Source organism: Oryza sativa, chromosome 6 (assembly GCF_034140825.1).
Source record: "Oryza sativa Japonica Group chromosome 6, ASM3414082v1".
Classification (NCBI taxonomy): Eukaryota; Viridiplantae; Streptophyta; class Magnoliopsida; order Poales; family Poaceae; genus Oryza; species Oryza sativa.
This window is the reverse complement of record NC_089040.1, coordinates 29,442,081-29,499,049: the sequence shown is the minus strand read 5'-3', so window position 1 is coordinate 29,499,049 and position 56,969 is coordinate 29,442,081. Positions and strand designations below refer to the sequence as shown.

The 56,969-nt window shown below is 41.4% G+C and overlaps 4 protein-coding genes across 6 annotated transcripts; 1 reads left to right on the top strand and 3 right to left on the bottom strand.

Moving 5' to 3' along the window:
* Window positions 1–2,577: 2,577 nt before the first annotated feature.
* Window positions 2,578–3,367, top strand: LOC4341885 (uncharacterized). Its single transcript, XM_015786164.3, has one exon. The coding sequence runs from the start codon at window positions 2,735–2,737 to the stop codon at window positions 3,014–3,016; it is 282 nt and encodes a 93-aa protein (XP_015641650.1). The 5' UTR covers window positions 2,578–2,734; the 3' UTR covers window positions 3,017–3,367.
* A 1,170-nt stretch (window positions 3,368–4,537) lies between these two features.
* Window positions 4,538–11,494, bottom strand: LOC4341884 (mitochondrial intermediate peptidase, mitochondrial). Of its 2 annotated transcripts, none has more exons than XM_015786021.2 (17): window positions 11,222–11,494; window positions 11,053–11,134; window positions 10,900–10,952; window positions 10,745–10,799; window positions 10,480–10,618; window positions 10,347–10,401; window positions 9,274–9,496; window positions 9,094–9,189; window positions 8,007–8,126; window positions 7,772–7,897; window positions 7,310–7,465; window positions 6,448–6,564; window positions 6,006–6,128; window positions 5,854–5,921; window positions 5,580–5,715; window positions 5,304–5,469; window positions 4,538–5,219 (listed from the first exon to the last, which is right to left on the bottom strand). In XM_015786021.2, the coding sequence occupies exons 1-17, from the start codon at window positions 11,389–11,391 to the stop codon at window positions 4,981–4,983; spliced, it is 2,124 nt and encodes a 707-aa protein (XP_015641507.1). In that variant the 5' UTR covers window positions 11,392–11,494; the 3' UTR covers window positions 4,538–4,980. The 2 variants fall into 2 exon arrangements, with proteins under 2 accessions (XP_015641507.1, XP_066167684.1); XM_066311587.1 differs by having other exon boundaries at window positions 10,900–10,917.
* A 681-nt stretch (window positions 11,495–12,175) lies between these two features.
* On the bottom strand, window positions 12,176–15,011 carry LOC4341883 (non-specific lipid transfer protein GPI-anchored 7). Its single transcript, XM_015785465.2, has 3 exons — window positions 14,594–15,011; window positions 13,529–13,555; window positions 12,176–12,486 (listed from the first exon to the last, which is right to left on the bottom strand). Exons 1-3 carry the CDS (start codon window positions 14,916–14,918, stop codon window positions 12,386–12,388), a joined length of 453 nt encoding a protein of 150 aa, XP_015640951.1. The 5' UTR covers window positions 14,919–15,011; the 3' UTR covers window positions 12,176–12,385.
* Window positions 15,012–42,145: 27,134 nt separating this feature from the next.
* On the bottom strand, window positions 42,146–46,045 carry LOC4341882 (auxin response factor 18-like). Of its 2 annotated transcripts, none has more exons than NM_001421739.1 (4): window positions 45,725–46,045; window positions 44,247–45,566; window positions 43,185–44,092; window positions 42,146–42,648 (listed from the first exon to the last, which is right to left on the bottom strand). In NM_001421739.1, the coding sequence occupies exons 2-4, from the start codon at window positions 45,369–45,371 to the stop codon at window positions 42,579–42,581; spliced, it is 2,103 nt and encodes a 700-aa protein (NP_001408668.1). In that variant the 5' UTR covers window positions 45,372–45,566; window positions 45,725–46,045; the 3' UTR covers window positions 42,146–42,578. The 2 variants fall into 2 exon arrangements, with proteins under 2 accessions (NP_001408668.1, NP_001408669.1); NM_001421740.1 differs by having other exon boundaries at window positions 44,247–45,513; window positions 45,725–46,025.
* Window positions 46,046–56,969: the final 10,924 nt, after the last annotated feature.

Here is a 56,969-nt window from a genome sequence, read left to right as displayed (position 1 = left end):
ATCGTTCTCGATAATGCGGTGTACTCGACCATAACCTACTCGAGTGCTCAATTGTTCCTGAAAAATATTTTCTAGAAGACAAGATATATAGCAGAGAATATCGGGTATGCACTGAAAAAACTGCATGAATCTTCTAGTATTATTAGGACATAACGAGCAGATGTAAATATCAGGCATTATGTAAACCGTAAGCAAGCATGATTCATACAGAAGAAAATAGAGCGAGCCCCCAACGTTAAAGCGTAGTCGATTTAACATCGGGGACACTTGCACAATAGATATTGTATAAAAAATATGCTCTAGGTAAACATAATAAATCATGGATCTGACAATGCTGTATGATCTGAATAGATACGATAAATTACAGATAAAATATTAAATACCTGTGTAGATATATGCCGGACATATCTACGAAATTAATAGGTTAATAAAATTAATTAACCTACTAATTACCTTAATTAACCAACGTATCATGGCTCTGTATATACCAACATATATTTATTCGCACACGTACAGGTGCTCATAGAGACGTGTACGTGTACTGTATTTATGGGTGTTGGTCACGGTACAGTATTTTTGACTCATGCCACGCGATGTCAGGCCTTGTAGTCGTCGCGGTTGCCTGATCACGTCGCGTGTTGTGAGATTGATCCGAGCTGACGAGCAGTTGATTTCTCCGAAGTCCATCATTGTCCGCTGTTGAAAATCGGATTCGATGTAGTCGTTGGTTGACCTGGCCGAGGCTTCCCGGTGGGAAACATCAAACCGTCGTTATCCCCGGCGGCGACATCTCGCGTTATCCCCGGCGGCGACATCTCGTAGATTGGTCGATCTCGCCGGATCGACAAGTTAACGGCGTTGATTCCGATCTTGTCGGGGGCATGCTCCGGTCAGGTTAGATCTCCCCATAGCCGAAGTCGTTGAGTAGCTTATTGTTGGAGAATCCATCTCTTGAACCCATCTCGTCGAAATCCTGAAGCACCAAAATTCCCCTACCTGGCGCGCCACTGTCGACGTTTGATGTCTCGACTACAGTATTTGCATGGCATGGGGATCGTTGGTACTAGGATATACGCGAGACTGGGGTAAAAGAGATGGAGACAGGGATTTTTATACAGGTTCGGTCCCCTGAATTGTCAGGTAATAACCCTACATCCTGTTGGCCGAAACCGGTATTGCTCTTATTCATGATAATAACACCAGTACAATATTTGGGGTAGCCTATCTAACTGTTGTCGACATGGCGGTCTGACGAGCTGACTCGTAGTCGACAACAGGGTAGCCTTCCTCCTCGAATCCGTGCCCGGCGAGATCAGAGATAGCGCTTTCGTCTCTCCTGACAGTATCCGGAGACACTGTAGGGGACTAGCCGTGCTTATCCTTGAAGTTGATATCCGGCGGCGTATCTTGGCATATGTAGGCTTCTATGTTGTGGCTTCTATGTCGATTGTGTTGGGTGTTGATTCTGTTGGGTGTCGATCCTCTCCTCATAGGGGAGCTTGTATTTATACCCATAGGTGTCCCCTTGTCTAAGTAGAATTAGGGAAACCAATATAGATACAATCCGAGGAGCCCTTGTCGTTTCTATGTAGAACTCTGGTTGTCTTTCCTTATCCGGAACTCTCTCCATATCCGAAGTTAGTTTCCGTATAAGACATGGTATGTGGTGGGTCCTGCCGAGATTTAGTCAACTACAGTTAGGTATGTGTGGTATCCATAACCCTGACAACTCTAAACTTATCTTTTAATATTCTTTATTTTTTAATTCCGCATTTCATTCTTTTCTAAATTATATTCTATATGGGTTATAGAATCTTCTGTCAATATTCCTTATTTTTAATTCTAATTTTAATTATTTTTAAATTGTATTTCTATAGGGACTTTGACCTCTAGTTTTAGTTTTCTTATTTTTTTAATTCCGAATTTCAATTAGTTCTAAATTATAAACCGGTATGGACTCCTGTCTCTTTTTCTATATTCCTTATTTATAATTCCGAATTTTAGCTGTTTTTAAATTGTATTTCTATATATACTCTGTTTTTTCTTTTACCCCGATTAATATAAAAATTTCTAAGCCGTGAGAGCGAACGTGGAGGCTCATTTTTCTATTCCTTTAATAAGTTAATAGATATTTAACGTTTATAATAAGATTTGTTTAAACCTTTACAATTTTTTTATTGGCAATAGTTTCTCAAATGCTTATTAGACTTTGCAAACTTGATTAAATACAAAATTAATAGTCAAAGTTTTAAAAGTTAAAGTAAATCTTATCCTAAACATCAAATGTTTATGATTCGGGAGAGTACCCAGAAACGCTCCTTTTTTCTCTAAGAAAACATACACATGAGCAGTCAAACACTTAATGATACTCTCAAATTAATTAAGTTGTGTGACAGTTTTTTATGTCACTCTTTTAGATAATGCCATTGGTATGATCAAAAAGCAAGGGTTCATCCTTTCTGGTCAGAAAAAAGAACAGACAGGGTCAACTTTAGAATACCCATACAACCCAAGGTGCATCATGCATAATTATGGCCTAATAAATCAAGCAGAAAACCCATCTCTTTCCCCTCCCTCACCTCAATTATAGCACTGCCTCTCCTCCAAGCTAGCAGCTCAGCTAAGCTCCATTACTACCCAGCTTCTCCTCATCCCTCTCAAGATCAAGAACTCATCAAGAAGCCTGCGACCTCACCGGAATCAAATCGTCAGTGGCGGCGTGGTCGCTGTGACGATGGAGAAGTGCAGGTCGGTGCCGCACGAGCACTCGGCGGCGTACTACGGCTGCGGCGGCGGGTACGACTACGAGGACGTGAGCGGAGGCGGCGGCGGCGCCGCCGCGAAGTCGTACAGCTTCAACGGGCCAAGCGCCCGCGATGACCCGGAGGCGAAGCGGCGGCGGCGGGTGGCGGCGTACAACGTGTTCGCGACGCAGGGGAGGCTCAAGTCCACCGTCCGGAGCAGCTTCAAGTGGATCAAGTCCAAGTTCTCCGACATCCGCTACGGTGGCCTCTGAACTGATGAACCTACCCTGCATATATGCATATATACATATATATGATAATATATCTATCTATGTATGTATACTGCTACATATATGATACAGACTTGCATGCATGCATAGCTAAATTAAGTTGAAGCTGATATGTGCATGTTTGAGGAGCTATGATGAACTGTGTGTGTGAGTGATCTACTGATCTTGAGTTGCCTTATGAAGTTATGGTCAACTGCCAGATCGGTGCTATGTGTTTTCACTTTTTTTTTTGGGTCTTATGAGTTGAGAAAGAAGAGGGGGAGGAATTTGAAGAACTTGCAGTGGTTGTATCCTGCTTAATTTGCAAATTAAGTTGTATCAACTATCAAGCCATGTCCTCTGTTTCTGTTTCATGTTCTCCTTTTTTATTTTTTTTCCCTTTCATATCTTCTGTGGTTGAAAGCTAGCCATGCCATAATTGGATAGTTTCTGTTAGATATTTCTTTCAGCCTTTTTATTTCGCACCACAAATTGAAGAATCAACAAAAAGGGGAAAATAACTCATATGAGGATGATTCATGTTCAACATTCTTGGACTGTAGAATACTAGAAAGGTTAAAGATCATCCAGGAACCGAATAGAAAAAAAATGGTGATTATTGAGCTGAAGGTTCAGTCTCTGCAAATTCAGTGGATGCTCAGTTGTAAAGTTGAAACCGCAGTGCTCCGTACTAGTTAGTTTGGTTACAGACTTACAGCAACAAAAGCAGATAGAAAACCTGAACAATTTCTGCTCATTCCTCCAGTTAATAGTTGCAATATCATACTCCCTTCGTCCCATAAAAAAACCAACATAATACTGGATGTGATATATCATAATACTATGAATTTGGACATACCTTTGTCCAGATTTATTGTATTAGAATGTGTCACGTCCCATCCTAGATTCGTTTTTTTAGGACGGAGAGAGTATGCATGATTCACATTTCGCAAAAATCAAGTTGAGGAGATCTATTCCGACATGGATGCTGACCTGATTCTTTCCTGTCTGCCCATCCCGAATCCTGGTCACCCGGTAACTGTGATGGTCACTATCTGGGTGATGTGTTTCGCAGCTGCTGATCTTGAGGTGCAGGTTATTGAATTTATTGACCGGGGCACAGTCAAAATTCTCAGTGGAATTCGTAAGAATTTTAGCAAAATTCGATGAAAATCGAGCGGTTATCGCAATAACATCTACTTAACCGTGCAAACTGAAATTTCAATTACTTCGATATTGTGCTGGAGGAGGCGTTGACGATGTTGCTCAGTTGTTTCCTGGACCCTGAAGGAAGCATTGGCGGCAGTGCCATCTGATTCTTTACCTGATAATTGCTGGCTTGTATTCATCTTGTCCATCATCGCCGGCTTGTACGTCTTCGGCGGCCAGAAGCTCGCCTATTCAGCTTCAATCTAAATTCAGATGGCTTAGATTACGCTATGAAGGGAGATTTGCAATAATGAGCATGATCCTCAAACATGCTTTCTATCCATGAGACCAACTAAGAATGCAAAAAAGATCATATGGGCACATCTCTCACTCTTATAATCACTTTAGAGAACTATTACATGTGATGGGCTATGAAGATTAACCTGGGTCAATATTACAGGCACAGCCACTTTGTAGCTTTGGAACAACAGTTCCGAACAATCGGAGTAAATGCGAAAAATCATCTGACAGGGAACTAAACCACCCTTGCAGCAGCAGCAGCAGCAAGTTAAAATCGAAGATTCAGCAATGGTCAAACAGGATCCACCCAACTAATCTAACCTGCAATCCTGTATTGAGAACCAATTCATCAGTTCTTTGTCAAGAATCTACTATTATTTTTTTCAGCTTGACCTTCAACTAGATCCTGCAGCCCTGTGGCAGATCAAGCTCCTGACTCATGATATCATGAGTCTTTGACCCTTTAACCCATCTCAATGTCAAAAATAATGATCCCAATCTCCACTCCCAATGGTATTTCACAAACCGACTTCTTTACACAAGGAGCTAATGTCAGGGATTATTCCTCCTCCAGAGTTTATAATAATGGAATCACCTACGAAATCCTTTAACAGGGCAGAAGGATCCTTAGCTCCACCATGCTTCAAAAATTTGTCCCTAAGTGCACTACCCGTGCTGCGGGATAATGGATCACCTTGGCATACTTCTTGCCATATAGTTGTGGCAAAACATCTAGCATAAAGATAACTATAGTAGCCTGCAATAATGTTGAAATAAAGAATAGCAGTTATACTTTATGAAAACTGAAGCTTGAAATTTTCTTGAACTATAGAAAGCTTACCAGCGCCATAATTTATCAGATGAGTAAATCTAGTATGCCAGTGTGTGCCTTCTACACATTTCCAACTTGTATGCTTTCTCCTCAAATCAGCTACAGTAGAAATTGTGTCCATTGGCTTGGATCCTTGCTCCCCAAACAAAGTCAAGTCCATTATAGAATAGAAAATCTGGGGAACGGAGGCACAATAACACAAAGTGAAGAAACAGCACATTGGGACATACAAGGTCAAATCCAATTGTTAAGGGTGAGAAATAAGAAGTACAAAGAAAAACAAACCTGACGCTGCAGCTCCGTTGCTGGAAACATGTTCCGAGAAGCATTAAGTGCCTTTACCAACTTTTCTGGTATTGGATCACCAGTTGTTTCATCTACAGCAAATTTCCTCAAGACACGATAATCCCATGCATAAAACCTGCAATGTGAATTGAACTCAACTACTGATAAAGAAGGTAAATAACAAATGCTGCTGTATTTTAGATAAGCCAGAATTAGATACCCTGCGGGAGTGTTAATGGATAAAGTTTTATTTTTAGCAACAAGTCATACGTACTCAAAGAGGTTTGATGGCATTTCAGCCACATCAAGAGCAACTCTAGTACCAGAGAAATGTTGATACTCCTGCAAATATCATTATGCTGGCAGATAAGCAATCCTGGAGTCATTGGAGAGACCTAAATATTATAAAAAAGGACAGCAAAATACCGTTCTTGAGAGTAGAGAATGAAGGGCATGGCCAAACTCATGAAACAGAGTTTCAACATCCCAATGGTTAAGCCTTGCCATTATTTTGCTCGAACTTGAAAAATTGCAAACTAGAGCAACGATCTGAAAAGCATCAGAATGAAGTGAATTGGTGGCGTGAATCTTAGATATTATCCTTGTAAGGATCATTTAAATGCTGTCAAAAGTTCTTCATCTATGTTGAACAAAGAGAATAAATCTAAATAAGGCACACAAGCCTTAGGCCTTGTTTAGTTCCAAATATTTGGGCTAAAAAGGCTGCAAAATTCTGCATTCCACATTTTTTAAAACATCCAAAGTACTACGGAAATACAAAACAATCCTAAAAAGTAGTTCAACATTAATGTTTGGAAATGCCAATTCCCTTGTTATTCATGAAATAAAAATATACAAGAGAACATACTGGAAGCTGGTAATTTGAGTCTTGCAATCGTCGCCCCCCTCTGATAGCAAAGTGAGCACACCCTGGATATTTACCCTTTCTGGAGTACAGATCAAGATACATAAATCCTAAATTGCCCTGCTCATTAAACATGTTTTCCTTTGGTTACTTTGCTGCCAGTAAAATATAAATTAAGAAGATGCTCTCAACAGTGGGTGCGTGATAGTAGTAGCAACCAAGATCCTTGATTAGACTACCCCTTAGAAGAATTCAATTGGTCATATATGCGTTATAAAGAGATGGACTGATAATTGTAATCCAAATATACATTTTATTAAGAAAATACCTTTGGGTCTACTAGTTTTGAAATATTTTTTTTGCTCTGAATAGCATAACATTTTATGATATCTTACATAGTTAAATGGCATTGGTGATAAATAATTTCGTAACAGATTCCTGTCATCATACTTCTAGTTGTTCAAGTTTACGGTATTTACACTATGCGCTAATAGGATACGAGTACATGACCAATCGGACAAGGCCAACTCTCCATCATTATTATGTATTACTAATCAGTAACCATGGAATGCCAATTTTGTTCTTTGTCTACTTGGCTATCATTCAAAAGTTATTTCTGGTGTTTGCTGATTTTGATTTTAGTAACAAAAACAAAGTAGTGTGATTGATAATCTGGCATGCTCATTTCGAGAAAGGAAACATAGTGATTGTCATGCCCCCTAATGTTAGCGTATTAGAAATGTATCCGTAATAACAAAAGTTCAAGCATGTAGTTACATGCTTTTGTAGAGTTAGATTGGGTAAGATGCAGTAGTTTACTATTTTTTTATATAGAACTAATAAACTAAGCTTAACACAATAGTACCTCATCAGGATGATGGAGAGACAACTTCATCACATCTGGATGCCATGACTCGCCGTCCCCCATAGGAATTTGATGAAATGTGGCACCAAATAATGATTCCACCAGCACGTTTAAGCCCTTTAGGCACTGGGACAATGGAAAGTATGCTGCAACCACCTGTTAGGTATTTCAAAAATGCCCAAAAGGGCAAAATTTTAAGTATGCAATGATGTTAAAGGGATCACCGCACATTAACTTTTTCATTGACATATATTAAATTAGAAAGTAATTGGGTACTGTGTTTTTTCTTCCCCTCATAACCGATTTAGTCCACAAGCACCAATTTCGGTTGTATTTGGCTTGTGTCAACCTATGGTGTTGAATTTACATAAAGATCTAGATTGTGATCTAAATAACATGTTATAATTTATAAAGTAGTTCTACTATATTTTGAAGTGCATCCCCACAAAAATTAGCACATACTGAGACATCCAGGTTATGTACAGCTGATTTCATCATTCCAATGAAGTAATCCTCATCCCAGGGTTCAAGTTTAGCACTCTTTTCATTGCATACATTTCTCTTGAAGTCCTGTATACGTTTAAATTCCTGCAAAGAGGTAACTATCAACAGAGAGAGAGACACTGGTAGGATATAATATATCAATGCATTAATGTCAAACTACCCTAGCACTGATGAAGTTCACTCCCTTGCATACCTCACCAGCTTTATGCCTAACCACGCCACTCAAATCTTTGAGAAATGACATCACGACATCTACAGATGCAGCCATGTTAGGACGAATAGCAAAATCACCATATGATTTGCATCCCATAGTCTGGAAAAAAGGACAAGAATAAGAAAACAGTCTAGCTTGTCCTGGAATAGCAGTAGATACTGAAAAATATTCAGTCATTTGCCCGTAAGTTACTAATGTGATAAATACCATGGTATTTCCTAAACGAACTTAGAAACTCAATTAGGTAATTTTTAATTTGGTTCTTCCAATTACAAAGTTTGGGAAAGAGGAAGCACAACAAATATTGGATTTTTTTTATCAACTTATAACATGTGATCCAAATAACAACTCAATTAGATTAAGAAATACAACTTGCACTATATATCCAAAGCACAAATACCAACAAAATTTTGGGTCTAATTGGTCCCAACAGGTAAGATCCAAGCAAAATCATTTACAAAAATGTATACTGCAGGCTGCAGCACATTTTACTGCAAAGGAAGAGGGCAGGCCACTGATAACTCTCACTGGATCCAATGATGTGAGATAAGAAAGTTTAACATGTCACATCTAGCTTAGATATTTTGCTAAAGGATAGACGCAATGAGGCCTATATAGGTCATCCAAGGCCTTTGGAAAGGAAGGTTTGATTCTGCAATAGTCAAGATCAAGCACATTGGTATAACACAAATAAACTGCATCCAATAACTTCTCAACTAAATCAACAAACTGGTCTTCCATTGGCTGGGAATATTTTCCACATAATGCCAACTCAAATTTATCTCCTCAATTACATGGTTGAAACCTTTTGAGTCAAGATACCACATGACCATATCCTTCAAGCAATTTATCAGGTATTGATGCATACAAGAATGCATGTTAAACATGCTATTTTAGTAAACCTAACCATAGCTTAACCCTCATCTTCTCTGTATTACAGACCATATCTAGTTGACAGTACACCATGGAGTGTAGTAAATCATAAACAAATCAAATTTAAAAACAATGGCATTATAGCATCTATTTCCTTCAAATAAATGCCCTACAATAACATGAAAAAAATTACCTTCGCAAGCTCGTCACGTGCATTTATAAGCTTGCCAAGAACTGTAATGTTTTCACGAGGTTCAGAGTTTCCTACCAGGTATACCTGTTTCCTGATCTTTGGAAAGTTTGGAAATGTTAGGTTGATAACATATAATACATTGATAATTAATGGTTGGTGAGTGGAATAAAGGGAACATACTTCCTCATCTGAGACCCATCTCAGTGCTGTTGATAGAGTTCCTGAATCAGTGACTATCCTTAGACCCTTTTGCTTTGTAGTGTCCATTTGATTTCTTTGTTCCTCATCGCCCCAAGGTTTAATACGGTGAATGGATTTAAAATGGCGTTGCATATTTCTTGGAATGCGCGAAGCTGGATATATATCCACAAAACCTGGTTTGTTCATAACATTTTCACTGAACCTGGCACAGAAAAAATGAGTAAGTTCACTAGCAACAAGCAAATTTATACATTTTAGAACCTCAAATCAACAGGCATGGCATTAATTACAATTCACAGAATCAATTCAGTGAAAAGAAAGGGGCGGTAGGGAAATGTACTGGACAGGCAAAGAAACAGGAAAGCCACAATGGAACTGTGCAGTTAAATGGAAAAAAAAAGTAAAATTAATAGATATCCTTATAGCGATCAGAATGCCATTTGAATGAGAGACCATTTACGAATACACTTATAAGCCACATGCATATTGTGTGTGTGCAAGGAGATTCAATATCATTTCTCGCATTTCTAATGATAATGGAAAAGAGATGGGAAATAAATTGAACAAGTGCATCATTGAACAGATCGATATACACCTTAGCCTCATACTTAGCACTAGCAGTCTGTGCATAAACTAAACCATTTATACATTAGTAATATGATGATGTGAGGACTACTAAGAATTATTTAGTAGGTAATATGATCCCGCTATTTTTAAGCATTGTAACAGAACAGCTATACAGCAAATTAGCAGGCAGTAAGACAGCTTGACACACATCCCTATAGACTCTATGCAGTCAAACAAGCTAAATAATGATATATTTTCAGAACAGAAGCATCTCCCAAGGGTTAATATGAACTCAACACCATATATGTTGAACATATATATCTTACCAACAAGCAAATGTCACCAAATAATGAGATCGCTTGCTGATAGTAAGTTGCAGTCTGGCAGACATGCAACTGGAACAAGGAATGCAAAGCTAATATGAAAAGTTCAACAAAAAATAGTACAATGACAGCCACTGTCTATTATACAATTCATGTACCTACTTTCGACCCAGCTGGGCAATCTCAAGGTTCAGATGATTAACATGTTCGAGTTTATCTGCCATGGAAGAAATTATACTTTTAGCAACACTCAAGTGGAAAACAAGAAGCACCAGTATAACTCTAGTAGGCCAACCTTTAGGAAGATGAATTCCCCCTTTCTCAAAGTCAACACGCAAGGTGGTGGCTGCCCTTCGAGCTTCCTCTGTGAGCATGACACCTTCGCTCTCAGCTTTAAGTATTGCATTGTACAAAGTAGTATTGGTATTCAGATACTGCATAGAATCACAGGGAAAAAGGAAATTTAATGGTTCTGACTTGGTCATTTCACTAAGTTCTCTCCCTCATTTTTTCCTCAAACCAACTATTTCGGTATGCAACATCCATGTTATCGAGCTTACTTGAAGATGTTCATAAATCCTCATTGATGCCTTATCTGCCTCATCCATAAATTCCCTGGCACAGAATACACATGTAATTGGCCACTCAAAACTAAAACACATTGCTCCAGAGTATGATTTTCATAAGAAGCAACCAGTAACCAGTGTACACTCACTTATCTGGGTGCGTATTCCTGCACAGCTCTGCCGAATCAATAACTGAGCAGACCTAACCAAATCATCAAGTATAAAACGCACATCACTCCCTCAATACCAACTCAAGTACTAATTCCGCAAAAAAATCATTAGCAGAAGAGGAAGTAGGCTACAGTGTTCGATATCTCATCCATGGCGCGGACAATCTCCGCGGACGGCGGCAGCTGCCCGATGTAGGCCACGAGCTCGTCCGACCTGCGCGTTTCAGTAAAATCTCAGCAGCCAATGGATGGCTCCAGCTTCCAGATGAGTAGGTTGCGGTTCAGTATCTCCACCCCTTACCTCTCGATGGCGTCGTCGACGAAGCGGCGGAAGCCCTTGGCCGTGCGCAGCACATCGAAGCCGTACAGCCCGGTCTCCGGCCTCGCCGCGGCGGTGGAGAAGGCCGCCGCCGCGGCGCGGCGGAGAGAGGCTGCGCGGGAGAGCATTGCGGAGGCACTCAGTTGATTCATTTCGACAGCCACACGTCTCCAGAGTCTAGACCTCGCCGTCGCCGCCGCCGCTGCTCACCGGAGGAGCATGGGCGAGAGGAAGGGGATGGGGTTTAGTGAAAGTGAATGTAAAATTCAATTCTGTGAGGGACCTTTATGAGAAAATTCCTTTCGCCATTCTCTCCTGGATCTATCTTGGCCGCCTACGGTTCATCGAACGGTTAAGACAAGTCCAACGTGGATGCGAAAAATATTCGCAGGGTGTAAACGGAAATACAATATTGTATGAGGGCTTATAGGGAAAACTATCCCTCTGGGCTTTACTCTCCTCGGTGTGGGCCGCGTATTCTTGATCCAACGGATCACAACGAGCCCAACTAGGATGGCTAGGGCTCTCATCTTTTGGCCCAATCAGCATATGCCAATGCCAACATTTAAATTTTTTAACTTAATTTTGAAGTTGTTTTTGAGTTTTTTTCATCATAGTTTCTTTTACAAGATTGTCATTTAAGTCGCTACGAACATAACTGTAAAAGTTTTAATCACAAATTATATTTTTTTTACTAATACGCCAAATGGCGTATTTTCCGCACATAGCCATCGGATGAGGCTGTAGGTTTCGTCGTCAGTGCTTGGCTGAAAATTGAAATCCTCTTTTTCAAAAAGGAAAAAAAACAGAGAGGAAGAAATCCACTCAAAATCGCAAGGCAACTTTTTAGGAAGATCAAATCACAGGCAATTGAAGCTAGTATTGGCAAACTATTTGTGTTGGACAATCACATCGAGAAAATATGTTGAGCAGGAGTAGAAGATAAACAATTCATCCATTACGCTTTGATCAGCACAGGTCTAAGTACAACACAATGTAAGTCTTCTGACTTGCGACATTGATACACAGCAAAACGAATTCTGATCCAAGTACAGAATGATGATACAGCCAATCAACAAACACCGTCACATGTAAATCCTCTACTGTGGCATAAGCGATAACATCTCTGATATGGAACCAAAATTCTTATGCCAATACAGACCACAACGCTAGGAACAAGCTCATCAATCCTGGAAGACCAACTGACATAGTGCGATGACCAGCGTTTTTGCCACCTGATGGAGAGGCTGCAAACAATAGAATTAAGAATTGAGGTTAAAAAAAAGTACTCTGTAAAGTGTTATCGTGATGTTACATGCGTAATCAATTCGAATAAACTTTTAATTTTAACTATTTTACATGTGAGAAAAAGAGGCAGAATGGGATCTTTGTTATCCTTTACTTTGCTAATGCTACATGTATTCCTACCGAAGTAATATAATGCATTGTATTCAAATAAAATGGCTACACTACTTCTTAATTGTAGACACTTAGACCCCACATTAGCTCTATAAAAAAAAGACCCAGTGTTTGCTATCCCTGAACATTGAACGCACGAGTATCCATAGCAAGTCTGGAATTTTGAAGAATTTGATACATCTACTTCATGGCTAGTGTGAGCGTAAAATGCAAAAATATCATCGCTAAATAAACTGACTAACAGCAGTAGGATGCATAAATATAACTCTGTAAGGCAGTCTGATAGACTGTTACTAATAGCATGCCAGATGCCCAGGTCAACACAAACTGTCCGTGTTAACCATTTCTAGCCTCTTTCAATGATGCTAGTTAGCCTGATCACCCATGTTATTTGGTTGATTTGCCGACTTAAAATGTAACATCTTTAAATAAATTTGTTCAGACCAAACTAACTCCTACTTTATGCAGCATTTATTATCTGTCTTAACTGCTATGGTTTTAGCACCATAAACATTTTCTAAACAGGTAGTATCATACAGCAGTGATGAACCTTCAAATCATTGTGCTTAACAGTAGTCCACAGTAATCCTTGGGACCATGTCTAATACATGTCTAACCATACATATTAATTCATTCATCTATTTAATTGGGGTCCAAGTTCACATCAAACTCAAGTTGAGGGATTTCTTCCTACAGATCTATCTGATATGACTTTATCAAAATGCTGCTGCTTCCAGTTGAAATTCATAGCATTAAAAATTATCGGACCAGACAAAAAGTTTCAGGTAGTGAGGTATCGCACATATAACAAGCTAAGAAAATCTTAAGTTTAAATAGCCATGCATACTATCTTCAGAAAGTATATATTACCTGGAGGAGAGTTCGTAGGGGAATTCCCTGCAAAATATTATTGTAGGACACTTATCAGAAAACCATACAAATATATGTATTAAAATTATCTAAGGAAAAGGACGGTTGCCAAATACAACAGATATAGTAGCGAACTGGTGTGACTTCCAAAAAAAAATGAATTTTGTAATGATGTTTGGTAAAAGTTACCAGCACAACAAAACAGTGCTAAACAAATCTAGATTAAGTTTCATGGTTCCATTTCATCAGGTCAAAGAAATTAGCTATTTTCCTAGTTGATTTATAAACATCATCCCAAATGTGAAATGGCTACAATACTATATCCAACGGTAGGCTGAGACTAATCATTCAACTAGTATTATACCCAAGGCGAACTGGTATAATCTGACATCGTTGCGTCTTCAGATTAAACTACGATTATTACAGGACAGGACTGGGGAAGCAAAAAACAGGAATCTGGATGCCTACAAACTTCTGGTCGACCCAAATCATGGAGCTTGGTCTTATATTCACACCTAAATGTTTTTTCTTTGTTTCGTTTTGCCCTGATAGAGACAGAAATGCAAAGCCAACTTCCCTACGCCACTTATTGACTTATGCAACAAAAAGGCAAAAACATTCCTTTACTTTCCCAAATTTGTAGTAATTACCTTTTTTTTTCGCCGGACAAATTTGTGTTAATTACATCGACTTGTCACTAGAAATATGACATTATACATGGCAGTAAGAACAGTTTATGCGGCCGTTTGTTTAAAACATCCTAACCGGATTTATTTCTTCAACCACAGTGCAGTGACTTCGATGTGCAAACCATCATTCCATCAACCAGGCAAACAATGCATTAGCAAGAACAAGGCCTCATATTTATTCAGTGTAGGAACAGTCAAATCATGCTATTTGGGTGAGTTTTTGGATACCAATATTACAAAAATTAACAACTCATGATCGATGCCACGGTGATAATTTCTATCAAAAACAACATATTCTCTCTCTCTCTCTCTCTCTTTTGCTGTTAAAAGAACAAGGGATAGAAGGAGGAGGAGGAGGGTAAAATAAGTTGGTTACCGGGGCACATGCTGGTGGTCTGGCTGATGCCGCACCGCGTGGAGAGGCGGAGGGCGTCGGAGATGTTGATGTTGAAGGCCTTGAAGATCTCCGGCGAGGCGTAGAGGTCGCAGAGGCACTTGAGCTCGTTCTTCACCGCCTCCTTGAGCGGGTCGCAGCACGCCGCCGGCGGCGTGTCCGTCCCGTTCATGTACTGCGCGCACGGCACCAGCTTCGACGCGCAGCTCGGCGTGCTCGGCGACGACTGCGCCGCCCCGCCCGCCGCCAGCGAGATCGCCACAGCCGCCACCATGGCCGCCACCGCCGCAGCCATCCGCGTCGCCATCTGTCTCTCTCTCTCTCTCTCCCCCACGAGCACCGAGCAAAGGTGGTGCCTTTTTTTTGTGTAAGCTCTGGTTACACTTGGTGCTGTAGGTGCGCCCCTGGACTCTGTGAAGCTTTTGCTTTATAGAAAAAGGAGGAATTTTTTTTCTTCAGGTATTTGAGAACATTCAGCAATTGTACTTTTCAGGTTCTGACTGTGTTTAGTTTTCTTCAAACTTCCGAAAAAATCCGGCACATAAAATGTTTGAACACATGCATGGAACATTAAATGTGGACGAAAAAAAATTAATTGCACAGTTTACATGTAAATTGCGAGACGAATCTTTTGAGCCTAATTACACCATGATTTGATAATATGGTGCTACAGTAAATATTTGCTAATAACGGATTAATTAGGCTTAATAAATTCGTCTCGCAGTTTACAGGCGGAATCTGTAATTTGTTTTGTTATTAGTCTACGTTTAATACTTCAAATGTGTGTTCGTATACGTCAAAAAAATTTTTGGAGGAGAAACTAAACACGGCCTCTGTTTGGTTTGGGGATTGGCAATTGGACATCCAGGAACTTTTAAATTTCTACTATATAAATATGTGAAAATTCCCTCCAAATCAAACCAGGTTTGTCAACATTCATCAATTTGGCAATATTAAAAATAAAAAAGGTTCAGCTATTTGAAAAGGACTTTGCAAATTGCAGACCAATTTATGGTCTCCCTCTTTAATGCCGGCTTCTGCTTCTACTACTCTGAATAAAGGTTTGAATGTTTTTTTTGTAATTAAGTTGTACTTGTACACGCACCCTCTGATGATAAAGGTTTGAATGTTTTCTGTAACACAAAAGATACATGTTGATGTTTTAGAAAAGTTTGTGGTCAAACTCTTAGAGGACATGCCTGAATTTTCAACAATTTGCACCGAAGCGTAGACCTAGAATCTAATAACGAAGCAACACAAATCCATCCGAACACCTAGCATCGGATGATTATGTGGTAGGTAACTTTAATTTAAGCTTATAAGCGATGAGTCCAAAGTAGTTGTTGTAAATGGTCATTTATTATTATTATTTGTAAATAAAAGTGCAAAGTTGATAGAAAAACCCTCTATTTCGCTTCAAACTTTAACTATACTATCAGTCTATTACCCCCGTAGGCGGTAAAAACACTTGCTAGCAACTGTATGGAAATATAGAACACGCATTTATCCTTTCCAAATCACATGATTAACGATCAATAATGTCTAGAACAGTTAGTAAACACTACTTCTACCAAATTCTACAACAGCTAACCCAGGACGCTGCTCTGAACCTTCCAGTCAGTTGACTTCTGAATTCTGACCAAGTCTCACCTATGCCTAGAAATTACTCCCTCCGTCCTTAAAAAAAGACAAACCTTGGTTTCCATGTCCAACTTTGACTGTCCGTCTTATATGAAGTTTTTTTATAATTCGTATTTTCGTTGTTGTTATATGATAAAGCATGATTAATATTTTATGCGTGACTTGTCTTTTTAATTTTTTTCATAATTTTTTTAAATAAGACGGACTGTCAAACGCTGGACACGGAAATCAGGTTTGTCTTTTTTTTTTTTTGACGGACGGAGTAGAATGCGAAACAGCATGTCAGCATCATGTGGCGAAGAGACTTCTCTGTTTTTCCCCATGGTTGGAGCACTGAGACAGCATGAACTCCCCGCAACCTCTCAGATAGTCAGATCTTGACTAGAACAGTTGAACATTTTGTTCCCAGACAAAGACTCCAAGGCCCAGTTCAGTTAAAGTTTTTCTTCGAACTTCTAACTTTTTCATCATATATCAAAACTTTTCTACACACAGAAACTTTTAACTTTTCCGTCACATCGTTTCCAATTTCAACCAAACTTCTAATTTTGGTGTGAACTAAACACAGCCTAAAATGTGAATTTTGACCAAAAAGAAACGTCACATTAAATGTTTGGACACATACATAGGGCATTAAATGTGAGAAAAAAAAACCAATTGCACAGTTTACATGTAAATTGCGAGACGAATCTTTTGAGCCTAACTATACCATAATTTGATAGTGTGATGCTACAGTAAATATTTGCTTATTACGGATTAATTAGGCTTGATAAATTCGTCTCGTAATTTACAGTCGGAATCTATAATTTGTTTTGTTATTAGTCTACGTTTAATACTTTAAATGTGTGTCCGTATACTTAAAAAACTTTACACCCAATAAACTAAACAAACTCTTAAGTTCCTTGTGAAGATTTGGACTGAGCATTTGATCAATGTTGCTGAACAACCATGCCTGTAAAGAAAGTGTGAAGATGTTTACTGTACTGGATTCCTCTTGAAGGTTTTTCATGGGATTGTGATGATAATCATGATGATTAGCTCCAAGCAATCATCATGATTAAACCGAGCGTGTCCGAAAACTTTCAGCCGTGGATTTCAGCTACTCATGTTGTCCGAAGCTTCTGTAATGATTCCTTCAGCAAGGGAATCTCCATCATAGTACTTGCCAAAAGAAATGAGCAAACTCCGTCTTCAGGTCGATCAAGTACCTGAAGGAAGGTAGATAAGCATGGTCATTCTTCATTGTATGATATGCAAATAAACAGTGTAAAGAAAACTGATGTGAGTATGAAACCATGAAGAGAATATTTGTAAATTGCAACTGCTACCAACTTGCTGCATTAAAGCAAACATAGTGCATGTTACCATCTGTATTTCACTAAGTGAACCTAGTTCACATGTGTTTTGTGACGGATAGGCCTCCAATCACCAATTCAAGAGTAAAAACTTAATTTGTATGCATTCACTTTACATGATTATTCATCTCCCAACTTGCAGCCTAAAACTGAACAATGGTCAAGAGGGTAGTTCATCCAGTTAAATTTAATTGTAACATTTTTTTAAAAAAAAAATGCCGAGCAACTCAATAGCAGGGAGTGGAGACAGCTACAGGAACCACATATGTAGAGACAACTCATAATCATGATAATTATCAGCTCATATTAGTACTCACATAAGTACTGTATACCACATGGGCTGCATCCAATAAATGTTCATGTTGCCTGCTTGATCAGTGTGGTTTGGCAGTCTCATTAATAGATAGCTGCTATAAGGGATAAAAAGGATGCGGTCCAACTATCCAAGTCCACTATGAACAAGGCACAGCACAATACTGGTAGGTTAGGTGTTGCAGTTCAAGAAACGGCACAAGCAAAAACAACCTGTTGTTTTGCTTCTAATTAAATTAAGGCCTTTCTTCTTTTTGACCCCCATGTGACCATGTTAATAGAATGAAATTATGTTTCCGTCGATTCGTCGGTACTATTGCAAACCGTTTACACAATCAGTGAATCAGAATCAAGGAAATAAGTTAGATACAAAATTTGGTAACTGAAAAATTATATATACGGTAGTTAACCTTTGGATTCATGTAATAAGCTCGATAAACACATGCAGCGTTCCTTATCTCATCTGTGGTACCAGTTAGTCCTGTTAGATCCCGGAATTCTGTTAATCGGGCAAATGAGAAAACAGTAGTTAGAAAATATAACTGAACATGATAAAATGATTAGATGCCGCAATTTCAGCATATCTCTCTAAGTGAAAATTTAATCTCAAAGTGAAACGGGAATTAGCCACGTCATCCAACCAACTACTAATAGTGTTGTAGCAGGGTGCAAACACCTTTTCCTCCAATTCGGTCAAAACACTACGAGGTTTTGCAAGACCTAAGTATCCAGAGGGGAAAACACTCATTCTGAGTGGAAACTACCTTTCCAAGAGGAAGAACACCTTCCCAAAAAGAAAATACCTTCCCAGAGGAAGAACACTTATTCGAATAGAAAATACCTCTTCGGGTGAAGAACACCTTATTAGGGACATTACATAATCGCTAATACAACTACACATATTTTGGACAAGTTACAATTTCACAGGTGTTTTCCAAGGATGAAAGAGAAGGCAAAGGGGGAATTCGAATTCCCAGGAGGAAGAAGACGGTCCAGGACGGAAAATGCATTTTTCCCAAGAGTTCGAGGAAGAGCACTACCCGAACAAGAGAAGATGCCAAGGGAAGATTCCCTGGGGACCACCTTCAACCACTCTCGCCAGCTAGCACCTAAAAGACTAAAAGACCCCTGGAGATGTACTAGAATGCCCCCACAGACGCTGATGTGGCAGGGGCATTAGAGTAAACTTACAAAGACCCACAGGGGTAAAAATGTAATCTCACGTGTACGACCACCGGTTATAAAAGCCAGTCAAAAACCTGTAGCAGGACAAGACATCTTGAATACAAAAGTAATCCTCAAAAGTTGTGTTTGCTGTTCGAGCTCGTTTCTAAGGATAGGCGGGAAAACACTTCTTTCCGGCCTATCCCCGATCTTGTTCGTGACCTAAGGTCACAACAGTGGCACCGTCCGTGGGGACGGAAAGTCTCCATTGAATTGGGCTCAAACAGTAAATGCGACGTTCTCAACGACAGAAGACTGTGCCAGTACGCTATACAGGAGCTTTTGCAAGCGCGACAGCTGCACTCGAGAGAGAGTGGGAAAAGGCAGTGGAAGAAAGTGACTTAGCAAGAGCAACGGAAACACTTGATAAGCTGTGGGCAGAGATGGCCAAGACATCCACAGCAGCAGGAGGTAATGAAACAACTCAAGAAGAAAGAATTGCTGGTGCGGTGGTGGAAGAAACAGGGAAAACACCCATGAGTGATGTAGAGCTTGCTGAATTGGTCCAAGCGCAAGGGGCTGTCATGGTGAGTAAAGGACAATATGAGGATCAAGTGATCAGTGTGCAATACCAGGGGCTAGGGAAAAGCAATCAGATCAGGCAAAAGGAGATGCCCAGGGGGAGAACAAAGAAGGAGAAAGTATCAAAGCCACCCAAGCTCAAGATCTACCACGAACCCAAGCTCCCAGTCAAGTACAAAACCCATCTCAGGCTCAAATTCCCATTCTTACCCAGAATACACCTCAAGCTCAAATCACCATTCCTACTCAGAACCTAGCTCAAACCTTGATCCCTAGCCAAAACCAAATTCCTATTCAAACGCACATTTCTTTCCAGCCGCATATTCCAATTCAAACTCAAAATCCTAACCAAGTACAATATCCTCAAACACAATTACATCAAACCCACCCAGTTCTTCCCAATCAAATCCAAATCCCCCAACCTCATATCCTACAAAGTAATATCCCACGAACACAACTCCCACAAAATGATACACCACAAATACAAGTTCCACAAACCCAAATACCACAGATTCAAACATCTTTGCCCAACTTCACACATACGCAATCAACAAACACTCAAGCAGCTCAAAACCATCACCAAGTCCCCCAAGGTTTTTCCCTTTTCCATATGCAACAACCAGAGATGATGTTTGAACAAGGGTACATCCCACAAATGGCCAACCATATACAATATGCAGGTCAAATACCGAACCAAGCCTTTCAATTCCAGCCCACACAACCCTATTTTCAACCAACCAGAGCAATAGATACAAAGAATCCCTTAAGTCAAAACCTGCAAATGGCACCTTGGCCAATAAACTTCAAGTTGTCCAACATCACAAAGTACAAAGGAGACACAGATCCCAATGAATACCTCAGAGTATATGAGACAGCAGTTGAAGCAGCAGGTGGAGATGATACCACGAAAGCTAAGATACTCCCAACAATGCTAGAAGGAGTAGCATTATCATGGTACACTACCATTCCACCAATGACAATCTATTCATGGGAACATATGAGAGACACCTTTCGAGCAGGATTCATTGGGGCGTATGAAGAACCAAAAGAGGCAGATGACTTGTATGCCATGAAGCAGCTTCCAGGGGAAACATTGAGAAGTTTCATCGTGAAGTTTTCAAGGGTAAGATGTCAGATCAGGCATGTAGATGATGAAATGCTCATAGCGGCAGCAAAAAGGGCATTGCTACCCGGTCCTCTTCGTTTTGATCTTGCTAGAAATAGACCAAAGACAGCAAAAGACTTGTTTGAAAGAATGGAAAGTTTTGCAAGAGGAGAAGAAGATGAGTTGAGAGTGCAAGAGGAAGAAGCCGTCTTGTTGGGAAAAAAGCAGTCAAAGAACAAGCAAATTTCCCAAGGGGAAGAACAAAAGGGAGAGAATACCGGAAAGCCCTGGAAAAAGTTCAAGTATGACTATAAATAAGATCAGAAAAAACAGGTAAATTTTATCGGAGATGGATCCAACAATGAAAGAGAAAAAGGAAAACATCAATGGGACAACACTCGCAGAGGGAGAAACAATTGGGGGCAATCTGGAAAAGGTCGAGGACAATGGTGGAATTCAGGCAGAGGTAGAGGACGATGGTGGAACAATGAAAGAGGAAAAGGAAGAGAAAATAAACCTAACCAAACCAAATTTTGTCAAACACATGGACCAGGAGGTCATTCCACAGAAGAATGTTACAGTAAGTTCTGTCATATACATGGTCCGGGAGGCCATTCCACAGAAGAATGCAGGCAAATGACTCACTTGTTGGAAAAACACGTAAATCGATATGAGAACAAGTATGAAGGAGCTCGTGATCAACGAGGACAAAACGCCATAGAAGCACCGCAAGTTATGAAGATAGAGGCAATTGAAGAAGTGCCAAAGAGAGTGATAAATGCCATAACTGGGGGCTCTTCATTGGGAGTTGAGTCAAAAAGGCAAAGAAAAGCATATGTCAGACAGGTAAATCGTGTCGGGACAAGCTATCAGTCGAATCCACCAGTATACTCAAAAACGGTAATTTCCTTTGGGCCTGAAGATGCAGAAGGAATATTTTTCCCTCATCAAGATCCTTTAGTGGTCTCAGTGGAAATAGCACAATGCGAAGTGCAAAGAGTGTTAATCGATGGAGGAAGTTCAGCGGATGTGCTGTTTTACGATGCTTTCAAGAAAATACAAATACCAGAAGATAGGTTAACAAACGCAGGAGTACCTTTACAAGGTTTTGGTGGACAACAAGTACATGCAATTGGAAAAATATCTTTACAAGTGGTCTTTGGAAAAGGCACTAATGTGAGAAAAGAAGAGATAGTATTTGATGTGGTCGATATGCCATATCAGTACAATGCAATTCTTGGAAGGTCAACAATCAATATTTTTGAGGCCATAATACACCACAACTACATATGTATGAAGCTCCCAGGACCAAGGGGAGTAATAACGGTCCGAGGAGAACAGCTTGCAGCAAGAAAGTATGAGCTTCAAGGAACACCAAGTGTGAAAGGAGTACATGTGGTTGACCAAAAACAGGGAGAATACATAAAAATACAAAAGCCAATTCCTGAAGGGAAAACAAAGAAAGTACAGTTGGATGAACATGACCCTGGAAAGTTCATTCTGATAGGAGAAAACTTGGAAAAACATATTGAGGAAGAAATCTTAAAGGTAGTAAAAGAAAACATGGCTGTATTTGCATGGTCACCAGATGAGTTGCAGGGAGTTGATAGAAGTCTAATTGAGCACAACCTAGCGATTAAGTCAGGATACAAGCCCAAAAAACAAAAATTGAGAAGAATGTCTACAGATAGACAACAAGCTGCAAAAATTGAACTTGAAAAGTTGTTGAAGACGAAAGTCATAAGAGAAGTGATGCACCCAGAATGGCTGGCAAATCCAGTGTTAGTAAAGAAGGCAAATGGCAAGTGGAGAATGTGCATTGACTTTACAGACCTCAACAAGGCATGCCCAAAAGATGATTTTCCTTTGCCACGGATAGACCAGTTGGTAGATGCCACAGCTAGATGCGAACTAATGAGTTTCTTAGACGCATACTCTGGCTATCATCAAGTTTTTATGGTGAAGGAGGATGAGGAAAAGACATCATTTATAACACCATTTGGAACTTATTGTTTTATCAGAATGCCATTTGGTTTGAAGAATGCAGGAGCGACTTTTGCCAGGCTCATAGGAAAAGTCTTGGCTAAGCAGTTAGGACGGAATGTCGAGGCATACGTAGATGACATTGTGGTAAAGAGTAAACAAGCATTTACCCATGGCAAAGATTTGCAAGAAACATTTGAAAACCTGAGAAAATGCTCAGTTAAGCTTAATCCAGAAAAGTGTGTTTTTGGCGTTAGAGCAGGAAAGTTACTTGGTTTCTTGGTGTCCAAAAGAGGAATAGAGGCAAATCCTGACAAAATCGCAGCAATCCATCAAATGGAGCCGCCAAAAAACACAAGAGAAGTGCAGAGGTTGACAGGCCGAATGGCATCTTTGAGTAGATTTCTATCTAAATCAGCAGAAAAGGGATTACCCTTCTTCAAGACTTTGAGGGGGGCAAACACCTTCGAGTGGACTGCTGAATGCCAACAAGCTTTCGATGACTTGAAGAAATACTTGCATGAAATGCCAACATTAGCAAGTCCGCCAAAAGGTCAACCTCAGTTAATGTATGTGGCAGCAACTCCAGCGACAGTTAGCGCAGTTTTGGTACAAGAAGAAGAAAATAGGCAAGTGCCGGTATACTTTGTCTCAGAAGCATTACAAGGACCAAAAACACGATACTCAGAAGTAGAAAAGTTGATTTATGCAATTGTGATGGCTTCAAGAAAGTTGAGGCATTATTTTCTGTCGCATGACATAACAATACCATCGGCATACCCGATAGGAGAAGTGTTAACAAACAAGGAAGTCGCGGGGAGAATAGCAAAATGGGCAATGGAACTCTTACCTTTTGACCTGAAATACATATCAAGAACAGCCATAAAGTCACAAGTACTAGCAGATTTTGTGGCAGAATGGACTCCCAATGAGGTAGAACAACAGGAAGAAGTCGAAAAACCATGGATAGTATTCTCCGATGGAGCATGCAATGCCGCCGGAGCATGAGCCGCTGCAGTTGTGAAAACACCAATGAAGCAAACGTTGAAGTATTCTGTTCAATTAGCTTTTCCTTCCACAAACAACACAGCAGAGTATGAAGGCGTTTTGTTGGCTATGAGAAAGGCAAGAGCGCTAGGGGCTCGGCGGTTAATAGTCAAAACTGACTCAAAGTTGGTAGCAGGTCACTTTTCCAAATCTTTTGAAGCAAAGGAGGAAACTATGGCTAAATATCTGGAAGAAGCAAGGCTGAATGAGAAACATTTCTTGGGAATAACGGTAAAAGCCATAACAAAGGAAGAAAATGGAGAAGCTGATGAGCTAGCTAAGGCAGCCGCAACAGGTCAACCATTGGAAAATTCATTTTTCGATATAATCACCCAGCCAAGTTACGAAAAGAAAGAAGTAGCATGCATACAGAGAGAAGGAGATTGGAGAGAACCGATCTTGAAATACCTTGTCAGTGCACAACTTCCAGAAAAGGAAGAAGAAGCAAAGAGAATACAACTAACGTCCAAGAAATACAAAGTGGTAGAGGGACAGTTGTATAAAAGTGGAGTTACTGCTCCTTTGTTAAAGTGTGTAACAAGGGAAGAAGGCATGAAGATGGTGGTAGAAATACATGAAGGCTTGTGTGGAGCTCATCAAGCACCACGGTCAGTGGCTTCAAAAGTCATAAGACAAGGAATCTATTGGCCAACAATTATGAAAGATACAGAGAAATACATAAAGACGTGCAAAGCATGTCAGAAGTTCGGTCCAATGACAAAAGCACCACCCAAAGAACTGCAACCAATTCCGCTGGTTTGGCCTTTTTACAGATGGGGAATAGATATAGTAGGTCCTCTTCCAAGAGCGAAGGGAGATCTGCGCTTTGTCGTTGTTGCAATTGAATACTTTTCAAGATGGATTGAGGCAGAAGCAGTGGCAAGAATAACTTCTGCAGCAGTACAAAAGTTTGTTTGGAAGAACATAATATGTCGATTTGGAGTCCCAAAGGAAATAGTATGTGACAATGGAAAGCAATTCGAATCTGGAAAATTTCAAGACATGTGTAAAGGCCTTAATTTGCAAATCAACTTTGCCTCTGTAGGCCATCCTCAGACAAATGGAGCTGTGGAAAGGGCAAATGGTAAAATCATGGAAGCTATCAAGAAGAGGTTAGAAGGATCAGCAAAAGGAAAATGGCCTGAGGACTTGCTATCAGTGCTTTGGGCACTAAGAACTACGGTAGTAAGGTCGACTGGCATGACCCCTTTCAGATTGGTTTATGGCGATGAAGCAATGACTCCAAGCGAAGTAGGGGCACATTCTCCAAGAATGATATTTGACCAAAAAGATGAAGAAGGAAGAGAGATAACTCTTGAAATGCTAGATGAAATAAGGGTTGAAGCTTTGGAGAAGATGGCATCATACACAGAAGGAACAAAGAGCTATTACAACCAAAAAGTAAAGACAAGGCCGATTGAAGAAGGAGATTTAGTCTTGAAGAAAGTGCTCAATGAGGTAGCTGTTGGAAAACTCGAGTCAAAGTGGGAAGGACCATTCATAGTCAAAAAGAAGACAGAAACGGGAGCATTCAAGTTAGCATATCTTGATGGTGAGGAGTTAAAGCATACTTGGAATGCTATTTCTTTAAAGAAATTTTATGCCTGAAAAAAAAAGAAGAGAAAAAAAAAGAAAAAAAAGAGAGAGAGAAAGAGAAAAAGGAGAACACGGGAGCTCGAGTTTGTAGTATACTCACTCAGATGTAAATACGAATGATATCCAAGTTAATGTATATAAACAGGACGTAGGGTTTTTATCCATAATGGAGGCCCGAACCTGTATAAAAAACATGCCTCTGTGTATGATTGCAATAGAACTCCGCACGCTCGGAGTCAAATACATTCGACTAACAAAGTCGACAAAATAGAACTCCGCACGCTCGGAGTCAAATACATTCGATTAACAAAGTCGACAAAATAGAACTCCGCACGATCGGAGTCAAATACTCTCGACTAACAAAGTCGACAAAATAGAACTCCGCACGCTCGAAGTCAAATACATTCGACTAACAAAGTCGACAAAATAGAACTCCGCACGCTCGGAGTCAAATACATTCGACTAACAAAGTCGACAAAATAGAACTCCGCACGCTCGAAGTCAAATACATTCGACTAACAAAGTCGACAAAATAGAACTCCGCACGCTCGGAGTCAAATACATTCGACTAACAAAGTCGACAAAATAGAACTCCGCACGCTCGGAGTCAAATACATTCGACTAGCAAAGTCGACAAAATAGAACTCCGCACGCTCGGAGTCAAATACATTCGACTAGCAAAGTCGACAAAATAGAACTCCGCACGCTCGGAGTCAAATACTCTCGACTAACAAAGTCGACAAAATAGAACTCCGCACGCTCGGAGTCAAATACATTCGACTAACAAAGTCGACAAAATAGAACTCCGCACGCTCGGAGTCAAATACTCTCGACTAACAAAGTCGACAAAATAGAACTCCTCACGCTAGGAGTCAAATACTTTCGACTAGCAAATTTCGACCTCGTCACTCCTTCGAAAGGTGAGGAGGACGGCGGTTTTCGAACTATTTTGCCTTAGTCCAAAACCAGCTCAGGAATGCTCGAACTCTATTCTCGTTCGAGCTCAAAAAGCGGAAAATCAGCGTGACGAGGTAAAACACGTTTCGACCTCGTCACTCCTTCGAAAGGTGAGGAGGACGGCGGTTTTCGAACTATTTTGCCTTAGTCCTAAAACCAGCTCAGGAATGCTCGAACTCTATTCTCGTTCGAGCTCAAAAAACGGAAAATCCGCGTGACGAGGTAAAATACGTTTCGACCTCGTCACTCCTTCGAAAGGTGAGGAGGACGGCGGTTTTCGAACTATTTTGCCTTAGTCCAAAAAAACCAACTAAAGAATGCTCGAACTCTATTTTCCCCTCGCTCGAGCTCAAAAGGCGGAAAATGCACATGACGAGATAAAGTACGTTTCGATTTCGTAACTTCTTCCAAAGATAAGGAGGACGTAGTTTACCTAAGGGTGCTTGCACAATTGAAATAAAGAGCATTTATAAAGAAAAGAAGAAAGGAAGGGTTTATTTGATGTTAAGAAGGTATAACAAGTTACATACAAACTCTACAAAGAAGAAAGAAAAGAGTCGGGATAAACAATGTTGAGAGGAGAAGGCATTACTGTATATGAAACTATTGAATAACGCCTTTTCCATATTCTACGTTGGCGTTCGGATGGTTGGAAGTTTTGCCAAAAGGCTTTACTAGCAAGATTATTGTTCGAACGCCGTTCCCTAAACTCAAGTACAAAGTCACGTAAACTGTCATGTCGATGGCTTCGTTGCCATCGGAAAAACTTAAAAGCAAATATACAAGTATTATCATAATAGGCTTCGAGTTCGTCATCGGAGATGGCGGTCCTGGCAGAAGAAAGCTTTGCAGGGTCTCGAAATGCTAAGTGCTTCACATTTCGAGTAGGCAAAGTGTTGTTGCGTCGAATCACAAGTTTTCGATTCGAGTTAACCTGCAGCCCCCCAAAGAAAGGGAATTTCCATGAAAAGCATGCAATAAGAGAAAAGCATTATAGTCAGCTACACTATAAATTTTTACAATAAAGGCTCTCAACCATAACGGTTTTGAAGCAGCAAAATAGCATTGTTTTCGAACATACGAAGCATCCTTAACTATTCTTTTCACGAACGTCACACCTGTGCGCTCGAGCTCGGAGTACTACTGTCTTTATCTTGTTGGCTCGAACTGGCCGGCTGTGACTTTAATCTTGAGGCAAGAGATGCTCGGAGAGACCTCAGGGTATCTTCATATCCTTTCTTCTTCCAGTAAAGCACTTGGAAAGCCTTTACGATGGGTTGAGCTGCATCTCGAAGCTGTGCAAATTTGGCCTCATCATTAAGCATACCTTGTATATCAGCTTTAAGGGTGGTAAAGTGTTCACACCCATTTGAACGCAGACAGGCCGAAAGGCTCTCCACAGCAGTTTTCGAGCAGCGAGATGCAAAGGGAGTAACGCTATCTTTTAGCCCAATGGAAAATTCCTCGAACCATTTTCCCACAGCTGCTAAAGTATTTTCTTCCGATAGCAAGCTGATGTCAGCCCCTAGACTTCGCAACGCGATTCGAACGGTCTCGCAACTTTTCAGAAGAAGTTGGCGGCAACTTTCGTTCTCGAGCTCTAAAGCAGATATCTTCTCGCTTTGATTTTTGCAGGCGAGTTCGAGTTCTTTATTCTTCTTCTCCAAGACCTCAACTTGTTCCTTCATCTTGTCTTCTGATTCAGCGCGTTGTCGAGCGACGTCTTGATACTCGATGATTTTTCGCTCGAATGCTTTTTCACGAGCGAGTAATTTCTTCTTTTCCTCAGTAAGCAACTTCTTTTCTTCGGAAAGCTCTTTCTTTTCGCCGCTTAACTTGCGCACGAGATCGGTGGTGATTTTCTTCTCGTCGGCCATTCGATCAAGTTTGCAGCGAAGATAATCCCGATCCTTTTCGAGTTTAGCGATGCGATCAAGTGATTTCTTCCATCGCGTGCAAATAGCTCGAAGAGCTTTCCGAGCAACACCACGTTGAAGACGAGCAAGGCTCGCAGTCTGCGCATCAGAAAATAGGTTTTAAGTCAAAAAAAATACCTGTGCAGCAGATACATCAAGTGCTGCCCAAGAGGACATAAGATCATTTTCTTCCAAAAACTCCTTTTCAAGATCAGGAGTAATCAGAACTTTCTCGAGTTCATCACCAATCGAACTCAGGGGGTGGCGATACTTTAGGTCATTCAAACACAAGTTTGGGCCATGATGGCTACTTTCCCCGAGTTCATTGAAATTAGGAAGACCCATAAGCCAATGTCCATCTTTTGCACATCGTTCGCTAAAACCACCAAGAACGTTTTGTATCAGCTCTGGGGAAGGGGTTGCGATGAACGGCAGTGACGGAGGTGGAGTGGGGTTCGAACTACCTGTAATTCGAACACCTCCATCAGCAGCACTCTTCCCTGCTTCGGACTTTTCGGCCGCATTGACGGGCGTTTTTGCCTTTTTTGCAACCAAATCTCTATCAGCTCGAAGAGGGTTTGTTGTCTCAACAGTATCACCCACTTGGGTCGAACAATCTTCATCGACAACCGTGTTGGCTGGGGCAACAACATACAGTGAAGCTACTTCTTTTGTCGAAAGGGCAAAACTAGCATCAGCTCGAATTGGGGTGACATGGATGGCAGAAAGATCAATACGGATATCATCTTCATCCAACTCTTCATCACTGTCAATAACAAGCTGCACTCATTTAGAACTCGGTTCAGGCGGAGGACTGCTGGCAGTTTTCTTCCTTTTCAAATCAGCTAAAACAGTAGGAGGAGGAACCGTTTTGCTATCATCAGATTCAGACGAGTCGCTCGAGTTGTCGCTCGAACTGTTACTCGAGTCGCTATCATCACTCGAGTCGTTCTCTTCTTCATCAGCTCCTTCCTCGCCTTCTTCTTCTTCAGCATTTTCTTCACCAATTTCTTCGTCAACATCTTCCAATTCAACATCATCATCATCATCATCAGAAGAAGGCTTCACAGATTTCTTTTTCTTTAGTTTGGGGACAATTTCAGGATGAACCCGGACAGGGATATCGGAGCCTAGAGAGGCGAAGACCCGATTTTGCCTTTTCCCGTTTTGAAGTGTCAAAAATTTCAAATGCTCATCCTTGGTATAAGGGCCAAGAAATTTCCGAACTGGGCGGACCATATCCTCTGGAATCACAACTACAAGGAAGAAGATAACAAAGGGAGAAAATAAATCTTCTTAACTAAGTCACTTTTTCAAGAAAAACAAGGTTCGCAAAAAATCAAGTTCGAAAAGGAAACTTACGATCAGACGAAACCACAAATGGAGGAAGACTGGAAGGGCAATCTTCTGGGATTTCTCCAAGAGTGATATCCCAGCCGCTCGAAAGAGGCCTAATTTTGAGAAGAACAAACTCTTCCACCAGGTCTCGGCAGCTAAAGTTCGAAACAAGTTCTTCGATTCGAGGTTGTATGGCAGTGAACTCCGGCGACAAAGAGACTGATGGCTCGGAGACAGCTTTCGGTTTCTTCCCAGAGAACGAAAAAGGACAATCCTTATCATTCAGCAGGCTAACAGGGATTTGATGATAAAACCACTTCGACTGCCACTTGTTCCCCCATTTTGCTCGAATAGCAGACACAGCTGGCCATGGACTTCCGCGCTTCGGATGAGGAGCAAAGTTTACACACCCAAACTTCGAGTTCTGTTTGGTGTAGTGCCGAGTACAATGGAAGTATGCAAAGTCTTCAGCTTGGAGAGTCCCACCGCAGCTTCGAACCATCTATTCGAAAAGCCCAATTCGAACTAAAGCATTCGGAGTCAATTGAGGAAACTCAAGTTTGAACAATTTCAGGACCTCGACCAAAAAAGTGCTGCACGGGAATTTAAACCCGGCGTAGAAGAAATCCTCAAACACAAGAGTGTATCCCAGCTTGGGAGAAGGCCTTGATTCTCCCACTGGTCGAATTACAACATTTCGACCAGATATCCAACCAACATCAACAAGATCGTTTAAGTTTTTGTCCTTAATCAAAGAGGCACCAATACCACAAGAAGTATTTTCGTGGTTTTTTGATTTCTTGGACTTCGACTTTTCCGCAGTTTTCTTGTTTTTCCCCATGTTGTGTAGTGAGAAAGGAAGAAATCAAGCAAAGCACCAAAACTCGAATGGAAGAAGGAAGAAAGAGATTTAGTTCGAGTCTTTTGTGATTTCGAGTTGATGGCAGAACAAACGAGTGGTGGCGTAGGTCACGTGATAGCGACCCCTCCTGGCCTTATATAGCGCAGGGTGGTAAGGGTCGCGGGTTTACGAGCGGACACGAAACCCAAAGCGACGCGACCCCTTAAGCGCACCAATGAAATACCAGCACGTGGCATAAAAAAAACAACATTTAAAAAATAATAAATAAATAAATAAAAATAAAAAATAATAAGAATAAAAATAAAAATAATGAATAGTAAACGTGGCATATATGCATATTTGAATAGTGTGTTTCGACCGAATAGGAGGACGGCGGTTTTCCCCCTTTTTTCCATAAACTCAAGCACGGTTTCGGCCGAAAATACACATCGCCCTTACCCGTGAGGGGCTTGTTGTAGCAGGGTGCAAACACCTTTTCCTCCAATTCGGTCAAAACACTACGAGGTTTTGCAAGACCTAAGTATCCAGAGGGGAAAACACTCATTCTGAGTGGAAACTACCTTTTCAAGAGGAAGAACACCTTCCCAAAAGGAAAATACCTTCCTAGAGGAAGAACACTCATTCGAATAGAAAATACCTCTTTGGGTGAAGAACACCTTATTAGGGACATTCCATAATCGCTAATACAACTACACATATTTTGGACAAGTTACAATTTCACAGGTGTTTTCCAAGGATGAAAGAGAAGGCAAAGGGGGAATTCGAATTCCCAGGAGGAAGAAGACGGTCCAGGACGGAAAATGCATTTTTCCCAAGAGTTCGAGGAAGAGCACTACCCGAACAAGAGAAGATGCCAAGGGAAGATTCCCTGGGGACCACCTTCAACCACTCTCGCCAGCTAGCACCTAAAAGACTAAAAGACCCCTGGAGATGTACTAGAATGCCCCCACAGACGCTGATGTGGCAGGGGCATTAGAGTAAACTTACAAAGACCCACAGGGGTAAAAATGTAATCTCACGTGTACGACCACCGGTAATAAAAGCCAGTCAAAAACCTGTAGCAGGACAAGACATCTTGAATACAAAAGTAATCCTCAAAAGTTGTGTTTGCTGTTCGAGCTCGTTTCTAAGGATAGGCGGGAAAACACTTCTTTCCGGCCTATCCCCGATCTTGTTCGTGACCTAAGGTCACAACAAATAGCCATTGGATTAAAAAGCAAACAAAATAGATGAAATGAACATCAGCCGTTGGATGAAAGATGATCGAGAAAGAAGATTCTGGAGTATGTACTACTGCATGAAGCAAAACTTATTAATGAAAGTGACAAAATCAACCAATCTTACAACATGCCAGAAGAATTCTACAAAAGGGTCCACTGCTAGAGTAGTTCTGAAAAATGCAATAGTTAATTACATAACTTTAACATAATCATGCCTTTTTATTTCCTTAAAAACGATGGATGAACTTAGAGAGAATCTACTGTATGCATAAAATTCCAAGTTGAAATTCATACTGTGTTGAGAGTAACAACAAGAAATGCAATAGATTAAAAAGAAGAAGAAAAAAGTCAAATGCTACAGTTCACAGCAAACTTACCTGTCTTATGTTTGCTTGCTAGAACACTGTTTGCTACATCATCGTTTCTTTTCTCTTGAATTTTTCATATAAAATTGACTTCCTGATTTTATTAATAGCAGCAACCCTATTCTGGAGTTCATCTGGACAAATATAAGGGCAGTGTGCAAACCAAAACATAGGACTGTCGGTTTCAAAAGAAGAAGAAGAAGAAGAAGAAGAAGAAGAAAGAAAAAGAAAGCCATAGGATTGTCCATTTACCCAAGAAATCTATTTTTGACAGGTTTACCATCATGACTTATTAGAAGAGTGAATAGACCATCAATAGCAACAGCCCCTATTAACAGTCCCTGCTTCACTGAACTTGCGTTCTTTAATTATGAGAAAGGAGGGATAAGAGGTTGACAATGATAGGTTATAGAACATTAAATGAGTCTAAGGAACAGAGGCCGCTCTCCCTTGTACATTAACACATGGTTTCCAATTCCACAAACACTTAATGATCACCAATAATTCTAATCAAGATAAGGATCAAGCACAAGAATACCATAAAATCAGCACATAATGCTAATACCCAGCACCTCAGAGACAGATGGAACACTGTGTTTGTTATGAGTCACTATCTGCATATGCACATGATGCCATCTGCCATCCGATAACAAATCTGGGATGTTGCGACTATAAATATCGATTATCAGGTAAAGGAGTGACCAACGTTAGAGCAAACGTTTTGAAAGCTAACTAAAATAAAAGGGACCACCTATATATTTGTCGACAAATTTTCTAGTAAAAATTTGACAGATGTAATTATAGTACAATCGTAGTGTAATTACACTATAACTTGTATGTAATTACACTGTAACTTGCATGCGACTATAGTGTAACTTGTATGTAAGTTTCACGTAATTTTGAATCGTTAGATCTATTACAAGATTTGTTCTGGTGAGGAAGAAAAAAATCATAGCACACACATATGTGAAAGGATTTGTTCCCACGACCTCTATTTTACTGAAATAACATGTTACCGAGAGATTCTTGAAAGTTACATACAAGTTACATTATAGTTACAGTGTAATTACATGCAAGTTACAGTGTAATTACACTACGATTGTACTGTAATTACATCTGACAAATATTAGGGGAAGAAATTTGATGACAAATATCTAGCAAAATCGAAATAAAATAGATAAATCTGCAGGTAAAGTAAGGCACTCTATAAAAGAACCAAACTACCAAAGCTTGTTTTGTCTTTCACATTCATTTCAACTCATGAAACGATTGACCGAAGCAAGAGATGTTATTGCATAACCACATAGGCCTAGTTAATATATTTCTGACATATATCATTGCTTAAATTCCTGGAAGTCATAGTTATGTTGAGCAGTTTGGATTATTCATATCTTCAAATATACCCAGTATGCATGGGACTGGTTAAGGTTCCAACTCTCGATATGAGTAGGTACAACGTGAATGTCGTCAAAATCAGATCTTTTTCCAAGGTAACTAGCTGGGTGGCCCGCGCAATTACGCGGCTATTATCTATATAAAATTATCTATTTTAATACGATTTTATTTAAAATTTATTGAATAGTTATCTTGTTATTTTAATACTTTTAAAGACCAAACCATATCATCTCCGTGTTTAATTTTATAGTTTTTAAAAGTCATCCTATTCCTTATCTGTTTGCTTGATCTATTACTATTTATATTTATTCTCCTCGGAAACTTTAAAATTTTGTTTTTATAGTTTTTAGAGTTTATTGTCTCATTGAGTTTCGTTTTTATAATTTTTAGAAGTCCCATCAAACATTGCCACTCTATTCCTCTACTGCCCATCCGCTGCCTCCTCTCTTTATTATTACTGGGATTTTTAAAATCGAACATAATTATTATTTGGGTTCATTTTTTACTTTTTAGAAGTCCCGTCAAACCATTAGCGGCTTTGCCACTATACTCTTCCACAGCTCGCCTGCTACCTCCCCTCTTTATTGTCATTGAGATTTTAAAATCAAATATTATTATCATTTTTTTTTACTTTTTAGAAGTCCTGAACTTTTAAAAATAGGACCTGGTAGTTTTTAGAGTTTATTGTCTCGTTTAGTTTTTAGAGTTTATTGTCTCGTTGAGTTTCATTTTTATAATTTTTAGAAGTCTCATCAAACGCTGCCACTATACTCTTCTACAGTCTGTCTGCTGCCTCCTCTTTTTATTGTCATTGGAATTTTAAAAATCGAACATAATTACTGTTTAGGTTTTTTTATTTTCTAGAAAATCCCGCCAAACCATTAGCGGCTTTGCCAATGTACTCTTCTATGGCTCGCATGCTCCCTCTTCTCTTTATTGTCATTGAGATGTTAAAATCGAACATTATTATCATTGGTTTTTTTACTTACATTTTAGAAGTCCTGAACCTTTAAAATTTGGACCTTGTAGATTTTAGAGTTTATTGTTTTGTTAGATTTCATTTTTATAATATTTAGAAGTCTCATCAAACGCTGTCACTGTACTCTATGTACCATTGTTTAGTACTAAAGATACAATTATATTACATGTATTTATGTTATCAATCTTCACCGTTCTAATTTGGTTCTACCACAGTCTAACGGCTTGGATTTTATTCTTCGATTAACGTGATAATTTATAATTAAAATAGTCTTCACCCGTTGCAACGTACGGGCAATTTTTCTAGTATAATAATACTTCTGAGTTTCTTTTTTCACTTAACAAAAATTCTAGCATGAAAAAAGTTACAAAACTCTTAAAATTTCTACTATTAGAAACCATATATAAATGCATTGTTTACTAATAGAAAAAAAATTCCTAGCAACATAATCACCTTGAAAGATTGAATGGCAACATATACTGATATACAGTAACCCGTGTATGTAGTTGTATGAGCGTTTTCTTGTGGATTCAGGTTTATGTTTGCTCAGTTGGTTGCTTTAAGGATAACACGATCCATTAATTAAGTCCATGTCCGTTTCACACGCTAAACAGCCCCATGTGAAAGGAGTCCGGATCCAATACAAAGTTGAATTTTGTGCTTATACATCTAGTATTTGTCAGTGTGGACTCCTAATAGGATTTATGTAAATTTTTTCTCTACGTATATATTCCATCAATCTCAACCACTAAAATCTAGAGGTATCAAGATCTAATGGCTAATATTTTTTCTTTTTCTCCAATTAACGTGGGATTTTCTAGCCTCTACATCGAACGTGATGTCTTCTTTTCGAGCTGTCTTAATAATATAATAGATATTGATAAAAACAATAGGAGTCATTGCCCCAACCTAAATGGCAAAATACTCATTTTTAGTCATAGAACATTAAATAACACTAACCCACCATTTGATCAATTTCAGGGTGGTGCTTCTTTCCCTTGTCGTAGTACATCATGATTTCGTCCAGTAAAACTCAACCACGGGAGCGTCTCACTGTCTGCAAGCAAGCAACAAAAAATCACTAATCACCACATTTTACACCCTCGAGGATCAGTTTCAGAACCATCAACAGTTGAATACTGGACAAATCTCTCAGCTTTCATGGCAATGCTCATGTTTCAGCACACACACTCGGATACAGTATCAAATTTGCAAAGGGAGAAGGCGTCTCATCTGATAACAATCACCCCATCCTCTCAAGCTCTGACAGTCCTTCCAGTCCAACTATCCAAGACCCAGTGAAGCAGCAATGCTACGTTAGAGCCCAAGACTACACGCATACTGGGCCACAAACTTTTCAGGCCCAGTACTACTCTGCCTCACTGAGCCGCGCTCGACTGGGCCCGTGTAATGCTATTGTTCTTTTTTTTGACGTAAAAAATATATTTTTGACGTAATAATGCTATTACTCTCGTTCGATGTCGGCAACAGTGGAGTGAGCAACAGAGTCAACGGCCATGCACAAGCCTGCAGTGCAGAGCACAGTACTGCTACGTCCGCGACATGTCAAGCACGAGAAAGCTTTGGTACCGGAATTCAGCAACGCCAGTAGTGACGAGTGGTCACGAGCTAGACTAGCACGGATCAACACACAGAAGTTCAAGACAAAATTGGTTCTGGAGCATTGAAAGTTGTCCATTTTGATTTTATAGCATCCAAAGTTCACATCTCATTTTGATAGCATCGGAAGTTACATCCGTTGCTTCTTTTTAGCATTCCGTCCAAACTTCCGTTAGTTTTATTTTCTAATTAGTATTATTCTTCAACAAAAAACTAAATCAAACCCCAATGGTGGCCCTCTTCCTCTTGCTTGTCACCTCCAAACAGTAGTCGTACAGGAGCTCAGAGCGGTCAGTCATGGTGCGAACACAGGATCGATGCTGGCTCCACAAGCTCGTCATGTAATACGTACGTGAGCCCAGCCTCACAAGCTGATCATCCGCAAGCCACTGTGTTCGTCCGCGCTTGCTAGGTGTGATCTATCCACTTTCTAGGCTCTAGCTTTGCCCGGACAGCGCCATCGTCGATCGATCTCATCTGCCATTCCGCCATGCTAGAGCTTGTTCAAATGCGGCTGTGCCGCTTCCGAGTTCGTCCGCGCGCACTGCTCTCGGTCTCTCTCCTAGATGCGTCATCCGATCCATGAATGCCCGAAGCGAAGCAACGTCCTCCAGATTATTATCGGCACCCTTGAGCTCGCTCCGATATGCTGCTCTTGAGCTCATCCATCGGCCCCCGAAGCACCACCCTCGCGCTCGTCGCGGGCTCGCCTGAGTACCGACCCGCTCCTCCTTGCCCTGGATCCGTTGTCTGCTGACCCAAGTCAAGAGCCGCCGCCTCTAGCTTGCCAGAACCAGCCACCATCCAAGGCTCCAACTCGCTCAGCGCTATACTGTCGTGGTCGAGCTCACCTGCTGCCTTGAATCGAAGAGTGGTCAACCATAGGAGGGAGAGTGCAGGAGGAACAAGACAGATGTAGGATGGGGTGAGGAGACGAACTGCTGACGGAATGCTAAAAATAGTAACGGTTCCAGTTTTGAGTGCTATTAAAATGAACCATAAACTTTTAGTGCTATGTAACCAAAATCGAGTACTTTCGATGCCATAGAACCAATTTTGCCAAAGTTCAATGGCCTAATCTTTTCACTTATACTTATACTTATCAGCTAAAATTTAAATTTATAGCTTTAAATTTGAATTTAATTTTAGACTTTTTCATCGTAGTTTATTTTTAGCCTTTGTTTTTATATCGTTGAGAACACGTATATAAAAGTAGTTATTCATAAATTATTTTTTTATTTGTAAATACTCACTTTATTCACAAAAGTTACGCATATTAGAGCAGGTACAATAGCAAGCTACAAACCAGCTATAACCACATATCGAGAAAAAAAGGAAGAGAGAGAAGAAAGCGGGATATAGATTTGTAGCCGGCTGCAAGACGGACTCCAAGACGTTATGTGTATGAGATGTGGGACCAAGTATTAATGGTGTAGTATATTTTTATAGTTAACTATTGTATGAATGGGCTATTAGACTAGTTATAGATGATTTGGAGCCAACAGTTGACTATACTATTAAACTTGCTCTTACTTTTGACACCAAAACTAGGGAAAAATTAAATCACCTTGGATGTTACAAAATCAATGAGTGAATGCAAACATACAACCAATGAGTATTTAGATGACTCTTTGGCTTCTAATAAAACTCTTCATTTAAGTTCTGAATATATAAAGACTACAAATAGAAATAGCTTATTGGAAAAATTTAAATGTAAAATATGTATAACTTTTGTGGACGAAGGGAGTATATCGTTTGGGTTATTCCGCCGAACAGCCAAACGATGGGCTGCAAAAGTCTGAGTCCGCCCGGGCAGACGCGGCCAGAAGCGGCGCCGTGCATGCTCGGGATCCGGACCACACCGACGGTCGACGACTCGCCGGAGCGCGCGCCTCAAGAACAAGGAAAAAAGAGAAAAAAAACACGGCGTCGCGCGCCCCGGGCGGCGGCCGGCGCGGAGCGGAAATCGAGCGGCGAGCATCGCGCGTGCGCCCGTGCGGCGACATCGGGCGCCTCGGATCTACCCAACCATACAGATGCAGCAGCTAGCAGTGGGATCATGTTTGGAAGTTTTATTATTATTATTATTATTATTATTATTATTATTATTATTATTATTATTATTATTATTATTATTATTATTATTATTATTATTATTATTATTATTATTGTCTTCTCACGGGCACAGAAAGATAGGCCGATCGATGAGAGATTAATTAATTAACTAGCTAAACGGTGGCTTTAATTCTCTGCTACTGGTGTACTAACTCCAAGGTGCATTGGATGGATTGATCATTAGCTGATTGATTAGGGTTTTAATTAATCTTGAGCTAGCTAGCTACAACGATCTCGATCGATCGATTGACCTGCCGCTTGTTTTGTCATTGTTTTCTTGCTTGGTAGCAGAAGTACAGTACAAGCATAAGTAAACTGAAATTTAAAATGGATCTACGAAGAAACCATTGATGAGTGCATGGATATATTTGTCAATTTCTTGTATCAATTTTTCTGATGGTACTGTGCTGTGTTCTGGCTTGGTTTTTTATGTATGCATGCCCACTTGCACGCGTAGAACTTGTTCTACGTACGCCACCTTTGACAACCTTGCCGCAGTGCATACGTAACGTACGTACGTACTGTATAGTGGTGGGGTGTCGGTACTCGCGTGTCTTCAATATTGTTGTGAGCAAAATCTACGTGTATACGTAGACGATATCAAAGTAATACGTACACGTACTAACCTACTAGCTAGATGGCAAATGGACAAACCGTAGTAGCAGATTTTGATGCTCAACAGATCGATCACATGCATGTTCCAATTTGAACGGGAGAAAATACTGAAATTTAAGTTTCTTTCACCTGCAGACTTAGCTTTTCAAACGCTCTATATTTTTATTCAAAATTTGAAAATATATCTAGGTTCTCTTTAATTAGTATAACTCCAGATCTCATATCCATGTTATATTTGAAATTTATATGTAAATTATACTGGTTTAAAATTTTATATGTTTCATAAAATGAGAACAAAACGATTTATCCAAATATTATTAATGCTATCCCCAGATCCACGAATTAATGGAGCTAGAGACACCCCGATCTAAAAATTCTCGAGTCTGAAATTGTGCAAAACGGGAATTAATGTAGTTACGTGGAATTTAGAAAATAAGTTAGAAGGTAAAGGTTGAAAAAACCAGCTTATCAAAATTCTCACCCATTGACTTCTCATAAGTTAGTTATCAAAATTTTGAGCTTCCCTAGACAAGGGGCTTCGATTCTATGTGTGCGTCCATCTGCATCAATTCTGTATAGTGATATGTAGAGGGTATAAGATTGTAAATACCTGAAGGTAAATTACCTATAACTAGATGTAACCATGTTCCAATACAAGTCATCGCCGCTATCTGTTGTCCATCTTATTCCGCCGTTCTATTATACATGCCATGCATCGTGTCGATCGATCGCAAGGGCCGTAGCAATTTGACGATCAAATTTTACATCGAACCTCGTTCATTGTACGCTTCGCACCGTGACATCTACTCTAATTCCTAATTAGCTACGCCCCAATCTGCATAAGAGTGCCGCAGCATATGGGCACGGCTTAGGCGCCGGCCGCTCCGTGACGGAACGGGCAACCGCGGCCGCGCACTCGCTTGCATTGACCTGTCGCGGCCGGACGAACGAGCCGCGCGCGGAACATCGCGTCCGGGGGCTCCGGATCGCGGTCGACCGCCCCGCCCGCGCGCGCGCGCGTCCACGTACGTGCGGCGTGCCGTTCCTTCCTTCCCCGACCTCACGTGGGCGCGCGCCGTGCGCGCCACGGCCGCCGCGCGCTCGCGCTCGCGCGCACGTACGCGCGCTCGATCGTACGGGACACCCGGGGCGGCAACGCCGAGACGCGAGTGAGAGACAAGAGTAAAACGCGCGCGCGGTGCGGTGGCAGCAGCAGCAGCAGAGCGCGCGCGCTGCGCGTACCGCGAGTCCGCGACTGTAGTCTGTGCAGGGGTCGCGCCTCGGCTTCAAGTTTTCAACGGTGGTAGCCACAGGCCACCCCACATCTCCACTTGTGCTGTTGTGCAACCGCTCGCGCGCATCCGTGTCCGTGCATGTGTGGAAGAAAAAACCTTTTAAGCATATGCATGTGCAGCAGTGCACGTACGGGGGTGGTGATGAACTGGTGAGGCCGTTGTTTGTCTAGCTCGTTACAAAACCTCTACCCCCTAATTCGTTCTCACGTCAAGAAGAGAAACGTAACATGCCGTAATTCTCGCTGTAATTCAGTCATTCTGATACGGCGCGATCGATCTCTGAACAGTATTGAATTCTGAAATAGTACGTCTGCTACTAGTACTAGCTGAGCTACTGAGTTTAGCAGTAAAAATTGCGCCTGCTTTGCCGAGGTTTCTGCTGTAAAAATATTCCATCCACGTACTACCTCTTATGCCCGTACGTGCAAATCAAGAGAGAATTCAGAGCAGTAGTAGTACCACTCCGTTTTTTACCCGAACTAGCTAAATTCTTTACCCGTGCAGAAGGTATATCAGGCGGGCAACCGGGTCCAGCGTACGTCCGTACTTCGATCACCTTGCACAAGCTAGGTTAATGTCCGGGCCGGAGATAGATCGGAAACACATGACACATCTGTTGCATGTACACACAAAAGATCTAGCTGCAATATACTCCGTTGCACGGTTGCAAGGTGATTCCGATTTCGAAGCATTCATCAGTGCAACCGGCCGGGGACGTGATCGAGCTGGGCCATGCACCGCATCGATCGCTGGGTTGGTACACGCAGCAGCACCGGCCGGTTTGCTTGCTGCTGCAACGATCGATCCAGATGAAAATCAGAGCGCGTCGCACGCGGGAATCTCCGTATGATACGCGATTTCCCCCTCCCGCGCGCGCGGCCGCGACGGCGCAACCACCGATCAGCAGGACGGGGAGGGGTAGTTCCAGTACGTGCTCGCCACGGCCGCCTGATTGACTGCTGCTACGAAATGCACAACGTCAAAACGGAGAGGATCGGATCGGACGGCTACGTACAGGTACAGCGCCAGTACGCGTGCAGCTACATCACGTCTCCGAGACCATTTCGCTCCGATACCGTATTGAGTTTTCCGTATATCAAAAATCATTAGCTAAACCCTAGAAAAAGCAGCAGCGATAAAATTTGATGGAGTAATAGATATACTACATCCGTCCCAAAATAAGTTCTTTTTTAGCTTTCTGTATCTAAAGTTTGATCGTCCGTCTTATTTAAAAAAATTACGAAAAAATAAAAAAAAATTAGTCACATATAAAGTAATATTCATGTTTTATCATCTAATAACAATAAAAATATACTAAAAAACAATAAAAATATTGATCATAATTTTTTTAATAAGACAAAGAGTCAAACATTGTATCCAAAAACTGAAAAATAAGTTTTTTTTAATGGAATGGAGGTAGTTCATGAGTTTAGTAAACAAAATTTTAAATCGTAGTGCTCGTAAATATTACACACGAGCATATAATTTCGGTAGGATTATAGTATGGTTTTGAATTCACTTCTGGCTTTGGTTTTCGTCATTTTAACATGTGTACAAGAGGGGGCTCATTTACGTGCGTGTGTGTCCTCCGTATAATTGAAAAGATTATTATCTGATAAATAATACACTTGTATATTTTTGCCAATATGTGGCTACTGGCTGTTGCAACTTTGACAGTACAACCTGAGGGGAGAAGAGAAGGTGCCGTCCACGGATGGCATCATGGTAAGTGTAGCTGCAGTGGACGTCGCCGTCGGACGGCCTGCTGGTCGGTCAGTCACTGCAGCATGTAGGCAAGGCAACAGAACACACGACAGAACAAGACATTTGCGATCCGTCTTGCTACAGATTTTTCCTACAGAAACTTGCGCCCGGTGTTTCAGATTGTGATGTGAGTTGGAAGCGTGCGACCGTGTGAATGAATTTCGATGGCTATAAACCAAAGCAGGGGAAATACCAGGTGCTACGGTAACGGTAGCATCAATGCATCATGGTGCCGTTCCACGAAATATTCAGGGAAAAAAAGAGAGAGTACAAAATGCAGAGCGTGCTGTCATATAGTACAATCTTGCAAAATTTCAATTCCAAATTCAGTGACACACACAAATTTTGGGCCATTCTGACTCCACTTCTTCGATTCTTTGGTATGATGAAGTACTACAAACAGAGCATGCAGATGTAGTTTTTTTTTTCAGACAATTCAACGCATTTGCGCGCAAAAATTCCCGTAATCGCATTCGTTTAGTAACGGTTCATGGCCGAGTACACACCAACGATCAAATGCAATATGATCGGTTTACATGACAGTAGGATAGATCCAGTCTGGTAAATCTGCCGATAAATATGGGTACCGGATTACAGTCAATCCCATTCTGGGAGCTCTAATTAAAGAAAACTGAATTGCCTCCTTGAAATTGCACCAGTACTAGGAAACCGGCAATTTTTGCCTTCAAAATTGCCACCGTGCTCCACCAGCTGTACAATTGAGAATAGCTTTAATTTACCCTACCTCGCTAAGTTATCGCCGCTTGTATCTGTTAGTATATTCAGCCTACGCGCCGTCTTCGTGAACTCGCTGCAAATTCAGAACAGGTACTTTAGTCCATCAAGTATTATGTTCGGTACACAAGGAAGAAAGAACTGTAGCAAACACGAATTGAGAACGATGGTTTCTTGGACATAATGGATAGAAGGTGTTTTGGTGTCCCAGCTTGGAACTCCTCTAAAGTCAATGTACCATATGGATGCTTCCAAGGCAAGAAGACCTAGAGTTTGGGTGCTTCAAGTTAAGCTAACTTAAATATACCACTTAAAAGCCTAGAAATATCACAACTACGACAATGTGGACATTTCAATGTTCTTAAAATGATAGCCATTAGCCAATTTAAATGGAGTTATAAAGGTTACCATATGCATCTTATCAGATGACCCTAGGGAAAATTTGAAGTAAGTACCAGCGCATTAATGATTTGTTTACAGCATAAAACCCGAGAAAATAGGATAAACGGCCTTCTATTTGATGAGTGGACATGACTAAATAACTAACCAATTCATAAAACAGGAAGTATTCTGCTTGAACAAACTATAACAATAATCTAAAACTGGACTGACCTGAAAGGTTCATCTCCAGTGTGCTTGAGTGCCCCAGCCGCATCACGGTAGAAAACATGACTCATCAGCTCAGCTTTCTCGATGCCGAACATGTCAGCAAGCCGCCGGTATAATTCCTCATATGAACCAACAACAGAGAGATCAAGTGTGCGCCCGACATCCTCCGACTGCATGAATACCTTGCAGTGCCCTGTTTCCAGCCCAACATCAAGTACCTTGTTGTCTTGGCACAATGGAACTCCTCCACATGACAAATTATCTGTGGTGCCATTCTGATTACTTCTCGGGCTTGAAACATCGGAGTTACTCTTATTCACCGTATTTTCAGCATTACCATCAGAAGAGCTCTTCTTAACATCCACCGAAGCAGCATCACCCAAGGATATCTGCTGCTCTGTGAGTATGGGTTTTCCGAAAAGCATCAGCTGGGCTGGCGCCTTCTTGCCATCTGATTTCTTGTTGTTCTGGGGGCTACCAATGGTCAACAAGCATGAGATATCATCCCGAGCAGCCGGATGACCGATAATTAGACCAGCGGCGATCCTCGGCTGCATGCCGTGATCAAGCTGGTGAAGGCCGTGGGGCGATAGACTCGACTGCAGTTTGTTAAGGTGGAGATCTGATAAAGATATACCAAATTGAGCATGCCTGGCTCCCTGTATGCCTGCAGGAGTGCCATCCGGGAAATAGCACATAGGACCAACCCCACGGGCGAGCGGGTTTCCATGGAACATCGGTGTCGGAAATTGGCCGTCGATGGGAAGCTCGGGGTACAACGGCACGCAAAGCTTCTTCCGTGGAGGCGAGAATGGAGCAAGGTGGATGGCCGGCATGTTTGACACAAGCTCAACCAACCATGGGCTCACCCTCTTCACATTCTGTAACAAGTCCGGTTCATCCCATGAAACCTGCAAAAGCCATTCCCAAAACATCAATGCAAGCAACAAACCATGGACACGATCCTGAATACCAATAATGCTACTGGAACATTTTGTTTGCAGTTGCAGTAGTCCTTCATAGGACAGTGCACTTTGAGACAGAGAATTCAGAACTGGATTGTACCTGAAGAAGCCTCCATGGTGAATTAGGCCATCTAATGGGGTCAGCAACCTGCACGGCCGATACAGTGCCCATGAACCAGCTGATCCTTGATGAGTCCTCCGTCTCGAATGCCATCTTGAACCTCATGCCGGCGAACCACTGCGTCCGCATCGCCGCTCTGACCGCCCCGGCCTTCACGCAGAACTCCGGCGTGCTCGCCCTCGGGTAGTAGACGACCTCGAATGGTTGCCCGCTCACGGCGAGATTGGCCGCCTCGACGACCTCCTCTGGCCGGACACGGGCTCTGACCTTGCCCCTGGCCGCCGCCGCCATCTTGTTGCCGTCGTCGTCGCCCCTCAGGAACATGGAGAACCCGCCGTAATTGCCGCCGGCGGCAGGTGTCGGCGGCGGCGGCGGCGGCGGCGGCAGGAACTCCGGGCCTCCCACGCCCCCTTTCTTGGCGCGGCGGATGCCGACGCAGAGATCCCCGTTCTCGGTGCGCATGAACACGATGGAGTCGCCGGCGACGAGCTTCTTCTGGTTCACGAAGGTGCTCCACCCCGTGGTGAGGAGGTGGCGCCTCGGCGTGCCGCGGTAGATGTGGCGGAACTTCCAGACCACGCCATGGACGTCCTTGGCGAGGACGGTCTGGACGGGGGGATCGGCGGAGTAGTCGAGACGCGGGAAGATGGTCTCGGCGCAGTAGCGCGGCACGGAGAACCCCCCGCCGTTGTTGGCGTCGGACTGCGTGAGCGTCTTGGCGAACGACGCGGGCTTCTCCTCCTGCGCCGCCGCGGCCGCGGCGGCGCCAATGCCGTCGTCGGCGTCACCGGCGTAGCCCTGCTCGTTGGCGCGGACGGGGACGAGGCGGATCTTGGCGAACACCTCGTCGGTGTCCGGATCGGCCATGAACCTGACGCCCGCGACGCGGCAGAGCACGAGCGCCGGGACGCGCCCGCCCGGGAACTCGACGGGGCCATGCCCCTGCGCGTGCTCGGCGTGGCCTTGCGGGAAGTAGTACACCTTGGAGCTCACCGGCGGCATCTGGACCATGCCGCCGGCGCAGGCGTGCCACAGCTGCGGGTCCAAGCACTTGTCACTCTCCCGCTCCCGCTCCTTCGCCGCGGAATCCACGAAAGTTATCATCTCTTCGACGCAAAAATCTTTCACCTCCACCGATCAGCTCGAGCACAAACAAAATTCAGCGGAATTCGAGCGCCACGGCGATCTTTATGGATGAAATTTCCCACAGCTTTTACCACTACCACAAGGTGAAGAAGCTTTTCAGCTGCACAGCCGCCATCATCGTCATCATCAATCAGAGCTCATAGCTGAAAAAGGCTGGGGGAGGAGAAAGAACCAACCAACCAGCAGAGCAGAAAGGAGGAAGAAGGGAAAAAAAGAAAAGAAAGAAAAGGGAACAAAGCGAGCAAAAGAGAGAATTTTGGCTCAGAAATCTTGCAGAAAAAGGGAGACGCAACCCAGAAACCACTACTCACCTTTTCTCACAAGAGCAAAAGATGATGAATTTGAAGGGCAATCTTGACACAGCTCAGCTACTACTACCACTACTATCTTCTCTCCTCCCCCTCTGCAGCTCAGCTATCTGCTCTGCTGCTGATGCTGATGCTGCTGCTGCTTCTGCCTCCTTTCAGTCTCTCAGGTGAGCAGCAGCCTCAGATTCCCCCAGACTGCAGCTGACATGGGGGCAAAAGAACTAAATAGAGAGAGAGAGAGAGGGGAAAGGAGAGAGAAAGAGAGGAGAAGAGGAGTCAAGGGAAGAAGAGGAGCTTAAGCAAGTACTTCTACTACTACCCACTAGTACAGTCCACTGTTAACTCCTCTTGTTTAGTGGTCTCGTTGATTAATTAACACTACTTTTCAGTTCAACCCCTCTCTCCTCCTCAAGTACTCGATCAACCTGATATTTTTGCACAAGGGGTATTAGCCGATGATTACACAATTATTCACCTCTCTTGTTTGGAAAGTAGAGATAAACAAATGCATGCAGCCGCCCTGCAAATAAACTGAATTAAAATATTTGTGTTAACCAAAACTGCATGACCTCTTTCCATGATCACTGGATTTACATGATCACTCTCATCGCTATCTCGTGATTTCTTTCACAAGGGGTTCAAACAAACTCATAATTCTTTCTTTGATTCTTCTCAGAATCAGGTTACTAGTAAGTTATTATATGAAATCTTTTTGGTATGAAAAATCGCGAAGGGCAAGTGTGTGAGCGAGGGAGGGACACCTCGTCGGGCAGCGGGCACTGCCACGTGTGGGTTTAGGAGGAGGATGATGCGATGGGACGGGATGGGATGGGATCGGGGAGATGTTTTGGTCGGGGAGGCGAGGTCGCGAGAGGCGACCGGGCGTTGCCTCGAGATTCGCGTGGCCGGCGCGGCCGAGGCTTCCGCGTCCACTGCTGCTGGCTGCTGCTGCTGCTGCTTCCACCGCTTGGCCAAGCTAGCTCGGTCGCATATACTCGCATGTGAAGGTTGCTTGTTCTCTTCCCATCACTACCTCTGTTTCGTAAAATAAGGCCACCTTTAATTCAAAAGAAATTCATAGAAGTTTTGGAGAAATTTATTTTTATAGAAATTTTTTCTATATAGCCCTTCAAATCAAAGGAATGGATCTTATGAAATCCTATGAAAATCTTATGGATTGTCTAATGCCATATAAGTTTTGGAGGAATTCTAAAACCTCTTGGAAACTTTCCTTTGAGTCTTTATCTCTCCTCTAATTTCTGCGTTTTTCCTGCGGTCCAATCAAACGACCATTCCTATATTTTTCCTGTGTTTTGTAATCCTCTGTTTTACACTTACATTCCTATCAAAATTCTACGTTTTTCCTATTACTATGTTTTCTCATTCATGCGATTCAAAGGGGCCTAAAAAACACAATCTTAAATACACCCTTTATCCATCAACCAAGAATTTAAAGTGTTTTATTTATCAATATAAAAAGGAATTAACTTATCCACAGTGTTATAAAATCAAGAAATTATGCGTATGCATGCTACTGATGAGTATTAAAATGACTTTCTAGATTTCAGTTAATAATTTAATTTAGCACTTAAAGAAGATATGCACATCTTATTTAAAAGAACCAGAAAATAAAATATGCCCCTATGGAGAGGAAATAATCTTGAGTCGGTTTGATCATCGGTTTTAATTTTAGGCTGTATGCAAATTGGGACTATCTTTTCCAGATTTTTAAAATAAATTTAGGAGTTAAATTCAATAGTGTTATGAATGGCATATTGGGCAGCTATAGAATGGTTCGGATTTTGACTCCGCATCCGTACCCTATGAGTGATGTGACCAAAAGACTCAATTTATCAATTAAAAAGATTTAAATAATAAAAAAATCTTGTTTTGTTAAAGAACAATGTATCTTCATTTTGAAGAAAAAAAGCAAATATGTGTTGTTAAGAAGAGATGGCTTGTCTTGAAATATCCGATTTCTAGTAGTGGAACCACCTTCCGGTAGGGCTGTCAACGAGCCGAGCTCGAGCGAGCTCGTCAGCCTAAGCTCGAGCTCGATACAAGCTCGAGCCGAGCCTGGCTCGAGCCTGTCGGAAAGCTTGAACATTTTATAGGTCCGACAGGCTCGAGCCAGGCTCGGCTCGAGCTCGATCAAGCTCGAGCTCGACTACCGAGCTTGTAAAAAATATATATATTTCAAAGATAACCTTTAAAAAAATTAATTTCTAGTTTATCATACTAATAAAAAAGGAAAAAAAGAATAAAATAAATATATTATGTCAATATAAGACATACAAATAACATATTTGATCTCCTAATTTATTAAATAACAATAAAAATGATATATTACTAGGCTCGTTAAAAGCTCGAGCTCGGCTCGACAAAGCTCGCGAGCTTAGGGAGAGGCTCGGGCTCGGCTCGTCTGGAGCTCGAGCCGAGCTCGAATCGAGCCTAGAACGAGCCGAACTCGAGCAGCTCGCGAGCCTTGAGCTTTTTTGACAGCCCTACCTTCCGGGCTAGTCGGGTGCCCGCCTGGGCTCTTTGTCCGATCTCTCGTCACCGACATGTTTATGCAAAAAAAAAAAATCGATCACTAGTAAACGTTCTTCGATACTCAGACTTAGACAATGCCGTTGGCTCAACCATTGATTTTAGTTTTCAAGCTTAGGGTAAACTTTTCTATAGCCGTACGTGTTATTCACGAAAAAGCTAACACGCGATCGATCACGCACGGCGATCAGCCCCCTCCCCCCACGTTCCTTCCTTTTTTTTTTCACCGCATTACTTTCCTGTTTTAGTAAGTTTATACACCTAAAGTTGGTACACATCAAGTTTATACATCTAAAGTTTGTATACCCAAAGTTTATAGGTTAAAAGTTTATATTACCGGTTTAAATTCGAAATCGAATTTGGATTCAAATATATTTTTATATAGAATATTTCTATACATAAAGTCAAGTTTACACATCTAAAGTTTGTATACCCAAAGTTTATAGGTTAAAAATTTATATACCCAGTTCAAATTCGAATTTAAATTTGGATTCAAATATATTTTTATATAGAATATCTCTATACATAAAGTCTATATGTACGAAATTTTTTATATATATTTATAAGTATAAAGTTTATTCACATGAATATGTTTTCAAGTGTATTAGATTTCTCTTATATTTTTAAATGGTTTGAAATTCATAGTGTGGTAGGAAGGGGAGAAATTGGGAGATGTCTGCATGTTAGGGGAGGGACAAGGGTGCTGATCGCCCAAGGCGATCACTCGCCCATTAGGCTGGCCCTGTTGTTCAAGCTTATTTTGAAGAGGTAAAAGTAGCAACTGTACTGTATGTCTGTACATAAGTGTGATCTGATCAAGTATTTTTGGCGTGAATTATATTGCCAAACTCTTGTTCAACCACGCTATATATCTTGTAATTAAGTATATGGCGTCGATTAGATGCAATCAGGAGTTTAGGACTCCCTGTAGTATTTATTTTGTGGAAATTGCTATTCATACGATCCAACTGTCCGACTCACATACGACTAAATTTAATCAATAGTTGTAAACGGCTGTAATATATATAAACATGGTTTTTTAATCGATTTATGATTATATGTCTCTAGTTATACATAAGTTCTACGACTAGATCGTAAGTATAGCAATCCTCTCTTATTTCGTTGGCATGAAACTTGAAGCACAAGTGATGACCCTTCAAGAAGCAATAACTAAAACTAAAGGCATGAAGTGTAACTTGTTGGGCATGGTCCAATCAGTTCGCTTTCCTTTAATTATCAAAGTGTGAGGTTTTTTGTCGGGCTTGGATTGGATCTTTCTTTGAAATGGTCACAAAAAGGAAAAAAAGGTTAATAATATCCGAAAAGATAAGCCATGGGACAAAGCATACCACTGAAAGAAAAACATATAGGAGTAGCTAGCTAGCACAAGCGAGAAATTAATCAACAAATTAATCTTGATTAGTTCAAGCGTCGTTGAATGATCTGGACCGACAAGCGTGTAAAGATATGGTCAAATCATTCGCTGTCGACAATATTAATACACTTGTCTCTTTTGATTGGTCACATAGGAATGACCACTGTAGAGCTAAGGTCATCATGATTGTTGTGGACTTGTGCTTTCGTTTGGTGATGCTTAGTTTTTGCTTAGTCGTCGTTTGGTTAGAATAAATCTTTAGTTGGGGGGGTTTGATTTCTTAATTGATCAAGGTGGGAATGGAATTGATGAAACATGCAATGGATCCCCCACAGCTCTCAAAATATAGCTCTAATTATGTCACATAGAATGATTGAATGGAATTGATGAGACATGCAATGGATCCCCCACATCTCTCAAAATATAGCTCTAATTATGTCACATAGAATGGTTTCAATCAAATATTTGTTAGTTTTGACAATAGGTATACCAAACAAGTACCTACTCTATGGGATGCATGAATTTAACACCAATTTAATATTTCTTATATATTTATATGAACTATGTATACATTTTCTTTGGTATATATACCTCTAACTGAGCATATATATAGTACCTACTTAATTAGTGATCGATCTCTTGTCAGTGTCCAATTAAGACGACTTAACTATGTTTTTATCTGGGCCAGATATATTAACAATAAGATTTGTGGGTCCTAACACATTTGGTGGTTAAGCTTAAGAGGGATCACAATAAGTAGTTTAGTACTAAGCTGACATCATGGCTACAAGACTCCAAGATTGCAAAGCAACAGATCCTGCTTAAAATCGTTGTCTCGTCCAACTCGGAATCTTGCTGTCTGGACTCTGGAGAGCTTTGCTTTTGGTACACCAACCATGGTAGTTGCTTAAATGTTCACACAATTGAGCCAATAAACCTGGGTGCCATGTACTTAATTTAAGTTGCTCGCTGTAAGTAGCTAATTCCAAAGGATAAGAGAAGCATAAAAGATAGTATATGTAACTTGTAGCCTTGTAGGTACGTAGTATAGAACATAAAAGATGAACAACAGGATATACGCAACTCTCAGAGCTTCTTTGGAATATACTATTTGAAAAACATAGGAATAGAGAAAACACTAAAATAGTTTATTAATATACGTGGAGAACAGAGAATTTAAAAATATAGAATAAAATAACTTGTGATGTTTGGAATAGTTTATTATGAATTAATGCATTCATATCAAATAGACACACTTACTTATGATATTCTAAAATTATAGCTATTTGAAGCGTTGTACATTTGCCTCACACTTAGCAAGGAAAAAAAGAGAGGTTCCAGTTGATGTTTAATTCCTAATTTTTTTTCCAATGAAATTTGTGCAAAGGAAAATATCCCTCAACTTTGGACCTGTTCGTTTCTGATTCTGGATTTCAGATTTCATTTGAGCGCTTCACAAGCTCTTAAAAAGTATGCATGTTTCGTACGAACATTTATATTTTTCTCCCCGGAATACTATTCCAAAGCCAATTTTTAACTTTGTAGTAATAGTCAATTTATTCATTTATGCTCTCAAATACCTCTAAAAAACTCAGATAATCCATCAGTTATAAAAAAAATCTCAAACGGGGCCTTTGCCTGTGTCTCAATCCAAAATGAGTTAATCCTTCACTTTTCCTCTAAAAACCCATCGAACCATAATAGGCCTTAGACTTATTTCGAACAGGGGAATTTTGATTGACACTACCCTCCATCTTCTAGGGGAATTTTTATTCACACTACCCTCCATCTTCTGGGGCCCTGTTTAGATCTCACCTCAAAAATTTTCATCCAGTCACATCAAATATTCGAACACCTATATAAAGTATTAAATATAAGCTTAAAAAAATAACTAATTGCACAGATTGCGACTAATTTGCAAGATGAATCTTTAAACCTAATTGCTCCATGATTTAACAATGTGGTGCTACAGAAAACATTTGCTAATGACGGATTAATTAGGCTTAATAAATTCGTCTCGCGGTTTACTGACGGATTCTGTAATTAGTTTTTTATTAGTGCCCGAACACCATGTGCGACACTCTATATAATATCTGATGTGACACGTTAAAATTTTACACCCCTGGATCTAAATACCCCCTGAATTCTAAGGAGGACATAAAAAAAAGATATTAGGATCCAGAAAATAGGTTGATCAGGATAATCATCCACCAGATCCATCCATAGCTAGGTTTTGTTCAGGGGAGAATTATTGTTTGCTTCTGCATAAACAGTACTAGGTGACAGATGGCCACTTTATTCACACTACCCTCCATCTTCTAGTAGTTCATGTGGTACATCAGAAATGATGGATGCTTGGATTATGGATCAGCAGGGAGGGAATATTGCAAGATCTCCCCCAACCCAACCAAGCCAGCCAGCTCCAAAGCAAACAAAGCATGGCCCTGCACTACCGCATGTGTGTGTTCAGAAGCACACACAACAACCAATGGACAGCAAGAGGCCAAGTGATGGGGCAATTGGCCATGTGCTAAGGCCTGCACGCATGAATGCCTCCAATGGAATCAAGATTGGCCAAGCTGTCCTCCCCCTCCTATTCTTCACCCAGCTAATTAAGCTAAGCCTCTGCTGTAATACATACATTTCATGTACTAGGTGCCACTGATACGTGGGCTGGGATTTAATCCCTCTGTCCTAGAATATAGCAACGTCCTAGAATCGGATATAACGTATCATAGTACTACGAATCTGGACAGCCGATACGTTCTATCCGATTGTAGGTTGCTAGTATATTCTAGGATGAAGGGAGTAGATGTCAGTGACACCTCTACTACAGGTACAGTACAACAGACGATTTGCATTCTTTGTCCCAGCTAAGCTAGTGATGCTGTGATAGTGTAACGTCATGTTCGTTTTACACACGCATGGAGGACACCATCAAGCTTAGCTCTTCCCCACTCTCAGCTGGTGGATTGGATGCTAATAATTTGACCACCGGAAAGGCACGGGGCACTGCCGCGACAAAAGAGAAGGATTGGCTCCTCGCCGTATGATCACCTCGGGTTACAATCTCTCTCAGTTACTGTGTCGTCCAGGCTAAGCCTGAGCATAACCCGGCTGGTCCGGGCTGGCCCGGTAAGAGAACCCGGTTCGGCTTGATTGGGCTGAGATTCCATGCCAAAGCCTGGCCCGATTACAAGGGCAGCATGGCTGGCTCTTTTTGGGCCGGGTTTGGGTTCGGGCTTGGGTGTGGGCTCATCCAGTTGAATATAACTTTAGAGAGTGAAAAGGAAAAAGTACACCGAAGGTCCCTCAACTTGTAGTCTAGTTACAAAATCACCCCCAACTGTAATATATATATATATGATATCCTTTAACTTACAAAACCATTCATTTGAGGTCCCTTGGTGGTTTTGACTTCGGTTTTATCCGATGTGGCGGCTGAGTTGGCATGGGACTCACGTGGGCCCCATATGTCAGGACGCCACATCATTATTTCTTCTCTTTTTTATCTTTTCTTTTATTTCTTCTCTTCTCCTCTCTTCTCAACGCAGTCGACGCAAGATGGGGAGAGGCGGTCGTCGAGGCCGGCCCCGGCCGAGCTCTGCTGCCGCCACCGCTCGCTAGGCTCGGTCAAGGGAGGGGTCGGTGAGCCTGTTCGGACGGTGAGGAGAAAACCGACGGTGGGCACTGGCTGGCGAGGACAGACGACGACAGCCGGCGTCCCACCCTGACTGGGACGCGGCGATGGCGACGACATCGGAGGAACACGAAGAGGACGGCGTTGAAGAGGAGAGGGGAGATCGGGGACGGGAGGGACGGCACGGCGGAGCGGAAGGCGGTGAGAGCCTTCTTGGGGAGGTACGCGGCGGTGTAGGAGCAGAGGACAACAGCAAGGTGCGGCTCGGTGGGAGGCCGAGAGGGAGGCGTCGTCGATGACCCTTGAAGAGGGAGACGACGCGGTCGGGGTTGTGCTCGCGGCGGAGGCGGGTCTTGGTCGCTGATGCCATAAGGGGCGGCTCGCCAGCGACGGTAGTGAGGACGCGGAGGACAGCGCGGCCACGACAATGGCGCCGCACGGCCCTCCTCTCCGCCGCGCTCGTTCCCCGTCAGCCGCCGGCCACACCGGCCTTCCTCCCCGTCGCGCCGAAGGAGACGGGGCGGAGCTCCACGGAGTCGTCCGCGGCGTCGGGGCTCGACTTCGAGGACACCGCCCTCACCCTCCGCATCCGTGCTCCCTCGCCGCCGCCGTCCCTGACCCCAACCGCCTCCTCCAAAGCCGACACTGCCGACAACTCCTCCTCCCCCCCCCCCCCCCCCCCCGCCGTCGCCGCCGTCTCTGGCTACGACCAGCGGCTTCCCCACTGTGGCCGTCGACAGGGCGATGCCAATGCCGGCCTCCCCACGCCTCGCCGCCACCGACTAGGTGACGCCGATGCCGGCACCCCGCGCCTCCACTGTGCTTCCCCACTACGGCTGCCGCCACCGTAGCCGTCGCCGTCGCGGCGCCGCCCTCCTCGTCGTCGCTAACTTGCAGATTAGTGAGAGAGAGATGAGTAAGGGAGAGAAGTGGGGAAAGAGAAGAGAGAGAGAGAGAGGAGGCTGACGTGGATTACCCTGACATGTGGGTCCCATACTGACTCAGCAGCCACGTATGACAAAACTAGGGTCGAAACCGCCGAGGGACCTTTTATGACCGGTTTTGATTAGCTAAGGGACGCGGGATATCTGATTTTGCGGTTTGAGTATGATTTTGTACCTCGATGATAAGTTGAGGGACCTTGGGTGTACTTTTTCCGAGTAAAAATACTTGGGTAAAAATTATTTATCATTTAAGGTGTACTGTTTAAAATTTTGGCCATTAATAATTTCTCATATTCTTAGTTTGAAAATAAAAGAAGTTACGTATACCTATATTTACCTCGAAAAGTATTATCACAATATTATAAACTTATCAAATTTAATATAAAATTAATTTTGAATTTTTAAAATAATTGAATCTTGTCCTAAATTGGGAGATTAAGGGTGTGTTTGTTTCACGGTTATATATGCATAGGATATGGCCATTCATATTTTGTTGGATATGGTGGTCCAATTTTTTGTTTAGTTCGTATGGATATGGCGATCCAATTTCTTGTTTGGTTAGAGGTATATAGCATGGATAAGAAAAGACAAAAGTTAGTGGGACCCATTTGTCATATATATATATATTATCAAAATATAATCATCTGAGATCTTTTTTTAAAGATTTAATTATAACAAATGTAATTGTGTAATCAAATCATAAATTAGATAAACGATTTAGGAGAAAAACAAATCATTTGGAGCTTGCTTAACAGAAAATCAAACCAACCATAGCCAATCAGAATAGGACACGTCACTCAGACCAAAACTGGATGACTTCATCTAGCCAAATCGGCCGGATGCACTCATCCAGCATGTTGAGGGAATATTCCCTTTTCTGGGCCACCTAATCCACCCTGCTCTTCAACCAAACACCACAAAAAATCGGGCAGCCATCTCCCATCCAGGCTCATCCACCCAACCAAACACACCTAAGAGGAGATTTGTCTCGTTCTCCGCCGCACGCTTCTCAAACTACTAAACGGTATATTTTTTATAAAAAATTTCTATAGGAAAGTTGCTTTAAAAATCATATGAATCCATTTTTAAAACTTAAAATAAAAATACTGAATTAATTACACGCTAATAGCCCACCTCATTTTACGTATCTTCTCAATCTTTTCTTCTCATCTTCTTTTAAACACAGCCAAGTATCATCTTCTTTGACATGAGTAACTATGGACTCATATCGGACAGGGCTTTCTGGGACTGGGTTATGGGGCGGGAGGGCTTTGGGCACATGTCGATCGGCCTAGGCCATATGTGCCGATGTTACTTATATATTTGGATATATAACCTACATATACATATATATTTGGATATATAACCGATACAAATCAATAATCAATGCATATATATACATACTACTAGTAAATTTCCATCTTAATTAAGACAGAAGTCATTATCTAAAAAAATTAAGACAGAAGTAGCAGAGTACTTTTGAGTCGTTTTATGTCCTGTTCTAGCGATAAAAATTTCTCTTCAAGCTAGTACTTTCTAAGTACTTTTGAGTAGCTAACTTTTGGCATCTTGCTGCAGACGCATCGACTTTGATGAGTGAGTGCGTCTCACATCGTTGCTAATTAAGCTTGCTCAACGCATAGTTACCGCGCGCTAGCTTGCTCGAACAGTGGGCCCCGGCAAGGCTTCTGGCTTCATCTGATACGTCCATTTCAGAATGAATGGAGCAGATACGTCCACGTATATGCTACTTTCGCCCTGTAGTCCATTATATCCAAATTATCCATGCACGCCTACGCTGGCTGCGGTCGAAAAGTGATATACCCTTTCTCGTTCGAAAGAACTTTCACTGTTGACCAATATAAATATAATTTTAGCTAGAACCATCAATAAGTTTTAAATAGTTAAATCATGTTGTACGAAAATTTCACGGTTATATTTAGGCTCCCATCGGATGACCTAATCAGTCAAAGAAAAAAACCAAAATTTGAATTTTCAAGCTTAATTTTGAGATATTTTCAACGTAGTTTTTTTTAACGTTGGCTTTTAAATCACCATGAATACATTTATAAAAGTTTTACCTACAAATTCATTTTTATTTTCTAATAAGCCGTTTAATGGGATCGATGGGATCTTTAGAGTGTAACACACTTCATCAACACTTTATCCAATTTCATAATTCTTGATGTTTTAGACAATGACACGATCTTCAAAATATATATTTGTCTATATTTTTTCTATTATAATATATATAATATATTTTTATTTTTATTGTAGTACTTTATAAGCTAAATTTATATATGTTATTCTACTGTATTTAAACTAAATATTTTAAAAGTTACTGATAGTTCAAATTGTAAAAATTTACTGATAGTCAACTATATGTGTCTAGAACATCAAGAATTATGGAACCGGAGAAAATATAATATATTTGTGATATTTAATTATATATTTCTCAAAAAAAGATTAATGGTTAAAGTTTAACGATGAATATTATGTAGTGACCAGTTATTTGACGACGAAGGTGTATATATTAGGCTTTCATATATATAATTGCGTTGCTATTTACGCAATTATGCATTACGCCGGGTTATCTCTAACTGCAGGCAAAAGGGGAAAAAAGGGCAGGGTCCAGGGATCCAATGCAGCTACATAAACATGTATAATTCCTCGGTCACATATAAAACAAATATATTATTCTAGAACTACAAATCTAAATTTATCTTCTGTTCAGATTCG

Bases quoted from the DNA above. Each gene is read 5' to 3' on its own strand.
- LOC4341883 (XM_015785465.2), bottom strand. From the start codon at position 14,918: ATGGCGACGCGGATGGCTGCGGCGGTGGCGGCCATGGTGGCGGCTGTG. The intron at 13,556-14,593 runs GTAACCAACTTA...AATATTTTGCAG, and splicing joins GACCACCAGCATGTGCCCCG to GGAATTCCCCTACGAACTCT. The intron at 12,487-13,528 runs GTAATATATACT...TATTGTTTGCAG, and splicing joins CCCTACGAACTCTCCTCCAG to CCTCTCCATCAGGTGGCAAA.
- LOC4341884 (XM_015786021.2), bottom strand. From the start codon at position 11,391: ATGAATCAACTGAGTGCCTCCGCAATGCTCTCCCGCGCAGCCTCTCTC. The intron at 6,129-6,447 runs GTATGTTCTCTT...GATGCTTTTCAG, and splicing joins ACTCAAATTACCAGCTTCCA to ATCGTTGCTCTAGTTTGCAA. The intron at 5,470-5,579 runs GTTTGTTTTTCT...TCCGTTCCCCAG, and splicing joins CAACGGAGCTGCAGCGTCAG to ATTTTCTATTCTATAATGGA.
- LOC4341882 (NM_001421739.1), bottom strand. From the start codon at position 45,371: ATGATAACTTTCGTGGATTCCGCGGCGAAGGAGCGGGAGCGGGAGAGT. The intron at 44,093-44,246 runs GTACAATCCAGT...TGGCTTTTGCAG, and splicing joins CACCATGGAGGCTTCTTCAG to GTTTCATGGGATGAACCGGA. The intron at 42,649-43,184 runs GTCAGTCCAGTT...CTGAATTTGCAG, and splicing joins ACTGGAGATGAACCTTTCAG to CGAGTTCACGAAGACGGCGC.
- LOC4341885 (XM_015786164.3), top strand. From the start codon at position 2,735: ATGGAGAAGTGCAGGTCGGTGCCGCACGAGCACTCGGCGGCGTACTAC.